At 38.9% G+C, this 72,089-nt stretch overlaps 2 protein-coding genes across 9 annotated transcripts in view; one reads left to right on the forward strand and one right to left on the reverse strand.

Moving 5' to 3' along the window:
• Positions 1–3,471: 3,471 nt before the first annotated feature.
• On the reverse strand, positions 3,472–31,631 carry crlf3 (cytokine receptor-like factor 3). 2 transcript variants are annotated; one of them, XM_053515384.1, is made up of 9 exons: positions 31,545–31,631; positions 19,387–19,504; positions 12,822–13,029; positions 10,620–10,707; positions 10,337–10,514; positions 9,929–10,151; positions 8,481–8,622; positions 6,802–6,914; positions 3,472–5,035 (listed from the first exon to the last, which is right to left on the reverse strand). In XM_053515384.1, the coding sequence occupies exons 2-9, from the start codon at positions 19,501–19,503 to the stop codon at positions 4,773–4,775; spliced, it is 1,332 nt and encodes a 443-aa protein (XP_053371359.1). In that variant the 5' UTR covers position 19,504; positions 31,545–31,631; the 3' UTR covers positions 3,472–4,772. The 2 variants fall into 2 exon arrangements, with proteins under 2 accessions (XP_053371359.1, XP_053371360.1); XM_053515385.1 differs by lacking the exon at positions 31,545–31,631 and adding an exon at positions 26,363–26,465.
• An 11,830-nt stretch (positions 31,632–43,461) lies between these two features.
• Positions 43,462–72,089, forward strand: part of caskin1 (CASK interacting protein 1) — a 125,687-nt gene continuing 97,059 nt past the window's right edge. For all 7 annotated transcript variants that reach the window (XM_053515337.1, XM_053515339.1, XM_053515341.1 and 4 more), the window contains exon 1: positions 43,462–44,011. In XM_053515337.1, the coding sequence (XP_053371312.1) occupies positions 43,918–44,011 (94 nt within the window). In that variant the 5' untranslated portion in view covers positions 43,462–43,917. The remainder of the gene's footprint in view (positions 44,012–72,089) is intronic.

Here is a 72,089-nt window from a genome sequence, read left to right on the forward strand (position 1 = left end):
AGAGTTGACAAATGTTTTAAGAACTAAATTGTTCTCCTCCAGCATTCCTCTTGACAAGTCATCTTCAGTTCTCCAAGGTTACAAGGGTGTGTTCTGGCTTTCCTGAAACATCTTGACAAATTCAGTTTCTTGGCACATTTCATCTAATATGTACCAGAACATTTGTTTCCTTTTGAGATGCATAATCCCTCAATAGCATTTGTGGATTTTTCTTTCACTATGAAACTTTTATATATTGGAAACTCTTTTAAACCTTATGATTTTATTACACCTCAAGTGGAATCATTTAAGCCTTTTTTTGTTTTTTTTTATTTTGATAATTCTGGTTTAGAGCTCATGAAAATGAAAAACTTCAAAATGAAAATTTCAAAATTCTCAAAAATTCAAACAATTAAACTCAAACAAAATCTTAAAATATTATAATTTGATTACTATTAAAATGAATATACATTATACTATTTAAATATTATACTGTATAAAAAGTGTGTCTTATGATCTGGTTCTGTACATGCATGGGAAAGACTTACTTAAGGTAAAGCTGACTTAACAGTTGACCAGAAAATAATCACTGACACCCTCCATAAAGAAGGTAAGCCACAGAAAGTCATATTAATGAAAAGATAACTGGAAGGGAAAAAGGCAGGAAAAGGTCTGACCTAGGGCTGTGCAATTAATCGAATTCTCCGCAACACAGTCATCCATTAAAGACACGCTCTTCAGTGCAACTCTGTATCCATCCAGCTCAGAAAGGCACAAAAAAATAACAGATGCCGTTGCATCCTTTTTAGCCAAAGACATGTGCCCTATTAGCACGGTTGAGAACGAAGGATTCAGGAAAATTATAAAGCGTTATGCTTTGCCATCTCGACACCATTAATAATAATTTATTATTTATAATTCATTTATTATTTTATTTAATATTTGTATTTTATTTATTACTTGTTTTCAACAGATTGTGGAAGTGCACTACATTGTTGATCTTGTTTGCCTTTATCTGTTTTATGTCTTAATCTGTTTTAAGGAGAATTCACTGTTCTGTTCAATAAATGCAACATATTTCCAAAGATTTCAATCATGACCAAAATAATCGTGATTATGTTTTTTTCCATAATCAAACAGCCCTAGTATGACCTCATACTTAAGACTACTTCCAAACAAAGAAAAATTCAAGAACCTGGGAGAGCTTCATAGGGAGTGGAATAAGGCTGGAGTCAGTGCATCAAAAGCCACCACACGCAGACGTTTTCAGGAAATGGGCTAAAACTGTTGCATTCCTAGTATCAAGCCTCTAGTGAACCAGAGGCAATGTCAGTAGTGTCTTACCAGTGGCCCAAAGTCCTCTTTTCAGATCAAAGTACATTTTGCATTACTTTTACAATATTAGGGTCCCATAATCTGGAGGGAGAGTGGAGAGGCACAGAATCCAAGTAGCTTAAAGTACACTGAGAAGTTTCCACAGATGGTGAGGATTTGGGGAGCCACGTCATCTGCCGGTGCTGGTCCATTATATTTTATCAGGTCCAAAATCAACAGGGTGGTGCTATGCTGCATTAATACAATAATTTGTGCTAATGGAACCCAGACTAAGTACTGAATGCATAAGTGACGGTCCTGGCCTTGTCTGATGCATGCAGCTGTTCTTTGAGGACGCTCATTAGTCAGAACTGGAATTTCCTACAGTCTGCTTCAACCTCCTAAAATGAACTGGACTCCATATTAACTTAAAGCCATCAACTGTTACATTAAATATCCAGCTGCCCAAATAAGGATGGGTTTTCTGTTTTCAGTCTGGTTCCTTTTGAGGTTTCTTCCTATTGCCACCGTTGCCCTCGGATTGCTCATGAGGGACAACCTGATCATCTGTTTCCCTGATGCTTTCAGATCTTCTTTTTCTTCAATAACTGCTCTTTCCTGCCTTATTATTAGTTCGGTCGCTTGGGAGTCTCACCTGTCCTGGGACGGTTGGGTGAAGTTCATTGAGGTTTCCACCATGATATTTTCAGACTCATTGCCCTGAGAGAAAAGGTTATGGTCCTGGCTATGGCTCTGAAGTTTTAAACAAAATCAATTGGTGTTTGATGATAATGTATCCGAGAATTTTCATGTTGTTCTTTCTCTTGTGCCTGCTCCTGTTAGGAGTAACCACAGCCCATTTTCCCAACCAATAAACACGTTTTTTTTTCATACACACTGTATGTGTCTCAGACCCCCATTTAACTCCCACCGAATGCCCAAACTTCAGCAACTGAATGAAGTGCCGGTCCCAAGCCCGGAAAAACGGGAGGGTTGCGTCAGAAAGGACATCCGATGATCAAATATTTGCTCTTAAAGCCAATAAAGGAAAGTCAGCAAAATATGAATAATGCATTAATATGTGGGTCTAAATCTTACTTGGTCAAAAAAATTAATACAAATGTAGCTATATTCATTTTATCATAAAACCTTAAATTTCTGTTTACTTCTTGAATGTCTGAGTATATTAAACAGCAAAAATAAGTGTCTTGTTTGTGAGTCTTATTTCCTCTCACTGTACATCCTTACCATAGATTTGGCAAAGGCCCACAAAATTAAGCCAATAGATTATAAGCTGCTACCCATCTGTGTTTCCTGTTGACACAGTATGTAAGATGCACACAAAAACACAGCTCAAAGCATTAACAAGTGTCAAAAATCACAACCCAATTTTTTTCTTGTTTTAACCTCTTCAAATCCTTGCAGTGTATCTTACAATAGAAAGAGTTTATACATTAGGCACAAAGTAAATACGAAGGGCCACTCAGATGCCTATCAGATGCTTTGCATAAGCTTTGAAACATGGAAGTGATTTTTTACGGCCGAAAGGCACCACATTGTCATTGGACTGGAAGTAAGACTCTGCTCTGCTAAAAAGTACCTGCCTCTTGGTAACATGGTTTCATCCATTTGAACAATTGGTTTTTGACGCAATCATGTCGACATCAAGTGGTAAATTGATATTGATAGTAACTAAGTGCCCTGAGTGTGTGAGAGACATCACTGAGCTTGGGGTTTGAGTCAGACCTGAGGCACTTTGGCATGGTACTGTAGGAACCTGATTCCCTGTTGAGCTGTGAACTTTCTGCTTCCAGGTGCAATAAAAGTGCAAGTTCCTTACATCTTTCTTCTGATGATCCTAATGATTCACCATCCATATCCTAAAGACCTCCCAAAAACATCAAATGCCCGAAACTTCCCCTGCACTTGCTAGTGAATAATCTCCCCAGGGTTCTGTTGAGTTGTACCATCTAAGAGCTGCTGCTTTAATCATAAACACGGAGACACTGTGCACTTTGGCGTCTTATTGAGGAACTGCTCAAAAAGTTAACATTCCTTTAATATACTAATAGTATTATAATACTGGTCTTAACCCTGAGTGACGTGTGCTTTCCAGATAATACCATGTAAAGCTGCTTTATGGCACAGTCTAAGTTTAGAAGGACTAAACAAACAAAACAGAATTGAAATGTTTATTCATTATAATTGACAAATCTTCTGCTGCACTGTAATAGGTTTTTTCAGAAGGCACATACACACATGAGGTACAAAGAAGATATAAATTCACTTGAACCGTCACAGCTTGGTAAATGGTGCTACGTGTCTGGTTACATGTTTAACAGCACTTAAATAATATCCAAGTACCTTTTATACATTTGTTAAATAACTGTATTTTTTCTTTTCAATACTGACTTATTGTTTAAATAGGGTTTTATTCTTCTGATACCTCATTCAATAAATGACAACCGATGGAATTGCTCGGAATTTCTCAGCTAGTAGCAAAATTACTGATTGTAATCATACAATTTTTGGACAGGAAACAGTTGTAGTAAGTGGTCAGGAAAACTTTGTTCCTGTTTTTTTTTCTTTTCTTTTACAGTAGCAATGATCATTAATCAAGAATCATTATTTAAAAAAGAAAGTTTTCTCATTAAAAAAAAAAAGTTTATAATAAAAAAAAAATTAATTGAGCTGCTAAATGTACAGCTGCTGGCATCTCGTGTAAAATGGTGTATATAAACACACAGTTGTGTATAGAGATGGGTATACTGGTTTGGTTTTGACCTTTGTTTTAAGCAGTAAGATACGTATTAGGGACAACAGAAGAACTGTCGCCAACAACACGACATTCACATTTGTTTTTGCGCTAGATTTATTTTAGTCCAAATCCCGGAGATTAGCATTAGGATGGAGAAAAAAATATATATTATTACTTTGGAAGCTCACAAAAAAAAAAAAAAAAAAAAAAAGACATGCATGTGAGCTTGTGTGGTTAACCAGCATGCTCTGCAACTCAAATCTGCACACATAACATTTCTTATACTTGTATGAAAACCACAAGCACACCTGTTTAACGAGAGAAGGGTGCAAACGCTGGAGGACTCTTTTCAGGGACAAACCATAAAAGGTCAAAAATAAATCATCTCCCCTTTAAATGCTAGTTGCATAACTTGAATAAGGGCTTTATTTTTAGATAAGACTTTTAAGAGTCATTCTTTCCTTAATAACTGTTACTTAAGATGCGATCGGCTCGGTAAAGTTTAAATCCTAAAGTTGAAAGATGGTAGCTTTTACGATAAAGGAATGAGACAGCTCGTCTCTCATTGTTCTCATGTTTAAAATTTAGCTACGGTGGCTACGGAGTGCAGGACAACAAACTCTACTGTGGGATTAACTATGTGTGAGTAAAACACTGTAAACAGCTTTGACGTCAAGATACGAATTTAACGAAGCACATCAGCGAAACGTGAAGTGCGGCATCAGAAAACCAGCACTTTCCAGCCAGGGTGGGCGAAAGAACATCCGAAAAAGAGGCAGTCCACGACTTGGTCGAGCAGCCAATCAAAAACCACCTCGCGGTTCCCCGAACCGATCGTAACACGCAGCTTGAAGCCGCTCACATCGCTCGGGTTGTTGTTGGCAGGAAAAACGCTGACCACCTCCATGTCGAAGGTGATCGCTGAGCTGATGGTGATGGCGGGAAGCTGATTGGTCATTTCTTTCCCGTTGACAAACACAGCACCTGCGAAATACATTGTGAATGCAGAATTTATACACTGATGTATTTAATAAAGTAAAAAAGTTAATATTTCTAATTGCACACTGCCTGGAACATTTCAATCATGTGAAAATAGTGAAAAGCAAACTTAACACTCAAATACAGAACAGGCTTTAAAGGTCCCATATTTTACTTTTTCTGTAACACCCAAAGGTTAACATAAGTCTCAGAGCTTCAGCAAACAGTATGAGAGTGTTAATGTTCCAGCTGAAATCCCACCCCTCCCCAGATAACGCTTTTTTTTTTTAACCACAAACTCCCTATGGGGCTAAATGACCTACTGCTAAGCAAAACCCACCAGAGAACTGTAGAGCTGAGCAACGAGTCGGTGGACGAGCTCTTACTATATGAGGTCACATTAGCAAAGGTTCTGGAATTTCCCTCAGGATCAATAAAGTATCCATCCATCCATCTATCATTAGAGGGAAATCTAATTAACTTGTTTAAGCCATGGTCAATACAAAAATGTAAAGAGGGCCGGAAATATATTTTTCTTACATTATTTTGTTTGTAAACACACACACACACACACACACACACACACACACACACACACACACACACACACACACAATCACACCGGTCATCAAATGACTAATAGGGCCCATTACTCATAAAATTAAATGTAACTTTTGAAATAGTGCACTATTCCACTTCTTTTTACTTTTATTAGTGTCTTGTTTAAGCTAGGCCTTCAGAACAAATTTATACTGTAGCTTGACTCAGAAAACTGACGTAGTGCTTAACGTATCAGTCAGTTTCTAGACAACTTAAACACCAAGTTTACTAAAAGTGTTTGAATGTTTGATTTTTACATAAATCTGATAAATAAACTTGACCATGTACAACATTACAAGCCATACCGCTTAATTACGTCTTTTTCGTACAGAGCGGATTTGCATGTCGGGACGATTTTAATTCAGATTAACAAGTCATTTTTATCTGACTTTAATGTGCACAAGTCTGTCCTCTGAAACGACTCGTATGTGACACACCCATACATCTTTGTTCATGTCATCTGGATTAAAACACATCATGAGTTCACACAATGGATGCGATTAGAAAAAACATACTTGGGATTTTGCTTTGGAGTATGTCAAGCAATTAGTCAGTTGTAATTGTTTAGGTCCGCCTCAATTTAGCTGTTTTAGCACTGCTTTGACATCCCTGTGCTTCCAGTGCTAGCATTCACAAATAAATAGGACACAAATCAGATCTGAAACATCAGGTCTACAGTATGTGTTCAGAGAGCCATAAAAAAATCTGATCTGTGTCACATTAGGGAGAAAAAGAAAAAAAAAAAAAAATCAGGCTGGTGACACGAATGTGGGCTTTAAGTTTAATTCAATATTATTAGTATAGCACTTTTAAGTAGCTGAACTATTTTCTTGACCCTGCTATACAGTATGGTTTAATTTTAATAACACATACTACAAAAAGTAGTAGGCAAAATCATTATCCTGAGTGAGATTATAAATTACGTATATCTACAGTACATATTATTTATTCAAAAGTCAAGAAATGTTAGTGATCTTTATTAGAAAAGAACACTACAGCTACAGAAAATAAACATGCAAAAAATACCTGAATATTGTCTAATTAACTTTATTGGAAAAAATCACAAGGAAGTCCCATTTATACACCAAAACTCTTAGTAACTAGATGTCGGCGCTGGAATGAGATTGTCTTGGGATCGACATCACATCACTGGTGGTGAGGATCAAACCTACCGTTAGTGGAGATACAGACAGCCTGGTCCCTCTGCAGAGATTCTGATTCATTACGCTTATCCATACACACCCCCAGACTGTCACGCTTATCCATCTGCCCAACTGCTGTAATCCTAAACACACACACAAAAAACACAAACATGTACACAATTAGCAAATCGATATTCAAGCAGCATGACTGCATGAAGAGATGCATCAAGAGAGAGAAACGTGACCGCACTTAAGACTTTTAATCTGTCGGCCTCTCTCCTCATATCCGTAACTGTTTACTCTGCTCAACCGAATCAAGGTTTTAAAGATTTCTAACTCATGCTAATTTGCAGCAATATGCTATAGATTGCAAGCTAGATGAGCCAACTCATCTACGCTGGAATTGGTTTTATTTAATATGATATTGAAAGTTATAGAAACAATTCATGTACTTTTGATATTTAAAAAAACTTAAATGCGAGTACAGTGGAACCTTAGATTACAAGCATAGTTCCAGAAGTGGGAATTAGTTCCAAAACACTCGTACATCAAAGCAAATTTTCACATAAGAAATAATTGAAACTTACATTATTCGTTCCACAGCTCAAAAAAAATACATAAAAATAAAACAAATTTAACTGCATTTTACCTTAAAAAAAAAAAGTACAAATAAATCCAACAGATAAATCAAAGTAGGAGGGGTCTGTGTGTGTGTCACGGTGTCCAATGACACACACAGACACAAAGAGAAGGCTGATACAGAAAGCAAGAAAATGGATTTTTAACCTCTCTAATGAGACTTGCTTTTGCTTTGCACGTATGTTGTACACACACATACAGACACAAAATACAATACGTTTTGCACGCACACAAGTGGTCACAGTGTTATAGTTAACAGTACATGCGTGCATGAATGTTGATTATACCAGTAAAAGACGTGAACTAAGACCCAGCAGGGGAGAACATTACCCACAATTCCGCAGCACAAGAGAGAGAAAAACCTCTCTTGGCTCAGTTGTGATCACGTGACGCTCGGCGTCAAAACAAGAAGCGCATGCGTGATACATGATACCCTGTCATCGTAAACCAAGACTTGCTTGTTCTGCAAGACGAGCAAAGTAAAAAAAAAAAAAATCTTTGTTCGTCTTGCAGGACACTCACAAACTGCGTTATTTGTAATCCAAGGTTTTACTGTACTTCTGTACTTTTCCTCATATACACAAGTAAATGCAGGATTTGTAATTATATGTTCTTGAAGGTTTTCTTTCTTTTTGTTTTACAAACATGCTCGTCTGTAGTTATTAAGGAACTTCCCCAAAACACCCATTTTTGTAGCTAATCAGATTGCGGGGGACAGAGAATTCATTTGTGACAAACAATATAAGAAAGAATAAAAAAATGTATGTAAACAGTCACTAGTTTACAATGATGTCCTTAATATACAGTATAACAAAATATAAATGTAGATCCTAAAAATGGCACCCACAGAACAGCATGACCAGGCGGAGTTAAGAATAGAGCAGGGGGAGGGCCTCTTGGTACATGAGGTCAAATTTTTGATTTGCTTGTTTAGGTTCTGGCCAATAGAGGGGAAAGACGTATATAATAGGTCGCCTTTAACTAAAAAGTAAAAGTTGTCAGATAAGTATTTTGCGAGAGGTTTTGAGAAGTGAAGAGAAAAAACGGCGCATCAGTGCTGTAGGACGTACTTGAAGGTGAGCGTTTGTCCACAGAAGTACGACGGTGAGTTGGAGTAAAGCACAGATGCACAGCCTGATGAAGAGGAGTCACTGCGCAGCGCCATGTTCTTCCTGCTGCTCAGAACGTAGCCGTCCACACCAGCACTCCACTCTACACACACACATAGATACACAGGTTACAGGACATTGGGAGTAAATTATCTTCATCCAATTCAACTCGATTTATATTGCGCTTTTACCAGTGGTCATTGTCACAAAGCAGCTTTACAGAATACAAAGAAAGATATGTTTTACACTACGTTGGAAGAGGCGTAACACAATCGAAGGACAGCACTATCCGCTCCATCCACTTGCGTGAGCTCAAAGACGCCCCTGATTGGCTGTAAAGCCGTGATTAATGTGGGAGCACTAGGTACCTCTCATCCCTCCCCTCTGAGAGAGCTCAGCCAATCAGCTCTCTCTAGACCTCCGCTGAGAAAGGTTACGGCATCACCCGGGAATTGAACTCGCGATCTCCGGATAATAGGGCTAAAATTTTACCACTGCGGATCATCAGGGATTTATTTAATCTGCTTCATGAGTTACAGTACAAATTAGAGCTGCTGTTACACAACTTTTCAAATCTTATGTCGTTCCTGAGCTGCCAGTGATCCAGACTCCCTCTGCCCTCCGGACCTGTCTGACCCATCCTGGTGCCCTGCTTCTGGTTGGAGATCTCGTCACATAGATGCCCTTGTGTGTCTCATTGGGATGTGTCTGGTGTCTGGGGACGGTTTCACTCTACCATGAAGACGGTTCTGGCCTCGACTGATGTTGACAGCTGTTTCTCTGAGGACTTGACTTGGCTGCAGTTGCTCGATAGTTCAGAACTGGAATTTCCTACGAGTCTACCCGAGTCTCCAATACCTACCTGGACTCCATATTTACATCAATTAACATCAACTGTTATACTGAACCACAAGTATGAAGCAGATCAATTCCTGCTCTCCATTTCACCCAGATGAGGACGGGTTCCCTGTTGAGTCCGGTTCCCCTCAAGTTTTCTTCATATTGCCATCTCAGATAGTTTTTCCTTGATACTGTCGCCCACGGCTTGCTCATCAGGGACTACCTGACCAATTTTCCGACAATGACAATTGTTAAAAGTGCTATACAAATAAAATTTAATTGAATTGAATTAATGGTTCATACAATGGCGAAATCTATGCGGCATCATAAGGACATCCTCAGGAACATCCCGTCCTCTAGGAAAGGGTCTCGGACTGCAAAAAGTTTGTGAACCCCTGGTCTAAGCTAATGTACAGCAAATATAAAGGCCTTTCCACATTAGAATGCTTGACCCCAAAGTCTGGTCCTTTTTGATCATTGAGAACACAGTTGTTCCGTTCTCAGTCCGTTTGAAGAGGTGTATAATACTTTACACAAATTCACTGTATATGTTTTGCATGTGCATGTACCGTGTGCTGTGAGGGTTGTGTATCCGGTCTGTGGGACGCTCCAAGGGCTCCACTCGGTGCGTCCTTCGCCGCGCGCACACACTCGGAACAGGTAATCAGTGTGAGGGTCCAGGTGTAGCAACAGAAACTCACACTCGCTCCCGGTATAGGCGTCCTCGTAGTGGGTGGAGTTACTGCGTCTGTACTGCAGTCTGTATTCCTGAGGGAAGAAGTCCTCATCCACCTTTACACACAAACACACACACACACACACACACACACACACACACATTATGACATACTGGTTACCCTTTAGCACATATCAGGTACTCAGATTCTAGTTTGTGTGTGTGTGTGTGTGTGTGTGTGTGTGTGTGTGTGTGTGTGTGTGTGTGTGTGTGTGTGTGTGTGTGTGTGTGTGTGTATTACCTTGCTCCAGCGCACCAACACTCCACCTGCTCTCTCAACCAGCTCCTCTATCTGTACAGGCGGATGCGACGACACACTTCCGTGACGCGCAGATCGCTCCTGCATCACGCACAACAACGAGTCGTCCAACTGCGCCGACAGACACGGCACGTCCACTAGCGCAGGCACCTCGGGCAGGCTGCACACAAAAGCAGGTAAGTATACAAGACAAAACCTTTATTTTCCCCTCCATATAAACCGAAAGTGCACATGTGAGGATGCAGACATGTAGTTTGGATCACACCTGTCCAGCTGAATGTGAAGAGCTTTTTTAGCAAAGTTGCAAAGCTTGTCTTCTCGGTCACTGATCCCGCAGCGTATCGCAGCTTCACCTGCACAAACGGGAGACGTCAGATCTCATACCTTAATTCTTTCATTTGGATGAGACACTGATCTGATTGGATGCCCTAATAAGGAAAATTTCCAACAGTTTCTTTAATCTTTCCCTGATATTAACCTAGAGCTGCTGAATTCCTGTGTGTACATTTTGCTTAGTTTTTCTGTCATTGTTTCATTTAGTATTCTTGGAAGTAGTCAGAGGTTTGTCAATCGTGACTTTAGGGTAGAGATTTTTCAGCTTTTTTTTAATCAGTTTCTTGTACAAACCTTATTCTTTTTATGAAAACCTCCAACAAAAAAAGAAAAAAAAATAACATACAATAGTTTATAGCTGCTAAAAAGAAATAAAGCACATTTTACCACACACAGTTCCCTATATGCCGCCACTGCCCCATATGGGGGTTTTATGGGGCAGTGGCGGCATATGCAGTTAAGGCTTTGGGTTACTGATCGGAAGGTTGCAGGTTCAAGCCCCAGAACCAATAAGCTGCTATTGTTGAGCCCTTAAGAAAGGCCCTTAACTCTATCTGCTCCAGGAGTTCTGTACCATGGCTAACAATGCGCTCGGACCCCAGCTTTAAAAAAAAAATATATATATATATATTATATATATATATATATATATATATATATATATATATATATATATATATATATATACATACACGTACTGTGCTGCAAAAAAACTGGGGCAAATGACAAATAATTAAATCTTACTCTTATACTGAAGGTCCAGCGTCCAGAAAGTGTATGAGTGAAGGGGTTTGGCTTAGCCCAGTTACCATAACAACGGGTCTCTCTGCAAGGCTCAATCACACATACAGTGTAACATGATCCCGTGCATTGACTTGAACTGAGAAGTGCACTAGTTCTGAGCCGGATACCTCAGGAACTGTTTGTCTAAGTGCTTTGCTTTTACATTTGGTTGAGAGAACAGATGCAGCTGAATGTCAATGAATAAAAATAATTATATATAAATAAACTAGATTTTTCGATAATGTAACCACATAAAAATGTGTTTCTGTTGCACCACTTGGAAGCTTCTGCGCTCGTTACAGAAACATTTATATCTGGGGTTGATTAGCCGATCACCGGTCACGGCTATTCGATCTATAACCCAGCCAATTCTGATCACTGGCCGATCGATCTCTATTATAAACGTAATTTTAAAAAAAATCTAATTAATTTCGGAGTCAGCCACACAAAAAATTTTGCATTGATTTTTCCCCTCATCTCAAATTTTTTATGTAGTAAAGGGGAAAAGATTGACGTTTTTGGGAAATTTTTGCCTCTTATTTTCAGTCCAGTCCCAGTACCTGACCTGCTTCATTTACATTTATAACATTTGGCAAACACCCTTACACAAACTTACATATTGTAAGTTGCTTAGAGCAACTTACAATACACATCTGATCAGTCGAGGGTTAAGGGCCATGTTCAACGACCTAACACTGGCAAGTTGGTTTTGGTGGGATTCGAACTCAGCATCTTATGATCAGTAGTCCTACTGTACATCCAAGCATCCAACATCTAACTTAAGGCATGAACCAGTGATAAACAGGGGCAGATGATGACCGATGATCAGGCCGGTGATTAGTATACTGGTGATTCCGGGTGCTGAGTGGTTGAAACAGACGAGAGGGAAAAGGAGGTTGCTGCTTAAGTTGTTAAATAAACATCCAATGTTTGTGGTATCTTCAGTCACTTTGCAGCCTGTCATAGTAAAACAAGTGTTCATATTTCTTTAATTTGATCATCTTTTGCACAGTACTGTATATCCAGTTGAACTCATGTGAACCCTGAAAGTGATCAACACTGGGGATTTTGCTTCATGGGGACATTGCAATAGAAAAATTAGGCATATTAGGCAAAAGAAAATCTCTGGTGCCGTCCCTTTCTGACAAGACCCCTGCTTTAATGTTGTCTTATGAGTAAGTGTTATAAAACAGAGTGTTTCAACAGCTACATCATTTTCTATAAACATTTTTAGTTACCATGCCACAGATGTTACCCAAATACCCTCATTTATAAAAATTTGTACTAAAACATACTGTGATTAAACAGACAAAACGTGTCCCCCCCCCCTCCCGCACTTTTTCAGTCTCACCTTCACGCAAGAGCTCGTCAGCCATCTTGACGCCATGTTCGATGAGTTTCTGGCAGTCATCCAGCGGACTGATGCTGTCCTGCTCGATGGCGTCCACTTCCTGTAGGAGCACATTCAGTCGCTCGTTGAGGAGGCGACTCAGCGTCGTCTGGAGCTCCTGAAAGTGGCGTTTCAAAACCTCGCGAGTATGAGTCGAGCTTCCTCGCACCTTGAACACAAAGACGTTGCAGGGTTAAAAAGGAAATGATAAGGCGGCATTACGCCAGGGTTGATCATACAGAAGGGGAAATGCTCTACAACTAGCACTATTGTTACTGGCGTTTATGATAAAACCAGTGCAATTGAAAATGTGTGTGGCAGGAGTTTTCTTACGAGGAAGGATTTAGCACTTAGGCGGGAAAAAAAACAAACAAAAAAAAAAAAAACAGCTTGATGTTCTGTTTTTGCCACACAATGCACGACCTCATACTGCCCACCATAAAACTTGCACATTACAGTTACTACCACCTCCCTTGTACAACCCTGACCTAGCGCCAAGCAATTCGCACATTTTTGGTGCTACTTAAGGAGTTCCTTGGAGGCCAGCGATTCAAAGCAGGCAGTCCGATCTGGGATTATGTATACTGAGAAATAAAGAGAGTTTTATTTAGTTTTATTTAGTTACACTCTCATATATTTATTGTTCTTTTATGGTGCACAATAAAAAGTTCCAGTTTGACTACATAGTTAATATGTAAAGTGCGTATTTTTGCGAATAGAGAACCGAATCACTTTAAGATGGTGTGCGGGTGTGAAAATGAGGAAATGGCGTCAGACAAGGGCCTCTCTTCACTCTTTACGAACTCAGATTCATAGAGATGAAACCTGCCACACTTCCTGTCTGTCATGCTCTTAAACGTGAAGAGGAAAAAAAAAAACCCACACACTTCCTCTTATACAATATAAAAAAAGAACCATGACAAGTGTCCACTACTTGTACCAGACCAACTTCTTTTCATTTTAGTAGACATGCTTACTGTATATGCAGAAATTGAAGGAAAGAAAAGAGTGTAATCTAAGATGTCAGTTGCATTGCTTTTGTTTTTCATGACTACTACATGTTGTTTGCCAATTAAGGAGGAGCGAGATAATCCGCATAGCAAACAGCAACTTTAATAGCTGTCTGGTTATTATTATTATTATTACTATACAAAACTAATAATATACTTACTATCATAATAAAAAATTGATCTAATCATCATCATTGCAGAAATAAAAGAACAGCTTTATTATCTGCCCAATTTAAAGGTGCCGGTTCTTGTTTTTGAAGGTCCTTCAATGGCTTACATGAGGTCGGATCGCCAACTAGCAGTAGCTACAGTTCCCTACTATTGCTAAAAACACAACCAGACTGCTCACATAATGACAGAACTTTGCCGCTAACTAAGTTAGCAGTGAGGCGGCATCGCTGGTTGATTTAAACCTACAGAGCACAAAAAAAACAAACCCAAAACAGGGACAAGACACAAATTTATGTACAAAATATTACTCGGACAGAGCCTCATTTTGGGCTCCGATGTTTAGTAAAAAGTGGCAAAAAACAAGACACCAGCTTCAAAGCTAATAATTCATTCAGGTGTTTTAGACTGCCGGTGGAAATATAAGAACTGTGCGTTGTCACTGTATCCATCTGTCTTAATCTGTTCAGGTTTTCCACATTTTGTTGTTTCACACTCATCCTAAAATGGATTTTTTGTCCGCTCACCTCATTCTACACACATGACTTTATAATGGCAAAGTGGGAACAGGTGTTCGGAGTGTTTTGTTAGTTAATATACAGTAAGTCCCCAACATACGAACGAGTTCTGTTCTGAGAGATTGTTTGTAAGTCCAATTTGTTTCTAAGTGCAACAAACATTGTCTAAGTACTAGGATACTAACACACAGGTTATACCCAATATAAAACGAACATATTGCAATATTTTGTCCTTGTTCTTTAGAATCGTGCCGATGGTTAAACGATTTATGTTAGAAGAACGAGCAATGACTGCCATCTTTTCCCCTTTATAGACTGGCGAGACAGGATTGTGTCAAGCACAACAGCCTTCATCATTGTCAGGTGGAAGAGATTTGGACCAAGTCTTTCCAAATCTGGCCACCGAACCAGACTGAGTATCGGGAGAAGAAGGGCCTTGGTCAAAAAGATAACCAAGAACCTAAAGGTCACTACGGAGGAGATCCTGAGTTCTCTTGTGGAGATGGGAGAGCCTTACAGAAAGACAACTATTACTATAGCACTCGGTCAATCAGGCCTATATGGGACGGCGATCAAACAGAAGCCATTCCTCATTAGAATGCACATGACAACGAACTGGGAGTTAGGGTTAAAGTACCTGAAGGACCCTAGGACCATAAGAAACAAAATCGTATGTTGTGATGACACAAAGATTGAAATATTTGGAAACTGAAAATTTGCAACTGAGAATGACCTTATTAAAACCATTTCTACAGTCAAACATCTCTACTGTGGGAATGTTTTTCTCTCGACTGTGACTGGGAGATTAGTCACAATAGAGCAAAAGTTGATCAAGATAAAATAAATAGCTATCCTAAGTGAGAACCTTCTCCAGAGTGCTCAGGAGGTCAGGCTAGTTTCTTTAGCAAAACTAAGCTATGCAGGCTTTCTTCTTTTGCTGTTTTGTGAAATCTATGACACACACACACACGTTAGTGTTCTCTTGTGAAATTCTGACAACAAAGGAAGCTGGTTAGGTATACTGTAGGTCCAACATGAACTTAAAAGGTAACACTCAACTTAAATGTTTTTTTTTTACAATCTATCAATGTCTGGAATGAGGAGGATCCAGCTTCCAAACAAACACACACACACCCACACACCCTGGAGCTACTGTTGGACCATTCGTCACAAATGTGATGCGTTCTCCCGCAGGCCGTGCGTCAGTATCTGTCTGTCTGTCTTTCCATGCGTGTGTACGTGTATGCCTGCAGAGAGAGATAACGCTGTCTGTCCTGAGCAGGAAGCGGAAACACAAAGCCTAAAATAACACAGATAACATGGCTGGAGTACAAACTGATTACACACACATCCTCACTTACCCTACACGACAGGGTCAAATGTTTCATGCACCTTTTAAGAATAATAAATTCAGTGATTGTTGATAAGGTGGTTCCTACCTACACATGACTACAACTCCACTCGCATATACAGCACCTTACCCACTTACCTCCAGATAGACTTTCCTAGATTCACACACACTGGCCCGTGAACACACCCCACACCGAGCTTCCCTTAAGCCTGCCTCTGCTGCTGCTATTATAACAAAATCAAGGTGCCTATTTGAGCCGTATTGCGATTCAGTATCACGATTTTAAAAAATCTCCGAGTGATATTTTTTTTTCTTCAGATTTTGTTACAATTTCAAAGAAACTTAATAATTAATGATTTGCTTCTACCACAGAGGATGCTGTTCTGCCAATGTGGGAGCAGTTTAGAGTGCACCACCTGCAGGATTATAGAGGACCTTCGATGTTCCACCACATTATATGCAAAAGTCTTTTGTCTGGTAGGGAAAAACTCTCTGAGATGACAATAGGAAGAAATCTTGAGATGAACCAGACTAAACAGGGAACCCATCCTCATTTGGGTGATAACAGATAGAAGGGATTGTTTTGCAGTTCAAGGAAGTTCAATATAACAGAAGATGTGCTTAAATTCATATGGAGTCCAGTTTCGTTATTGAAGGCTCAGGCAGAAAACTGTAGAAAATTCCAGTCCTGAACTAATAAGCGACTGCATGAATTCCAGGAACTGTGTGTGGTTCTGCGGGATGCTCAATAAACTGATTTCCTTATAAACCTGCACAAATTGTACCCGACACTAAAGGGCCCTTAAAGTGTTGTCAGGCCAATTTCATTCATTAACTTTAACTTACATTTTCTGAGATTTGTTTACTGATTAATTGATTGACTGATTGCTTGTTCCATATGTATCTGCATATGCTTTTTGCAAATTTAGCAAAAGACTTTTGCACAGTACTGTATATCCAGGTTTTTTGAAAAGTTATTTAAAAAATGTAATAAAATTTTGGACTCAGTGTGGCGATATATGAATTGCCACACAAAAGAATCACGATACATGACTAAAGGTTTTTTTTGTTGTTGTCCTATCCATAATTATGAATATTATCATGAGTTATGAGTTGATCTGTTTTAGGTGACAACACAGTCAACTGTTTTATTAAACATTGTTTTATTATTATTAGCTATTTAAATGTTATTTATTTATTTCTTGTTGGAATTTTGGACGGTAACAGCTTGGTTAACTAGAAAGGTGTCTATATAAATAACATGCATTACCATTATTATTTACATTACTTATGTATACTAAAGCAGCATGGTGGCTTGGTGGTTAGCACTGTCGCCTTGCACCTCCCTGCATGTTCCTCCCGTGTTTGGTGGGTTTCCTCCAGGTACTCCAGTTTCCTCCCACAGTCCAAAGACATGCAGATTAGGCTAATTTATTACACACTGGGCCATTCGGCGTTTCCAAATGGCCCAGTGTGTGAATAAGTGTGTGCATGTGTGTGTACCCTGCGATGGACTGGACCCTCCAGGCCCCCCGTGACCCTGAATACAGGATAAAGCAGTATAGACGATGAGTGAGTGAGCGGTACTATTTTTATTGCTCTTGTTAAAGACGGAAATATTGACAGAATTTAAGATAATAGTTATAACTGTTGCTCCTAAATCTCTTCTTACTTCTCTTTGTGTAGACCATGGTAAGTAACGGGAAAGAAAGCTGGCATGTCTTTGTGGTCAGTGCTCTCAGAAGTGAAGAGCTGGCACTCTTTTTCTCTGCGAATGTAGTACCCTCTTGTGAATACCTTTGTGTGTGAATATAAGTTCACAGTGACTGTCCCGATCAGCAGCTTTTATGTTGTTTTATCTGGTTACTGGTATTGCTGGAATATGCTCACTCACTCATCGCCTAAACCGCTTCATTCTGTATTCAGGGTTGTGGGGGGCCCTGGAGCCTATCCCAGGAGACTTAGAGCACGAGGCATGGTACATCCTGGACAGGGTGCCAATCCATCGCAGGGCATGCTGGAGTATATGCAGTTGATATTCTCAGAGCAAAGTTTGGATTTCATTTTGTTTTTGATTGCCAGATATTTTGTACGTACAACGATGGGCTAACATATTGCGTCCATTTCTTTTACAGATATTAAGACGGAGGCCCTTTACACACCAGAGTGGTGAAACAAAGGCATTCGCGTTATAATCCAGAGATCGCAAGCTTTCGACAGGGAGGGGTGAACATTCACGTCAACGGTAGCGGCACTGGACAATCATGTGCTCTTTATTTCCGACCCCTAGGGGTGCATGTGCAGCAGTGTAGGACGCTCTTGTCTCAAGGGAAGCACACGATGGCCTTCTTGTTAAATCTTCATGTTCAGTGAGATTTTATTTGAACAAAATAATAATAATGAACCGGGAACCAAGTTGTTGTCCAATAACCTTGTGAAAATGTAAAAGGCATTTAGTAGTTCGTTTTATTTTATATATATATATATTAATTTGTCATTGCAAAAGTCTTTTTTCCTGCACACCTTCTCTGTCTGTGTGACACCTTATGTATCTGCTACTCATGATCTGTAAAGTCTTCATAACGGCTCTAATCTGAGGTGCTGGTTGTTAATTAGTATTGTTAATCTAGTATTGTTCTAGAATGTAGAAAAGAAATCACTAAGCAAAAAAACAGTGAATTAAAAGGTGTGTTCAAATTTTTGAGTTGTCCTGTGTATATATATATATTTTTCAATCTGTGCATTTAAAATTATTATTATTATTATTATTATGTTGTATCTGCATGCTGAACAGAGCGAACGTGGAAAAAAAGACGTACATGTGCATGTACTGTAGATACAATTTTTGTGTGTGTGTGTGTGTGTGTGTGTGTGTGTGTGTGTGTGTAAGAGAGAGAGAGATCTCCACAGGAAATAACAGTGTTGTTTACGCTCAATAAGCAGAGCATTTCTAAAAGGAAGCTGCTGGAGACAACACACACACACACCCATATACAAGCACACACCAAAGAGACTTTGAGAAAGTCTTCTGTGCACAGCCAGCCATGCCTTGACACACCATTTAGCTACACATGAACAGCTGACAGGTCAGGCTCATGCCTCTTTAAACACACATGATGTGCATTAAACTCTACCTGCATAAACTAACTCACTGTGTCTGTGTGTGTGTGTGTGTGTGTGTGTGTGTGTGTGTGTGTGTGTGTGTAGACAGTGTAAAATCAGGGAACCGGCAAAGTTTTTTTTCGTGCAAACAGAAAAAGTGCACAATAGCATTGCTTATCATGTTTGCATTAACAACGTAACAGTAGCTTGTTGCAACTGTCGTGTTCTTGATTGTATTCATCTTCTTTTTATTACTATTTTTTTTTTTAAACAAAAGCTATTTTATTAGGTTCTTGAAACTAGTGCATAGATCACAGTTCCTCTGGTCGGTCAAAAGACTCAGTGATGCCCTGTGAAACACTGTGGTATGTGTTTACCTGTTTGCGTGCCTGGCTCAGTCCCTGTAATCTCTGCTGCAGTTCGCTCCTGTAGTTCTGAGCTGCTTCTATGCACTCCTTCACCTCCTGCAGCAATGACTCTGCCTCCACAGACATCCTACACACAAGAGACAGAACACACACGTGGTCATCCGTTACTGACCATACACAGACGTACACAGCTAATAGAATGTATACACACACACACACACAGCGCAGCCTTCAAACAACTAGTAACTAGCGAGTTTCTGCAGTGGGGGTGTTGACTAGTCAGAGCTTTGAAAAAACAGTGAGGCAGATGATTAAGAAAACAGGCAAGTATACTTTAAATATTTACTTTCCGTTAATATTCCAGGATTAGATGAAGCTGATTCTACTGCACCATTTTACTCTGAAAAACACTCGTCCATGGCACTACTTTAAAAATCAGTACCACCACACCACCAGAGGGCGCCCTCCCAAAATTTTAAGGATTCGTCCCGTCATTACATTGACTTACTGTCTAAAACAAAAGAAACTGCAAAAAAAAAAAAAAAATTTTAATAACAAAATCACAGCTATACAGCGGGGAAAAATAAGTATTTGACACATCAGCACACAACATTTCCAACAGATGTAGCCATCAAGCCAAATATTGAATTCAAACAAAGAAATCAGAACATTTATGTACAGTATGCAAGTTGAGTCATAATAAATAAAGTAAAATGACACAGAGAATAAGTATTGAACACAAAGATAACAAGGTGCAAACTAGCATAGAAAGCCAGGAGATCACCTGAAATCTGTCAGTATTGAGAGAGAAACCCTGCGCCCATCATTACCCAGGAGGCAGACAGGAAAGATGGGTAAAAGCAAAGAACTCTCAAGATCTTCGTAATCTTATCGTTGAAAAGCATTCTGATGGGAATGCTTATAGACGCATTTCCAGAATGTCCCTGTGAGCACTGTGGGGGCCATTATCCAGAAATGGAAAGAGCATCAGTTCACCATAAACCGACCACAATCAGGTGCTTTACGTAAGATCCCTGGCCGAGGAGTCCAAAGAATAATCAGGAGAGTTCTCCAAGAGCCAAGAACCACTCAGCAATGCACTGAGGCACCATGGCATCCATGCAAGACTCCATTGCAGAACAAAAAGCACGTTAAGGCTCGGTTAAAGTTTGCAAAACAGCATTTGGAGAAGCCTGTGGATTATTGGGAGACTATATTATGGTCAAATAAAAGCAAAATTGAAATTTTTGGCAGTCATTCTACACACCATGTTTGGAGAAGAAATGGCACTGCTCTTCACCCAATGAACACCATACCAACAGTTAAGTTTGGGGTGGAAGCCTCATGGTTTGGGGCTGCTTTTCAGCAAGGGGTACTAGCAGACTTCATATTATTGAAGGCAGGATGAATGGAGAAATGTACCGAGACATTCTGGATACAAATCTGCTGCCATCTACCAGAAAGCTGAAAATGAAGAGAGGGTGGACATTTCAGCAAGACAATGACCCCAAACACAAGGCCAAGAAAACAATGAAGTGGTTTCAAAAAAAGAAAATCAAGTTGCTTAAATGGCCCAGTCAATCACCTGACCTAAATCCCATAGAAAATCTATGGAGAGAACGGAAGATCAAAGTTCATAAAAGAGGCCCAAGGAACCTTCAAGATTTAAAGACTGTTTGTGTGGAAGAATGGGCCAGAATCACTCCTGAGCAATGCAGACGACTGGTCTCTCCATACAAGAGGCGTCTAGAAGCTGTAATCACCAATAAAAGCTTTTCTACAAAGTATTAAATAAAGTGTGTTCAATACTTATTCCCTGTGTCATTTTACGTTATTTATTATAACTTAACTTGTATACTTCAATGTTCTGATTTCTTTGTATGAATTAAATATTTGGCTTGTGGGCTACATCTGGTGGAAATTTTGTGTCAATAGCCCACTTAGAAATGCCCTTACTGATAAAAATGCTGATGTGTCAAATACTTATTTTTCCCGCTGTATTTAATAGTGAAAGTAAAGTTCTCCCAGTGCAGAAAGAACTCAAAGGACTGGGACTAAACAGCTGTGTGGCCATGGGGAAACCACTTGTTAGTGAGACTAATCAAAAGAAAAATGCTTTAATTTGCTAGAGAGTCATACAGCTTAGATTATGGACCAATACGAAAAAGGTCTTGTGGTCTGAGGAGTCCAATTTGACCCTGATGGGCATGTCAGGGTAAGAAGGGAAGTGAAAGAAGTGATGCACCCATCATGCCTCCTAATCTTAATCTGTTCTTCAAGTCCTGTATGTTACCAGAAACCGTGTATCTAACAGAGGTCCACTGCCATGGAGAAGCTCATCAAGACCTGTATTGGTTCCGAGAGGAGGACTGGCATCAAGACCGAGGATTGGCATCCAGCAAACCAAGGCGGTAGTGTAAAATAAGTTTTGTTGGACATCAATGCTCTCTGATGTTAAGAAGTTTGTGGAAGACTATACCATCTGTGCTCATTTACAAACAGCAATCACCTCAAACCACAAGACTGTTTCTTCCAAGCATTTCCAGTACCACTCCCCAAACTGATCATGAAGACCACCAATTTGTTTAAGACATTACTGTATCCAAAAAGACTTTGTTTCAGTCGGGAGTCTAGTTCATGTCTGGGGTTTGGTAGGCCTTTTCCTATAATCCAATAACCAGGTGATAAAATAAATCACGAGGTGACAACTACCCCTGATTGACAGAGTATGCAAAAACTGCTTGACTGCTTAAAACTTCACTTCTCTAGAGAAGATCGTGGCCAGTTGAAATTGTCATCCACATCCTCAACAACAGCAACGCCAGATGGAGAAAATAGACATCAGTGGCCATGAGGCTGAAACTACCATCCCTAAAGTAAACTCCTCTGTTCATTGGTCCTTTTTAATAATCAAACAAGTTAATGCAGTTTGACGAACTTAAATTACCACCTTCTTATCAAAGATCTACTTTTCATGCCGTAGTACTCAAACCTGCTAACTCTTCTAACCAAAACCAAGCAAGTATGTGGAGCTAAACAACCTTTTTTTAGACTAATGGAGTGCCTGCCCACCTATAGTGTCCGAACACTTCTTGAGTGTATGGACGATGGGGCAACACCTCATTCTACCTAATGGACTTTGAGGTCTCTGGCCCAAAAGAGAGCTCTTAGGTTCTAGCAAATAACATCCTTGCTTACGCATTGATACCTAGATCCCCAAAAAACAATCAAATAGGCTGCATGGCTTCAGTAGCTGCCCATCAAGAGGAAAACTCTGTCACATTCATTAAGGTCAATTCACCACTTCACCACCAGAAGATACCATTCTTTGAGTTTTAAGAAATCTTCCTTGGTTGGTACATTCACTTCCTGTCTTAAGACTATACAACGCATATTGGCACTAGGCCAGGTGCAGAGCGTCGCTGATTATTTTTACTCATGAAACTTTTGAGCTGTTTGGATACTCCTTATGGAAAAGCTTCACAACCAATGTTAGCAAGTCAAGTCTATAATAAAACTATTTCTTTACATTTTTCATTACAGGAAAGTCTTGTACAGGAAGAAGAACTTTGTGGTTTCTCTGTGACATGGCAAGCAGCTTTGTGTCTCAACGAATTTTAAAGAAAAATAAAACAGGCTGGTGAAGGAGCGGGTATTTATAGCTTCCATAACTTGTATTGGTCATGGTTTTCCCTGCATTTCTTCCTGTTTTTAAGTTGCTTTTGCCTTTTGTGTTGTGAAACTTTTGTTCCAGACCTCAGTACTCCAAGTATGCATTTCAACACAGCCATGTATTCTTAACCATATCACCTTTCCTTATCACTTTCTGATTAGTCAGTAAATATTTAAAACCTATATTTTTAATCTTGCGTTGTTAATGTTGTCATTGTTCTGTTTCCTGGTGAGTTTAGTTCCTTATCCCCGTTATCATATGTTAGCATTAGCCTTAGCATTCGCATCTAGCCTGTAGCCTCACCGTGGTTCTTTTGCTTAAGTTTGCTTTTAGGTTTGTGTTGTTCTATTATGAGTCTTTATGATGCTTAAAAGAAAGTGAAAGCCTTCTTTTTCATCCTGCCTCAACTCCAATCTTGACAATTTCACAATTTCAACACAACAGCATCACATCATCTCAATTATTGTTTAAATTATAGCTAGGGTACAGAATATCCATATTTTTATGGCTGAGATCAAAATACCACCAAACACTGAAAAATATCTAGTCATGCAGCACCAAGGTTTGATACCTAAGGAGAAAATTTTATTAGGCTACGTTTACACTGTCAGGTAAATGTGACCCAATTCCAATTTTTTGCTCATATGTGACACATATCGGATATGTTCTATGTCCGCGTAAACAGGAAAAAAACGCATGCATTCCGATATTTCAAGATCTGTTTCAGGCCTCCTTAATATGTCGAAATAAATCAGATATAAATCAGATATGTGCTCATTCTCTGGTGGAAGCATGTGTGGAATTCTAACATCGCAGGTGACATGGAAAAGGAAAAGCACCCTTGCCACCCCCATTTTAATGCTTATTAGTGCTAAATAACATTAAGAAATCAGTATTTGGTGAATAAAGCATATGCGCAGGCTGTAATTATGCCATTTTTTTTCCTTCTCCTCCGTTTTAAAACCATGGAGACGTTTGCGAACTTTGCATATATTGCAGAGTGTCAAGCATACTTCACCTTCGTCTATCTTAGCTAGTGTGTAGCGCAAGAACCTCCCATTAAGTATGCGGCATGTTTCAGATGGTATGGCAAGTATAAACACGTGTATCGGATATGGGTCATGGTTGAAAGAACGTGTAAACAGACGGTCAAAAAAATCTGATATACTGTAGGCAACAAATCAGAACTGGGCATCGAGACCTGCAGTGTAAACGTACCCTCAGCGTCCTTTAGCCAGCATGTTAATTACATCGCCCAGAGACAGGGCTCAATTTTGCAATATTTTATGATGTGCTTTGCATATGAGGTGTTAAAATGACTACGCAATCAAAAGTTTGATAATCCTTATTGATTTAATCAGCACACAACTTGAATATGCAAAACGGACATCGCTGTCCAGAGGGGCAACATGACGAAATTATTAGACATCTGGATGTGTGTGGAATAAATTTAACAGTCGGGAAAAAGTTGCCCTGTGTTTTCGACTCCAAGAGGAACAAACCACAGCCATCTTCCTCTCATCCTTAAAGTTTACCTAATGTAATAAAACGTCCTGCAAAATCTCCTGCAGATTCGCAGAAGAAATTCACCAGAACAAATGAACATAAACTAGTTTAATTTAAGGAAACTAACTCAATGAATTAAAGCCATAAATATGGACATCTGGACCTGAGCTGGTGTACATACACAACGCTGTTAACAGACAACTTTAAATTGTGGGTTTATTTTTTTATGGAAAAAAAATTGAGAGGAAAAATCCCTGGTTGTTGAAACATAAAATTTCATAATTTACATAATTAACATAATTTATAAACATAATTTTTTTAATGATATGAGGCACTTTAAGTCTGTGTAAACATGCCAAAAGGCTGTAAAATAAAATGAATTTTTTTTTTCCCTTGATAAAATTGGTATAGAATGAAGTACTGTTTAGGAACCGGTATCAAAGTCAAAGCAGTGGTATTCGCACCATCATCAAACGTATTTGATGGATTGATACCCTACACACAGCAGCAGAAAGAGGAAAACAAAGACCTTTAGTGACAGAGTGCAGCCTCAGTCAGCAGTGAACGCCCACAGACGCAGGCTCGTCCAGACAATTCCATCGTCTCTTCATTCATTTCTTTGTTATTAATTTTAGCATTCATCTTCTCATCTATTATTTATTTAGACGAAAAAATTATTCCATATATATATATACATTTAATGTACAGATTCAGTAATCCAAGCTTTAACACCAGACGCACCAGTGTTTATCCTCCCAGTAAAACACACAGGAGCGGAGAGAATGCTATTGAATTTTCCAGCCAGACTGACAGACCGGTTCTGACACGGCACCTGATTGTTCATATTCACACACAAAAATGTTTGCTTTAATGCCATTTGTTTTTTTGATGTTCAAAGAAATTCGCAATCCTTAATGTATAGGAGTTTTTTTTTAACTTTGTAGGTGTATGAATTTAATTAAAAAAATATATTAAAAAAAGAAAAAAAATGTAAAAAAAATGATAATTTTCATACAAGTGTGTATTATGTGATATGTAACGTAGATTCACATATATATATAAATTTGTATTCCTATAGCAATCTTCTTTCTTATGTAATAAAATAAGGCATTATTATCGGAAAAAAGTTATTAAAAATAAGAAGAAGAAGAAAAAAGACATTCACTTCACTTTGTGAAGAAGACACACACACACAAAAAAAATGATGTGCTTACTCATAGCCTAACTAAAGCTCGGATCAGTTCGCCATCCCCCCTTGAGAGGACGATGATGCAATCGGCTGCTTTTATGACTAAAGGAAGTAGTGACCTAAAATGCACTTCATGTGCATGCATGTATATTTACACGTGTGTACTCTATATTGTACACGATACGTGTTCATTTGGCACAGCTGTAGAAAAACAACCTAGATTCGAAATGTCACTAGTGCACTGTAATTACTGAAGCATTCCAGAACATGCTTTAAATTCTCGTTAACTTTTCCTGCTCCTGACACCAGAGAATGTACAGCACTGTCTAGTGCACTAAATTATAACAGCCATAAGCAGTCCCTTCCTCATTAGCCTCTCTCTTTTTCTTTTTTTGCTCTCTTTTGAAGTTAATAAGCGAACAAAATGCACCTTGTCATGTTACTGAGAAACCCGGAAAACCACAAACTTCTCCGTCCTGAAGCCTTTCCCCTTGTTAGAAAACCTAAAGAAGCAATGCATCGATGCTGAAGTCTTCTTTTCAAAAAATGCCATACACAAAACTGTACCATATCAACAATTACATACGATTCTTTGTTAAATAATTAAGAGCACAAACCTAAATATGCAGCTTGTCCATACTGAAGAAGCACTACAGTACTGTATTAGTATAAGGGCGCCAATATAATCTTGTGACAGCTGGCACAACTCTCAGAGTTGCCGTTATAGAGTTATAGATATGAATCAACACTTTCAGACCAATCAGCATCAGAGGTTTTAAAAGTGCTGCATTAAATACCCACAATCCAGGAAGTACATATGGTGGATGTGTAAATGCCTGTTACAGTACGTCTTGTGTACTGCACTAAATCCATGTATAAGTAAATGCATGGCACTTGACGCTGTGTGTGCTATGGCAAGATTCAGACAGCACACTTTGGGTAGTAGTCTAAATTAAATTGGTGCTTAATGTTAAAAAATTACTTGTACCTTAGCTATCAGAGCCTTAATTTCAGTTTTGCACATCATTTTAACCAATAACGGCCCTGACTCATTTCTTAATCTGCTATTTACATGGTACCCCGCCTTTTTGGGAAGTGGGAGGATGAATGTGAATGGGTGCTTTTATAGGCAGATCTTTTACCCTAATGACTTTTTATTTTAAAAATCACCCAGAGAAACGTTTTTCCAAAATCAGCGGTTACAAATGTTTTAGATTAGGAGCTTTTTGAGCAAATGATTTGGGAAAACTCGAGTAAAATGAACAAGCCTGCGTGTGTGTGTGTATGTGTGTATGTTTAAGAGAGAGAAAGAGAGATGCTTCTTCCAATCATAGCAGTAACCGGCTGTCATCTGTTTCATGAATCTTTGCACGCTTGTGGTTACCGAACATCCAGACTCCCATTCGGACACGCCAGATATCTTTGCAGTGACAGTAAGAGTGGTTTGGTTTTTCCAATGTTACTGAATAAATTAGCATTTTATACATTTCAGACACATGTAGTCAGAGTTAGGATGGTTATGAATAAAAATGCTGAATGCCTGCTACACTGGGAAAACCACCAGGGCCTGCGAGTTAAGTAAAAGCAAATATCTGCTTCTACAACCAGATCAGGTGTGAGCTATACAGCGACAAACGTTAGGTCATCATGTTTGAACACATTTTATTTATCATGCTAGGTTTGCCTAGTAAGGTAAGTCCTAATACTGTAATATTTTTTTCCTTAACCCAAATCAGTGTCAGTTAGTATAATACCAAGCATGTGAGGTAACCTTCATGTGGTCCAGTACATAATAATATTATTATTATTATTATTATTATTATTAATAGGAGTTGTTAACATGTACAGAACATTAGCTTGTTTTTTTCCATTAAGAATCTTTATAGATTTGCATTGCATTACATTTTTATATTATGGTTATATTAAAACGCTATATTGAGAAAGAACAATCTTGGTCACGTCCACCATTTTTATGGGTCCTAGCAGTGGATGGAGGAACCATCTTGAGTTTGCTCAGATTATAATCGTCTCCATCTTAACTATCCAGTCGTGTATAAAAGTTAGTGATCCTTTTTCAATTCTACATGTTTTTGTCCAAAAATTGTATAAAAATTATCTAATAGTGGCTGATATTAATATTAGGCAAAAATAAAGTCAAAATGAAATTATAATAAATAAAAAAAATTATATATACAAAAAGCAATACTAAGTACCCCAATTAATCAATAGCTCGTAGATCCACATTTAGCAGCAATAACTTAAAATAATAATTTTCTGTATGATTTATCAGCCATATGACCATCCGCCCATTCTTATTTGCAGCGTTGCTTCAGTTCATTTAGGATTTTTGACTATTCGCTTATGCACAGCTTTCTTAAGATCCCATCACAGCATTTCAATTGGACTTTGACCAGGCGATTCCATAAACTTGATTCTTTACTTTTCCAGCAATTCTGATGTAGATTTACTTGTGTGCATCTGATCAATGTCCTGCTACATGATCACACAAACTTTAGCTGTTGGACAGATGGCCTCTTGAAAACCAAACATGGCTAAAAAACCCTTTTGGTCTTATCTGTGTATAGGATATTGTTCCAGAAGCATTATGATTTGTTCAGATGCAGTTTTGAAAAACTCAGTTGTGTTTCCATGTTCTTTTTAGACAGAAGAGGCATCCTCCTGGCAACCCGCCCAAAAAAATATACTTGCTCAGTCTCCTTCCAACTGTGAGGCCTGTTGTGTCTGAGATGTAACTTGTGTCCTTTTATATTTGTATCTATTGATTTGAGCATCGCAGAGTCTGATCTTGGGGTAAATGTGCTGGGACGTCCACTCCTGGTAAGAATTGTAATTGTCTTGAATGCTTTTCACTTGAGAACAATCTTGTAGAAAGTTAAACCCCAAATTGTTCGAAAATGGTTTTATAATCCTTACCAGATTGATGTGCAGCAATAATTGCTTCTCTAAGACCAATGATTATGTCTTGGCATTGTGTAAACACACACCTGATTGCTCAAGACCAGCAAACTGCCAAAACCTTTGCTTTTATCTGCACACCTGCTGATCAATTTTTTTTTCCATTTTTTAAAAAAGAAAATAGTGGCACATATAAGAAAATGATATGCTGTTGTTTGTCCGAGGTTGTATTTGCCTAATACTGAGCCCTGCTATAATCAGATGATTTTTATTATGTTTTTACAACAAAAAAAACAAACAAACATTGAATTTAAATAAAGGGCCACTTTTTCCCAAAAAAATATTCTTGAGACAAAGCAAATGTTATAATCCCCACTCATTTACACCTAAATTAATTTTTCTATTATTATGAATGTGAACACCTAGAAGGTTACTCCGATTAGCATGGAATTTAATGGACATAATCTTTAGCCAACAAAATTAAGTTGATAGCTATATATTCGGAAAGCAAAGTGCAATTTAAACAAAGCTTGGTAGACTTAATCAGGAAAAAAATTCCAGTAGCATTATAATTAAAAACTGCTCATGGGATCATGCCCATTTGACCCAGGAAAATTTGTGGGAAACCGTTTTGTACTTCCTTATAGCAATATATTGCACTGTTGGCGAGAAAATCATTTATACCAAACAGCAAACATGCCCACAAAGAGCCTATTAAAATTTAGCAGCTTATAATTACAATAAGGCATAGCTACTCAATGTGATTGTGGTGTATATTTTTGCAAATTCCTTTTACAGCTCATAATGCCTTTTGCTAGAATCAAAATTTGACTTTTCTTCAAATTATTTAACGCTCTTGCACTTGCTGATATTACTTTGATAACACATACAAAATATTGGAATACATGTGTCTGAAAAACTACTTTTTTAAACTTGCCCTACTGTAGATTATAAATTCAATTAAATTTATACAAACATTGAAAAGACATCCATGCCAAAAAAAATAAATAAAAATAAATGTTCATTAGTGGCTGATAGAGAACAATGAACTTTTGGGGTGTGGTCCAAAGGACGATGAAAAGCCTGATCGTGTAAACGTAGTCAGGTAGTGGAGATGAAGGGGAGTTGATTCAGTTATGTATCATGATTCAATTTGTATGGCAATGCATGCATCACCACACTAAATATAAAATATTTTTTTCTATTTTTTTTAATCATTTTTTACAATCCTACAGGTGGTGCGCTCAGACTATTCGCACAATGGTACAGCATCCAGGAGCAAAGATTTGCCAAGTTTGTTAGAATTGTAACCAACTCTAAAACAAGTAATATAGAATTGGAATATTTATAAAAACCGCAATACCTATAGAATTGCAATACAAATCGAATTGGAATCTGAGCTTCCTGATAATATCATATCTGTGGCCACTAGTCATTCCCGTACTTCTTATATCATGTGTTAAATGTGTTTAATTAAATTTTGCAATCAATTTTTCCTTTTTTTCCCCTAATGAGTGTGATCTTTGGTTTAAAAATGAAAAAATATTAATATTTTATATTATTTATCTGGTAATTATTATGTCTCCTTCTATCAAGAAGTTAATGCAGTAGGAAATCACACTAACCCTAAAAACAATAAAGATCAAAAGGGTTTTCTGTTAGAAATTCCGTTTGTTTGTTTGCACAGGTAGTTCCTGTCATAGGCGTTCCACCTCAATTTAACAGTAGGCAGCGTCATCATCAACATTTCTGTCATACTGTGAGCGTGTGTTAGGTGTTACATTGGAGCAGCATAAGGAGTGATAGGGATTTGACCGCTCACTCTATTCACAGGTAACAGTGTCACGTAGGCGTCAAGATCTCTGCACAGGCGGTGCCATGGGTAAACCTCATGTCGAAAACTGGTACAGTATGTCAGGCCGAGCTCATAGCAACTCTGTTACGCCTCCGAGGCATGGGTAAACCTCAATTAGACTATATGTACAATTCTACCCAAATGTAATGTGTGTCATCTCCAAGACCGTGCAAGAAGATCCTGTCTCAATCACAAAAATATCAACAGCTGGTAAAGACAGACAAACCACATGTTACATGCCCATGCTGTCATAGGTCTAAGTGTTACACAAATACAATATTTGATACATTGCAATACATCTTAAACTTAAATATGTCTTGAAATTAAACTATCAACAAACAAAAAAATGTTTGTTTCACTTTCATCTTAAAAATGCATTCATGGCATTAAGGTGTTTAAGCCCCGCCCACTTTCCAATTACTTCATGTCATTAAATTGGATAAAGTTGCATAAAGACATGTAATATAAAATACATGCATGAGACTTTCAGCATTCACTTGCAAAGATTGATTGATATCTACTATTGGAAAAAAAAAACCCACATGTAGTGTCTTGCCTTAATCTTTTTTTTCTGCCTTAATCTTTTTTTTTTTATCTCTCCAAAGAATGAAATCATTGATCTTAACAGAATAACACTGTGTTATAAAGCCAGCCTGATCTTAGTTAACTGAGCAGCTTCGCCCAACCCTGAACATGTTCATACTCGCTTAAAACAGACAAAAATATGAACTTCCCCAAAACAACACAGAATAAAGGGCAGCATGCTGCTAGACTGCACTTAGTTTAGATCTTTTTACACACTATTAGATTATATAGATTTATAAACAGTAATAAATGGCGCTGTTAATTTAACACAGATTTCTGGACGAAAACACAAATTAAACATGACTTTTATCAGTTTCACTCCGGATCTGCCAGTTGCCGTTCATTCTCTACATCAGGATCTTTCTTCAAGATAAATGTTGACATGTACACTTATGAACTAATATCAATAAAAGCCTGTAGATAACATAAGATCGTGATATTACCTTCAGGAAGTTTTAACTTTTAGCACCCCAACTCCTCCATTGACGTTCACCGCACAGCCTCACCAGCAACTCCGAGGGAGATGTTTTCTGTTTAATGCAAACAGCCAATCGCCAGCCCGAATAGCTTCATTTAAACCCCGCCTCTTTACCTTCGTGCCCAATCAGATAATTCGTAATCGTTCTCTCGTTCCGCTGTGACTGCGCCAGATCAGATCTCTACTACGCATGCGCTTATTTTTACGCATGCGCACGAGAAGTGTCTAACGAGCGACATTGATTCAAATCGTGAGATTTGATTAGATTATTGCATATTAAAAAGAGAGGATGTAGTTAAAATAAATAAATAAATAAACGAACAAACGAATTGTAACTACTTTGTCTTTTATTTTTCCTTCGTTTTTATTTTAGTTTAATCATATTACAGCAGAAAATGTTAACAATCAATATTCATGTACTGTAATGCTGCTAAATGCTATAGCAGCTAACAAAATCATTTAAAATAAAATTTCATACTTCATTAATTTTTGTGGCTGTTTGTTTGTTTGTGCAGGTTCCGTCACATGTAATGTGTACTGTTGTCATGATGTGAGCATGTCACACTCAGGTGTCCTCACTTTTACTCCATTTGCAGGTAATGCGAGCGCAGCCCTGGGTAAACTTCATGTAGGCTACATGGATATAACCTCTAGTAAAACATACAGTAAAGAGATAGCAATACCAAGAGATGGCACACGTTATACAAATTGTATAATGTTCCTTAATTTAGTCATTTATATATTAAATTCAATATATTACAATTGCTTATATTTAACGTAACTTTTCATTTTCTTAAACACATGGAATCAAATTCATTAAATTTACATAACATTTAGGGAATTTAATTTACATTAAGATTTTTTGCATTTTCGTATGGCTTTTTTAATGAATACACTATAAGTGGTTTCACTCACTCTCTCACTCACTCGTCTATACCGCTTTATCCTGTATAGGGTTGCAGGGGGCCTGGAGCCTATTCCAGGGAACTTTGAGCACGAGGTACACCCTGAACAAACATTCATACACTCATTTACACACAACATTCAATCTGGGAATGCCAATTAGCATAACCTGCCTGTCTTTGGACTGTGGGAGGAAGCTGGAGTACCCAGAGGAAACCCACCAATCACAGGGAGAGCATGCAAACTCCATACACAGACCAGAGGCAGGAATCGAAACCTTGACCCTGGAGGTGCAAGACGACAGTCCTAACCTATAAATGGTCTAGTTATTTAAATATATGACATGTTTTGAAAAGTTTGTGGACACTACTCCTACTTTCAGATTTCAGCAGTTTCTGCCACATCCACTGCTAACAGGTGCATAAAACCAAGCACAATTTTCATAGATATACTGTACACTTGTAATAGTGTGGGTCAACCTAAAGACTGTACTGATACACCTGGTTTAAACCGACCATTGTCACATGATGTCACCCATGTGCATTTGTAATACTTATGCTTTCCTATAAGCTGTTGTTCTGGTCAGCTATTATTTTGAAACAGCGCAAATGTTGATGATGTAAACTCTCCGACAAACTGCAGTTCTGAAGTGTGCTGCTCTTTTTTAAATAACTTCGGCTGGAGAACTGTGTGTAAAGAAGCTTCATGAAACAGGACTCCAAGGCCAAGCAGCTGCACACACTCCTAAGATCAGTGTGAGCAATGGTAAGAGTTGGCTGAGTTGATGTAAAACATCCCAAAGCATGTGCGCTTGGCCCCTTATACTCTGGAGCAGTGGTAACATGTTCTCTAAAAGTGATGAATGAAGCTTCATGCCACCTACACATGTAATAATACATAATGCCAATAGTAAGGTTTGGGCTAGGTCCCTTTATTTCCAATGAAGGGTAATGTAATATGGGGGTAAAAGGGGGTATCAAAAAGTTTCTAGAGCCCTGTTTTTTGGATGTATTTCCTCCCTCAGACACCGTAAAACCTGGCAGTAAAATTCTTTGTTGATGGTCTGGCCCCTGGCGATGAATTCTTGATTCACAATGCCACGAATATCAATGAGCCGTGGACCTGCCTCGCATTTTTTGTGCACGGAAGATTAGGACCTCTTCTCCTGTAAAGATTGTTGCAGGTTCGTACCCATTCTTATTGAAGGTGATGTTCTTTTGCTCTTGAAGCAACTCATTGCAGCATCACCGTCGAACATCTCTGTGAAAGATCGGCCCACTTTCACTCAGAGATGGCCCATGGCATACTGAATTCACATTAAAAGTAAAGTGTCAGAACATGAAACGCATCATAGCCTGCCACTCAGAAGGTTTAGCAAGCAAAAAGTTCAGGTTTGTTGAGCATTCATGTATGAGCTGGATGAAAAAGGCAGATCAGCCACTTATGTCCCAGTACCAGACACCACAGCACACTACCCAAAAACAATTTATATTTCAAGGTACAATATAAAAAAAAGCCAGGTAGACTGCTTTTAGGACATCCAGGGGGAGTTTTATTATACCACCCAGACACCAGAACAAAGAAAAGCTTCATACTTTTAGGTAGGTGCGTGTCAATCCATTTTGGGCAAACATCATTGTTTTTAAATTTGATGCAGGCAGCTACAGGAAGCTGGTGGAGGAAGCATAGCATTGGAGTGGTGTGGGAGAACTTGGGAAGATTGAAGTCAAGTTGTGAAGCTGCATTCTTGATTAGTTGCAGAGGTCACATGGCACAGAGAGGACAGACCTGCCAGGCGCAAGTTTCTATGGTCTAGTTTCGAGGGTTTAAAAAACAACCACCTGAGTGACCTTTATTGTAGAAATGGACAAATCCTCCTGAAATTGTAATTTCTGGAATTAAGTGTCCAATTTGGGATCTGATGAGATGTTTGTTGAACATACTGAAAAACATCGGTGTCTGAAGGAGGAAAAGATATAGTTTGAGCATCATCTGCATAGCAGTGGTATGAAAACACATGTGAGGATATGACCTCACCAAGAGATCAAGTACAGATGGAGAACAGATGAGACTATGAAGTGCACTTTTGTTATAGTCGCATTTTCCTCAGTCAGTAAATAAAAAGCGTGGTAGAGATCAATTTAGTGTACACTAGTGTACAGTTTAGTGTACAGCAGTAAGTACCAGATATAGATATAGAGTATCTGATCTGAGTAGTCCATCTGTCTTAAGCATATATTTGTGAGTCTTTATTATGAAATAAGCACATTACATTGAACATTTCTACTCGAGAGGGGTAAATTTGTCTTTCCCACCCCATTTCCTCCCCTCACTAACAATTGTACATTGAGTTAGACTTCTAAATTGTGAACTATGTAAGAAGGTAAATTATAAGTCTGTGTTAATCCAAATGTATGCCACAAGAATGACAAACATTTGAAGAAGCACTGCATGTAAGGTAAAAGACATGGGCATTTGTTTACACTCTTGTGCTGGTGTCATAATGTTCTAATAAAAAAATCCTTGATTTTCAAAAATCCACAGTGCCAGATACCACTCTAGTCCAGCAGATGTTTGTGTGTGGGAGTTTTTCCTTTATTATTTATTTTTCCATTGTTTTTGACGCTTACCAATGGTTTACATCACCATTAAGCTACAAAAGCGTTGTATGTGTCTTGTGTTTCATTATGAACACTTTACCTATTTATAAGGGTTCTAATAATTTATTGCTTCTTATAAGTTGGCCAACCCAACCTTGGCATTCAAGTCAACCCAGGATGATGAAATTCATCGTGAATGAAGGAATAAAATTGATTGACATGACTGATTTACAGAAGACTTTGAGCACATCATAAAACTTGAATGGTGCAAACTTAAAAAAAAAAAAGCCTGTACATCCACAAATGACGATCCCAGCGGAGGTGGCTCAGAGCCCAATGCGTTGTTTCCCGTGAGCACTTAGCAAGTGGAATGCTTGAGCCATAAAACTCAACAGATAACTTGTCGACAACTTGCAGAAGAGTACTGTGGGAAATGCACACGCACTCATTCACCAGCACATTACAAGAACTGGGCTCTAAGTTATTGCCACATCCCCTGACCTGACTACAGTCCTGACCTCACTCCAAGCCTCACTCCAACTTCAATATAACAGTTGATGTTTGAACCAGCCACCTAACACACTGTATGACTGCAGATCAATTACTGCTATCCACCCAAACGAGGATGGGTTTTCTGTAGAGTCCGGTTCCTCTCATGGTTTCTTCCTTTTGCCATCTCAGGGGGTTTTGCCACTGTCACCCTCAGCTTGCTCATCAGGGACTATCTGATTATTTTGATTCATAGACATTTTTCACATCTCATACAAATCTGCATTGTGTAAATCTGGTTTGCGACAATGACAATTCTTAAACGTGCTATACAAATAAAATTTCATGAAATTGAATTGAAAGGAATTACTGGGAGACTTTCTGAAAAAAACTGAAAAAACATTTCACCTTGATGGTATCCAAGCACTAGTCAAACACTGGGATAAGTGCATTATATAGAATATCAGCAGTGTTCTGTTATTAATCGCAATCAAAAGTCCCTGTTTGACTTGAACACCTCTCATAATACCATCCCTCATAAACACAGATAAAAGCAAAACACCATACATCATTCAAGCAAACAAACAACTCAGATGTTGCAAAGCCAATTCCAAAACAAACAAATGTTGAATATTGATGATCGATACAGTATATATCACCCATCCATGAATATTTTACTATAACAGCATGTCACAAGTTTTACACCCCTTACAGTATGTTTATATCGTTGCTCTTGTTTACACTAAGTTAAGAACGATGGGTTAGTGGTTAGCATTGTGGCCTTGCACCTCCAAGGGAAAGCATTCAGTTCCTGCCTCAGATCTGTATGTGTGGAGTTTTCATGTTCTGCCCGTGCTTGGTGGGTTTCTTCTAAGCTTCCTTCCACAGTCCAAAGACATGCAGAGAAGGCTATTTGGTGTTCATAAATTGTCTATAGTGTGTGTGTATGTGTGTGCCCTGAGATAGATTGGCACCCTGTGTAGAGTGTACCCCATCCTGTGTGTCTCCTGGGAGAGACTCCAGGCCCCCCATGACCCTCTACAGAATAAATGGTATAGAAGATGAATCAATTAATGTTTACACTTGCTACCATCTGACTTCTGTGTTTATTGTGTGCCTCAATGCCTAATATAATACTCATCTAAATAAGGAAAAAACTCACATTAGCAGAGACTGAACCAAGAGTAAATACATAAGGGCAATGCTGGGAAAAAAATAGAACAGAAGTAGTAATAGAACACAGAGCTGGCTTGGGAATCAGGTTTTATGTGTGGGACACCAGAATGCAATTTGTTTTATTATGAACACTAGAGGTCGCTCTCTAGCCATTTGCGTAAAAACTGCAACGCTCAATGTTAACCACCAGGGGGTGTCTAAACACCACATCATCATCATCATCTCTCTCTCTCTCTCTCTCTCTCTCTCTCACACACATTCCCAACATTTGGCAGATGCCCTCATCCAGAGCGACTGTAGGTTTTATCTCATTTTGCATCAAGTGCGGATCAAGGGCCTTGCTCAGGGGCCGAACAGTAACAACTTGATGGTATGACGAAACAAAACCCAAATTGCTGTAGGGGTTTGAAGGTCTCGGACCTAACATACTGTAGTGCAACACCTTAACCATCAGTTTCTTTGAGTTTTTAATTATAGTTCTGAATTCTTCTACCAATCAAAGATAATTAAAGGAAGACATTTATTTTATGAAAGTCTAAAGTTTCAAGTGCCTTTCTCCTTGCTCCTAACAAGCTCCAACAACAGAAGTTACAGTATAGAATCTTGTTTCTTGCGGCCTGAGAGTCATGTGATTTCACAAGTAGTGGCTTCCATCTGCCCACTCTACCATAAAACTCTGATTTGTGGAGTGCTGAAGTGTTTGTTATCTTTCCGGCAGATTCTGGCCAATTCCGTTCTTGTTTCATGCAACTTTGCCAGATGTGGATGAAGAGAAAGTAACCTTAGCAGTGTAATCCAATCCAATAATGTCCTCAAAACTCTGGTCAAAACGGTGGCCTGATTCCATGTGCTTCTGTGTTTCGTTTCATTTGCTTCCCTGCATTACGTTCATTGCTTTTTATGCAGGTATGAAAGCAATGAACGTAATGAACGTGATGCTATACATATAGCATATATTTTCATTTTGTGTTTAGTTTCCAAGTATGCAAGTATCCCACAACGAATCAATTGCACAAAAGAGTTCTTATGCCCACTTAAAGTCCATTAAAGCTGTAACCTCAGAAACAACACGTGTGTACAGGCCTCAATGGCAGATGTGTTTACAACAAATACAAATACAACTCAAGACGTATCTGTTTCTTTAATACTTGGACTAATCCCCCCTTCCTCATCGCCCCCCCAGGAAAAAAAACTTTACCAACTGTGTTCAACTTATTGACTTATTTAGTAGCCTAATAACCCAGTGTAAGTATCTATCCAATGACGGAAACTTCAAAGCACTTTTTGTAGGTCGCTCTTAATATAAATGTAAGCAACGCTTTCAATGGTGGCACATGGTGATGAAGCCGTGCGTGTAAACCTACACAGCATGTAACTGAATATAAAAGAATCTGACACGATGGATCTTAAACCCTATGCCACTTGGTCAGGTGGGCAACTGAACCATGCATGCAACACTACAGTACTGTGTGTACAGCTCAGACTGAAAGGACCCAAATAATACTCACTGACCTTAGTGCATGGAAGTAAACAATATTGATTTGTTCACTTTATTGACTTGTTCAAAAGGCAGATTGCAAAAGCACAAAACAAACAAACAACAAAACACATGTTAATATCACATTATTTCTGCATACCGTATAGATCTTATGTAGCATCAATGCAGAAATGCATAAGAAACTGTTTATAACCAGTCAGGAACCATATACGAACATGACCACCATGTTTCCAGAGCATTAGTCATAAAAAGTGCAGACTGTGTCTCAAAGTACACAATTACCTAACTATCGACCTGCATGAGTTCTACTAAAAGAGTGCACACATTTTGAGGAAACTGATTCCAGAAATCTGAAGTCACTGAAAAATAAAGTTAAGGGTCAAGGCATTTGCCCGAGTTTTAGACATTCCAAACCCAGCTGTGAAATACACTGACTAGCTTTAACATTAAAACCACTGATAGATGAAGTAAATAACAATGGTTATGTTGCTGGATATATTAGGCAGCAAATCAGTTTTTAAGTTGATGTGTTGGAAGAGGGAAAAATGTGCAAGAATAAGGATCTGCGCAACTGTGACAAGGCTAGACAACGGAATTTCCAAAACTGCAGTTATTGTGGGTGTTTCCAGTATACAGTTGTCAGTGCCTACCAAAAGTGGTCCAAGAAAGGACAATTGGGCAACAGGTTTCAGCCCGTCTGCTCCGATCTAATGGGAGAAAAAGTTACTATAGTTGCAATAACAGAAAGGTGTTAGAACACATAATGAATCTCAGCTTGCTGCATATGGGGCTGCGTAGCCACAGACTGGTCAGAGTGCCTGTGCTGACCCCGTCCTAGAAAACAGCCTACCATGAAAACACAAACATTAGAAGTGGGTCTTGGAACAGTGGCATCATCTAATGAAGCACATTTTCTTTTACCTGGTGGTGTGTGTGTGTGCATCTCTTATCTGGGGAACAGACATGACCAGGGTGTACTATAAGAAGAATACAACCAGTTAGAGGCAGTGTGATGCTCTGAGCTCTGCTGGGATAGCTTGAGTCCTGCCATTCATATGGATACTACTTTGAAGTTCCACCTACCTAATTATTGCTGTAGACCACTGCTGTAACCCCTTCATGGCAATCGTATTCCCTGATGGCAGTGGCTGCTTAAGCCAGTTAATGCACTCTGCCACACTTCAAAAACTGGTCTGATATGGTTTGAGTTTGATCTATTTCCCCACCTTGCAGCAATCAGGACTTAAAGGAGCTGCTGCTGCCATCTCGGTGGCTTCAAAGGTCTTGTGGAGTAAATTTCTCAAAGGGTCAGAACTGTTTTAGCAGCACAAGGGGGACCAACATAATATAAGGAAGGTGGGTTTAATGTTATGTCTGATCATTCAGCGAGTGATCCATTTTCATCTAAAACTGTCCATCACATGCGTCCCCACAGGAAAATGGCTTTGCTTAAAGGTTTGTCAGGAGATTCAATATTATTGTTATTATTTTTTGTTAGCTAAAGAGGTGTCTAGTTGAATGAAGGTGTATGCTTAAATAAATGTTTGATAAAATAAATATATAGCATACATTTAAAAAATGGAAAAACCCTTATGATTAAGAACTGTATGGATGACTTTGATATATGGTTTTCATTTGAATGAAAAAAAGTAGGTCAGGTTATATAGGCAAAGATGGATCTGTGACAGAGTAGAATGCTGGCAGAGCCACATGTGTTAATGGAGTAGATGAGAATGGCCAGAGGTTGAACTTGACATTTTAATAAGCTACACCCAAGGGGTCGCAGTCACAAGGTTTGCTATTAGACCTTAGGAAAAGGAATAAGGCAAAGAAGAAAACTCAACTAGTTTCTTAGGAAATCACAGAGCTACTGTATAAGTGAGGTATATGTGAGGTTGATTGGGAGGATATTTGGGAACATGTCACAATCTCAGTAAAACTATTCAATATCCTGATTGTACACAGAACATATCTCTCATCCAGCTACAGACACGCTTTTACTGTAGTAATGCTTTTTCACCAGTATGGTACAAATGCAACAAACTCAATCCCACATGATTTTGGTCCTGTTTTCAGTATTTTACGTGTTAAATCCATTGTCTTAGGCCATCATAGTAGAACAGTCATTTCACCAAATAAAACAAGGTTTTACAGTATATTTAGTGGTGCAGTAGATATGTGATAAATGTCCTATAATAGAGGGATGGCACACAATGTAAAAGAGTGTACTACTACTGTAGAATATTTAACTTGTGTTAATAATGGAAGAATAGAACAATGCTATAAGGTATGCAGGCTTTATATTAAATCCATAGTTTTAAGTCTATCTACTACCTTATCAACATGTTTCCAGTATAGGATTGCATTGTACAGTATATGCCCTGCTTGCATTTTTTTTGTAATACTTCCTTTTTTTTGGAGTGGAAGGAAAATGAGCAGAATATTTAATTTAGTTATATTCTATTTAATTTGCATTGCGCTTTTAGCAATTGTCATTGTCAAAATCAAATACATTATTTTTGCATCAAATATGAAAAATGTGTATGAATCAAAATGACCACACTGTTATCAAGGGTACATCTTTATCTAAGAATAATGTAAGAAGCTGTGTTGATTTCAGCAACCAGGCTGAGAGGAACAGGCTAGAGCAACCGAGGCTGAGGGCAGGTCCAGAACATGCTGAGTCAGTTTGAGAAACTGAATGAAGGCTGGCGAGCTCAAACATGACATGAAGAAACAATTTGGCAAAGAGTGAATTGTGGCTGTGGAATAATCAGAGCAGAGACGCAGGTTCATTAGACGCAAGGGAAGCTGATTAGGAATGGTCAAACCAACTGACAGTATTCATACAGATTCACATAGATTGCCAATATGAAATTCTTTAGGCTACAAATAATATTAAACTAAAAGTAAGTAACAAAATAGTTTAAATAAAAAGGATATTTACTGTAACAGGAATAAAACCACATCTCAAAGCTGATAGCTAGCAATAAAGGGAACAAAATGGCAGCTGGAAAGAACTGCGTACTTAGAAGTATTTTTATCCTGTCAGTATTTTCTCACGCAATCTGCTTGTTTTTCTGGAAATTCATTCTTGTCTGGGAATCTGAAATCTAAAAAAAAAAATGTACAAACTAACTTAGAGACAGCTATCTACTGGTGTTCTTTTTACTATTTTTATAAATCTACAAATATTTTACTTACTTCTGAAACGTAAAGCCATCTCACACACCAAACCGCCATTAGCTGTAGAAAAACACTGCAATCCCTTGATTTTAATAATGATGCATTAGCCATGGTTCACATGCAGTGAAGGTAGCACTGTCAAGAATGGGAGTGCTGCTCAACCACTGGTTCTAATGCAATAGTCTGACTACATCATATGTACTCCATTAGATATCTATGAATGGTAGCTCAGTGGGTAATTTTGTGTTACTGTTTGGTGAGTCAAGTCCCAGCATTGCCAAATCTCAACTGTAAGTCACTTTGGATAAATATAAACAAATTAACAAATGTTACCATCACAACAAAGGTTTTCATGTCTGAGAGGGAATAGAACACATTTAACGTCTTTTATTAAGAAGCTAGTATAAGCCCTTGACTTTCCAGAGATCATTTGACTAACACTACACTAAAGTGTCCACGCAAATATTACAGTAATGTTTTTTTTATGCAGGGGCTCAGTGGTATAGTGGTGAGCACTGCAGCCTTGCACCTCTAGGGTTCGATTCCCACCTCTGGTCTGTGTGCATGGAGGTTGCATGTTCCCCCCATGCTTGGTGGGTTTCCTCCAGCTTCCTCCCACAATCCAAAGATGTTATAATTGCCGTTCCCAACTTGCCTGTGGATAAGTGGTTAGCACTGTCACCTTGCACCTTCAGGGTCTAGGTTTAATTTTCACTTTGGGGTCTGTGTGCATGGACGTTTACGTTTAGTCCAGAGCAACTTACAAAAGTGAGTTTGCAAGTTCTCCCCATGGGTGGGTTTCCTCCGGGTATTCCGGTTCCATCACACATTCCAAAGACATGCAGATTAGGCTAAGTGGCGTTCCCAAATTGCCCGTAATGTGTGAATGTTGTGAATGAGTTTGTAAATGTTGACTGGAGGTCAAAACCATGGTTGTAAAATTGCAATAAATACAACGGTAATCACTACTAGCCCCTAGTGGTTCCTTATTGGGAGGCTGGAAATTTCCTGTACTGTTTGTGCCCTGCGATGGATTGGCACCCTGTCCATGGTGTACCCCACCTCATCCACCTCAAGTCTCATTATATAGGCTCCGGGCCCCCTGCGAACATGTTCAGGATACATGCCATCTGCAGTGCTTTGTGGGTGATATATACACTTCCATTTAAACAGAGAAGCATATGAACACAACCGTCACAACAAGTCCTGAGGTCTTGTCAGAGTGTTTGGGACAGATCCATAATATGGCTGACATTCAGTTTTGAAAACTGACAAGAGCTAAATACTTGCATTTGGGACAGGGCCTTATGTTCACCTCACTTCAATTATGAGTTGTCGAAACATAAACTGAACATGACTATTTTTGATGCTCAGTGTTTGAGAGGTCATTGTGCAATTCAGGGATTTATTTTTAGTCACTCAGACTCGGCGTTTTCCCGTTGAAAAAAAGCCTAATAGCTATAATTCTTCATAATTTGCTCGGCGGCTCCCATTTTCCCTTTAATTTCCGGCCTCTGGAGTGAGTAGTGCTGTTTACTACTGCAGTTTCCATTAGCGCGACGCTCAGCCCGGGTTCACGTCACTGACTCGGTGTGAATCGAACTCCATTCGATTCGGGGTTTTGATTCATCTGATTCATTTGCCACTGAAATCGACAGATAATCAAAAACAGTGAGAAATCAAACATTTTGTGTGGTGTTTTACACGATCACAGTTGTTTGCCAGCGAAATGTAAGTCTATGAAGGGATTAAACTGTGGTACTACATGATGAATCCATTTTTTCAACGATGTACAAATATATGCACACATATTATGAATCTTAATTACATATCACGAATCGCAACAATTATTTTAAAACGATACAACGAACAAACAAGCAAAAACATGATGCAAATCTGTGAATGAAGATTTATTCTCGCACAAGAATCGGTTCGTTACTCAAAGGAACCGATTCGTTCTCGAATATCCCTGCTTTAATACAGCTGAGACACACACACACACACACACACGCAGGCACAGAGATCACACACACACACTGCACGGAGAGCAGCAGCGATGGCAGCACACACCGCTCCTACACACCGCATGCGCTGGGATTTCTGCTCAGATCTCGGAATGTAAGTCCCCGGTGCTGCGTCTCCAAACGCCAGCGATGTGATTCATCCGTCGTTTGCACGTGATGCACGTCGTTTTCTCGACATTGTACTGATGTAGGCTTTGGGACCGCACAGTGAGGTCTCAAAGCTTGAAATCCTCAACAAACATCGACAACGCAATAGGAATTGTTTGTTTTCTTGATCGTCGCGCGACCTGAAGCATCCCTCCAGCACATATACGCGCGCACATACACACACACGCGCGCGCGCGCGCACACACACACACAGGGAGGATCCGCGCGAAGAAAACAGCACACGCACACGCGCGCGCGCTCAGAGGATGCTCCGGGTGTAAAAAAAACAAAAAAAAAAACACCCACAAATTAACCATGGGCAAAGATCAGGAACTGCTCCAGGCCGTGAAGACCGAGGATTTACTCACGGTACAGAAGCTCCTGCAGAGGCCCAAACCCGGCAAAGCAAGTATGTGCCCTGTTTCTGTATTAATCAGCGCTGTGCGTATGTGTGTGTGTGTGTGTGTGTTCGTGATGTGTCGGTGCGCTGCATCGATCGTCGATTAGAGCGCGTGCACTCGGTCTCCCGCGATTATTTTTAGGAACAGATGTCACGCGATCCGGGATCGACGCTGCAGTCTAACGAGACTCCTCACTGCTGAAACGGAATAAGACTGCATGTTTACCTGCGCGCGCATGCATCACCTGCTCCAATGCAATCTGTGTAAGATTTGCCTCCTTATCATCTGCTGTTAGTAGTAACACTAACCACACTGCATCACTGGCTCATACGCCAACTAACACATCACATTCTAATCAGTGACACTGACACTGCATCACATGTCACCAGCACTGGATCACAGGAACATACATCATCTAACATCACACTCTCATCCAAGTAACCAACACTGGATCACAGGCTCATATATTAATCACATGGCATCCACCAACATGTTATGACTAACATCACAGAGGATGTATCACATGACATTCATATACACAGGCTGATTTGTGCATGGCATGACATGACATGACATCCATATGCACAGAACTAACACTGCATCACAGGTTGAGTCGTATATCACATGACATTCATATACATGGGACTAGCACTGCATTACAGGCTTTTCGGTGTATCATATGATATCAATATACATGGATGTATAGGCTGATCTGTGTATCACATGACATCCATATACATGGGATTAACACTGCTTCACAGGCTGATCCGTGTATCACATACATGTAACTAACACTCCATCACAGGCTGATATGTGTCACCATGGCTCCATCAAAGACACTAAGACTACTGTATTACAGTCTGACAGTGTACCTAAGACAGTTAGATAAGTAAACTAACACAAGGGTGCATATCACAGGGTCCGGGTTTGATTCCCGCCTCAGGGTCTGTGTGCATGCAGGTTGTTCTCCTTATGCTTGGTGGGTTTACTCCGGTTTCCTCCCACAGTACAAAGACCTGCAGATTAAGCTAATTAGCGTTCCCAAATTGTGAATGACATTGGAGCATTGAGCTGGAAACCCGACCCCTTAAGTAACTGCCATAGAAACGATGGATATATCTCCAGCATGGAACTATCCGTTGTCCGGTTTGTCGAATGGCTCGTAGACGGACCCAATTCCATCTTACACTGTTCTACAGACTGACGCTGTGCCTAACACTGTACTAGAGGCCGATACTCTAACACTACACACAGCCTCATGCATTTACTTAGCACTGCATATCAGCCTTATGCACGTAACATAGAAAAAAACTTTCTATGTCTAACTAACACTACATAACAGCCTTATGCATTGTCCAATGTTACGTCACAGCCTTCTACTGTAACTCTGCAGGTAGACCCAATCCACAGTAATTACAGCTTTATTCTGTAATTAAGACTGCATTACTGGTATCATTCCGTAGCTTTCTGTACAGGTTTCTGTATCTTCTCCACAGCCTCAGGTTTAACCCCAAACTGCATTACAGCGTTACACTGTAGCTTACATTTCATTAAAGCCAGATACTATTATCAACACTGCATTACAGCCGAAACTAAATCGCAGTCGTCTTATTTTATAATGGACGGTAACAGCACTGGGACGTTTAACTGTATGTATCACTCCGCATCCCAGGTATATTACACTACCTGTGGGTTGCAGCGTTGGTGAAAATAGGTCTGCCATACCGAGGAGAGAGCGTCTACATGCCAAAACCCACATTTAAAACCAGTAACTGGCGCGTTTTTGCAGATCATATTATTTTAAACAACACTTTTCTGCTTAGTAATTGCTTCTAAGATGTTCTAAATAAGTCCTTACAACCGCATCATGGCTGTGCTGATATCCCACATGATAAGCACCACCTTGAGTATTGACAAATGCTTTGTGGATTTATTGTATCATCTTATAGCACATTTGATGGATTTGTCAAATATTGTCAAAGATTTTAAGTTATCTTTTATTACTTGAAAGTCTGAGGTTCACATCCTAAATATCTAACCAAATTTCATCACAACATGGCATTGCAACTAACATGACTTACTTTAGCAAGCACTGCGACCAGCATCACACTGTAAGTGAAGTATCATGTGATCACAGCATTACACTGTAACTAACACTGAATGAAAGCTTGATACTGTAACTAACACTGCTTTACAAACAGCAATCACACTGTCACCCGCATGACATCACAGAATCACACTGTAACTAAAATTGCATAATTGTATAATACCGCAAATGTCATACAGGGTAGTTCTGTGATTCAAAGCGACATCACAGAACTATACTGAAGGTAACATTACATTACAACATTACACTTTAACAAAAATGGCATCACAGCATGACACTGCAACTAACACTGTGCAACTAACTACAGTAATTATACTTTAACCCACTGTACATAACAGCATGACAATTCAATTAACACTGTATCATATTATTGCAGTCTAACATACATGACATCACAGCATGACACTATAACTAGCATTGTATCACTGTATGACATAAATAATGTGACATCACGGAATTATGCTGGAACTAACATTACATTGCACCAATACACTTTAACAAAAATGGCATTACAGCATGACAGTAGTACACTGTGACTAAAATGACATCGCTGCATTAAACTGTAACTAACACTCCAACCAGAAATACACTGCAACTAACAGTACTTCATAACAATATACTGTAACCTACTGTTGTTGCAGTCTAACATACATGATATCTCAGCATGACACTGTAACTAACATCACATCACTGTATGACATTGCAAAAAATGAGACATCACAGAATTACACTGTCATAAATAACATCACAGATGTTGCTGGTGGCCCTTGAGCTACCATGGGGAGTGTAGAAATGCATGAGTTTTGTGATTGCCTCTATCAACATTGCATCAGAAGTTTTTACTCCAACTAACATGGCATTACAGCTTGATACTGTAACTAATGTAAGCAATCATGCTGTAACAAAGAGTGCATGAAGGCTACATTATATCCTACTTATACTGTACATGATAGCCGTCATAAGTTGATGCTGTTATTAACACTAAACTGTGGCCCAAAACTGTGGCCAACTTCCGACTGTAATACTGTGATGTAACTTCATTATGTAATTTCACTGCATCACAGCCAGACACCAAAGAAACACTCTAAAACAGATTAATCGTTTAATCGATACATCAGATTATAGAACATACATTTTGCTTCCATACCAACCAAGTATGCTACCATTGGCAGGTTTTATAAATAATTTTCAAAGTCAATATTGCAGATTCAAAACTGGTGAAATTTCTAGGTTGACGTCGCAGCTCGTCCAGCTCGGCCGTGCGTGCGATGGTTTCACAGGGTTAGAGTTGTCAACAGTGTGAAAATCACTTAACATACTGTAGGAGCATATTACAATCTGTTAGAACTTCGGCCAGCTTTCAACTCCACTAACATTTCCAGTGTATGCGTCAACTCATATATTAGTAAGAGAAAGGAAAGGCGATTAATCCGGACAAAACTGTTAACAAAGACCCCTTTTTGTTGTTGTTGCTGTGGTTGCAAACACAAGTTGAAATAAATGTATTTTGAGGTTCTGCCTGGATTCTGTGGATTATTCAAAGGGCATTATTTAATGCGCAGGGTGATCAGGCTCTTTGTACTGTTAATTAACATATTACTACTTTTCCTAAAATTTGGTCTGATTGACCAGCTACAGTACTAAATGCTGGTAGGCAGGTTGTTTTAAGAAGTTTAAAATTAATGCAGTGGCATGGTGGCGCATGGTGGTTTTCACTGTAGTCTTGCACCCCCAAGGTTGAGGGTTTAGGTGCCAGCTTTGGGTCTGTGTGTACAGCAGATTTTGCATGTTCTCCCCATGCTTGGTGGGTTTCCTCAAGTTAATCTGGTTTCCTTACACAGTCCAAAGACATGAAGATTAGGCTTACTGGCGTTCCCAAATTGCCCCCAGTGTGTCCTGCAATAGATTAGCACCCTGTCCAGGGGGTACTCTGCCTTGTACCCAAACTCTCCTGGGTTAGCCCTCGGTCATGACCCTGTACAGGGTAAGTGCAATGAGTACTTTATGACGTTATGGCAGTGGAATCAGCACGGCTTCTTATTGTAATACTGCATTACGGCTCAATACTTAATTAACAATGAATTCCTAACTGACACTGTAATTAATACTACATCTCAGGCTTTGTTTGCAACCAGTGCGATATTATTTGATAGTGTAATTAACACTGCGTGGCACCTGGATACTAGGAGTGTTTGAAATGTTCGCATTATGATAACCTAGTCTGAAAATATATTACCTCTGTGGCGTTGTATTAATTAAACACGGCTTTTACTGGTAGTCATAACAAGAGGAAAATATGTATCTTTGTTTTTTTCTTTAATTATACATATATATATATATATATATATATATATATATATAAAATTCTATGATATGTACTATATTTTGCCTCATTTATCGATCATTTACTAAAGTCAATGATAAATGTTTTGCCTAAAGTAAATCTGACTTAAATGTTTCACTGGATATGTAAAATTTTTGGAAGCACCTGCGTGTGTTTGTTGATGAATGCCAATCACCGTTACACTACTGAGCATGTGTAACGCATTTACAACTTGTGATGGCCACAAAACTTTATGGTTCATGGTTCTTCATGTAGGTTCAAACTACTGATTAGGTCAAAACATGAATGACAGGCATTTTTAAGGGTGAAATGTAAAAAGTGGAAGTGAATTTATCTGATTTCTATGCCATCAAATATAAAACTCTACAAGGGTTTTACAAAACACTCCAACCAACAAAAGTCTAGCTATTGGTTATACTGTTTAATGTGAATGGTTTGCGAGACATGGATGTAACCTGGAGCGGATTGGAATGCGTATGCGTGAACAGTGATGACTTCAATGTACTAGTCAGTGTGGCGCTAGATGCCGTTGAGCGATCATGTGTGTACCGTGTGGCTGTCGCATTCAAAATGACTGAGCCAGTAGAGCAACCAATCTGCATTGAGGTTTGCGTCAGGCTTGGACATTCCTCTGGGGAAACTATTCGGGTGATTCGGAAGGCTTTTGGTGACGATGAATGCACAATGAATGCAGCACAAAGGAGTTAAAGTGTGGCACAAATACTTTTAAGATGGTCGAGAATCTGTTGAAAGAGATCCACTTTCTGAAAGAACTGCCGCAAGCAGAACGTCTGAGAATGTTGAAGGTGTATATATTATAGTGTTATAGTGTACGGGCTGGAATCAAGAGAGATCAGCAACTGACAGTGCGAGAACTAGAAGCATAATTAGGCGTTTATTATGGCTGTATACTTTCTGGACAGACCTTGAATATTTTTACTACTACGACTACTACTCCTAATAATAATAGCTTAGTGCTACATCTTTTATAACCTGAGGAAGTGTAAGGCTGTCCTCTTTGATCACATTTTATTTTTTTTATAATTTGATGAATTCATCTTAATTTAGGGGTTTACAGTTAATGCTGAGAAATGGAGGTCACTGTAGTTTGATTTAAGAGATTCACAGGTGAACAGAAAGAGGGGTAAAAACCAATAGAGTAAGAACTTGATTGAATGAAGTAATAAATGAGTGGATGGTAATCGGGCTGCAAGATTAATTGAAAAAAATAAATGTGCATTAATGTGTTCGCTTACTTACTTGACAACGGTCTCAGATACTGTATCAGTCAAAACAAAAACTAAATCAGTGTAAAACAAAAACCGTTAATTACACATTAATCATTACGTCACCAGTCAGGCCAGAGATATTAGCGAATGATTCAGTCATACAACTCCCATCGCCTCTCATTTTTTCATTTACAGTATCAATATTAGCGCGCGCTCCACATCACAACGCTCACTCACTCAATTTCAGACAATCAGAGGCTGGAGGAGGGACAGGACCAGCCAGTCAGAAACTTGAGGCAGGTACATTCTGATGATTCTGATTGGCTCCTTTCGATGATGTCTGTGTCACTTAATGCTCATGTGTTTATTATAAGTACAGTGGAACCTTGAATTACGAGCATGATTTGTTCCAGAAGTGGAAAACGTCTTTTAAAGCGTATATGTTTTGAAATATATTTTTTAATTTTTAATTTATTTATTTATTATTTTTTTTATTTTGATGTAGCAATTTAAACAACAATACATTATTTCCAAACAAATGTAATTACATTGTTCTCTGTCAATCAATTTCCCTTTTTTTTAACAATACAGAACTACTGTAGATAAACAAAATAAAATAAAATTCAAATAATATAATTAATAACAATAATCATTTGTACAATTCGGGGGAGGTTATACATAAACTTAATAATCCTACGCTGTACTGAATAATGTCAAATGTTTGTTCTTGGTCTATGTTGTAAACTATGGGGAAAAATCTGCTGGCTTTCGACAAGAAAAAGGCAAACCATAGAAATTACAATATTTCCCATTTAGAAAAGCAAGATCAATTGTTTTATACTTCCACAAAGTCTGGTTGTAATGGTTTTATATATCTGACCCACCTGGACCAGACCTTTCTAAACACATTTTTTTGCAGACGAACAGAAAAAGTAATCTTTTCCATAAAATAAATATAATTTACTATATCCATCCACTCTCGTATTGTGGGGGGTTCAGGAAGCAACCAACGTCTTGTTAGTGCATTTTGAAATGTATTTTATCGGAAAAATAAACAAGACATCTCTCTAATGACACTCGATTGAACAACACACTAACGGAATCACTGCTGTAAAGTAAGAACGAAGCAAATGAATCTGCACTTTACTTTCGAAAAGAATTGCGACAGAACAGTGTTTCTGTGTAGAGCAGATAGAAGGAGTGTGTGTGTGTCTGTGAAGGCGAAAGTAGGACGGGTCTGTGTGTGTGTGCGTGTGTGTGTGTGTGTGTCACAAAGAGCAACCTTGAGCAGAGACAGAAAATGGATCTTTAACCGCTCTAATGAGCCTTTTTTTGCTTTACAGGCAAATGTTGATTATACCAGTAAGAAATGTGCACTAAGACTCAGCAGGGTAGACGATTACCCACAATTTCGCAGCACAAGAGAGAGAAAAAACGTTGGCTCTGTTGTGATCTTGTGACGTTTCGCGTCAAAACAAGAAGCCCATGTGTAATACGTGATACTCGGTACTCGTAAACCAAGACTTGTTCGTTTTCCAAGTCAAAATTTATTTAAAATCTTTGTTGTCTTGCGGAACACTCGCAAACTTGCAGTTTATCTATATTACTATTTTTATAAAAATGAGGTAAATGTCTCTCTCTCTCTATCTCTCTCTCTCTCACACACACAAAAAAATGACTACTGTTCAAACAGAGACAAGCATGTGCATGTGCAGTTCTAACTGTGATATAATTTGCTGTATTAGATAAGATAAAATTAGGTAGTTAATTAACCTTGACACATTGATTTAAGCTAATTTCATAACAAACTCCTGCAGCATTCCTCTATCCTCAAGTTTTATTGTTAAGATTTTATTCGTGTTCAACCGCTTTTAACTTATTTACTTTAAAGCTTCTAAAATAAGAATTGGTTTTATTGCAAAAGTCCTGTGTAGGCAGCATGTTTTCTTTCTTTTAAAACTTGAGTGCAATAAATGTTTTGGGTGAAAAATTGCGAATCAAATGAGAAAATTATGATCCAGGTCTCTTTGGGAAAAAACAGGATTTACATTTTAGCAGCTCTGAATGGTAATAGATGTACTGTACATGCACTGTATTTTTAAAACTTAATTACCGGCCAGATCTTTACCTAACAGTGATTGATTGCCTGAAAGTTTAACTAGCACAATCATTACTTATACCTGAAGCTAGAGGTGTCTGATATGTGGATCGGAGGATCCGGGTTCGAGCCCCGTCGCTGGTTGGTTCTTGCTGTTGAGTACTTAGGGAAGACCCTTAACCCTATACTTACCCCATATTACCCAGTCTCTGCATGCAGTGCCGGTCCCAAGCCTGGTTAGAGTGGGCATCCTTCGTAAAACCTGTGCCAAATTTTGTGCAGACCAGATGGTACGCCGTGGCGACCACTGGATGGGAGAAGCCAAAAGATGGAAAAAAATTATATATATAGAGGTGTTTGATCCAAAAAGTCATAATATGTACTGTCATATACTATATTCACAGCTCTCTTTCCTCCTTTGAAAATCACATTGCATAGCAGAAATCATTACAATTACTGTCAATGTGGCTTTAATATTATTATAGTAGAACCGTATTTAAATGGATTCTATTCACAGGTTATACCGCCGTGAAAATACTGAGGGTAAATCCCATATAAAAAAAGATGAACATTAGCCTAACATGCCTACTGTAGCTATTACTGGCTGATACTATAACTAGTGCTTTTTCACACACTCCTCACTATCTGCTATTGCATCACCCCCTTATACTCAGTACAGCATCACAGTTATGAACACCATATCTATGCTTCAGTGAAGTCATGTTCACAGTCTTCTTTCCCCATTTGAGCCAGACTTCGTTATTATATCTGAAATGTGAACAATGCCTTCAAGCTGATGACCGGGCAAGAGATCTGTTCCCTGGTCCTCTTGAAACAGACGTCTGGGGTTGGCTTTAACTGAACCGCGGCACAGCCTGCGCCAGGTGTGGAAGCTCGCCGCAGACAGGGCTTCATGCCAAGTAGCACGATTAGTTCGGTCTGTTGTGTTTTTCAGTGTTTCTTCTTCTGCTGGGGAAAGAGTAGCCATAGCTATTGATATACCGTGTGAAACCAGACATTCATTGGACTGGAGCACCTTAATTAGCACATTTTGAGGTTAGTGTCGACATATAACATGAGTTTTGTTCAGCATTCGAAGGTTTTCCTGCATAGATGAGACATAAAGAATAGTGTATTTGTGTCAGAGGGAATTCCTGTCAGTGAGTTCAAACCTATTCACATATTCAGAGAGCGTGTGAAAACACCCTCACCTTCTATCCGATGGTGTCACTGTAAACAGCACCGCATTACACTTTTATACTCTGACTCGCATTTCGCCACAGTTTTTGACTTACAGCCCAAAACAGCCTTCAGATATATTTACCATTGCATAAGCATCTGGTACTGGTCTTGATCTGTGTCACAGCCTGGCACTGTACCTACTGTACCTTTCTATAGTCAGGGTCTTTAGTGCCTCTTTTATCCTCTATAGGCATTATACATTACCATTTGCACCATTAAGCAGATGCTCTTATCCAGTGCAGCAGAAGTGCTTTGTAGTCTCTATCAAAACATATCCTCAATATAGTTCAGTAGGTCAGGGACTAAGAATACCATCGAGCTAAATCCCTGTCAGGGGAGGATGTACCAGCGGGAAAAGAAAACAAACCCTTTGTTTTAATAAAATTAATGAAAGAGCAGATTCAAATACTTGCTGATGCAATTGAACTTCGGTTTTGGTATAAAGACCTAGAAGTGTCCTTTGTGCATTTGTTTCCTTTCACAAATATTTTCATTATTGTGTTTGCCCTGATATAAGAGTCTTTATCGAAAATCATAGTCATGCTAGGTCAGAAACTATGAAAACCAAGAATATTTTATAAACACTAGTCATTTTACCTGTATTGGTATTAATGAATTCATATAAGAAAGTGTGAAAACATTATTCCATAAAACTAATCATTTAGATATAACTAAAGAAATGGCTTTAAATCATTTAAACAGAAGACAGGCTGGTCTGGCTGTGCTCAGCCTTAACCTGGCAGATTTAGCATTTGTGTGGTCGGAGTGCCGAAGCCATCACAGCCATGATGATATTCGGCACTACAGCACGACCTTGTGTGTAATATTTCTTTTTAACAGTTCCATAAGATTCAACAGATAATGATTTGTTTCTTTATTTTAAGAGTTATTTTGCTCTGCCAACATTCAAATAATTGTAGCGCTTTTAACAATAGTCACAAAGTAGCTTTACAGTATCAAAGGGAAATTAAAGAAATGAGTATGAAATGTGTGTGAAAAAAAAATATGTATGAAAAAGATGATCAGGTTGAATACTTTATCATGACTGGTGGAACTAACTAAACGAAACCGGTGGACCTGGCAACCGATAGGTAGAGTACTTAACTTAACAGTACTATGGTTACTATGAAACCAAAAGGTGAGGAGAATAAAACCTAAAGGTGGCGGACAGTCAAGTCCCTCTTCATAGTTCTGCTTATTTTACTTTAGCATATTAGCTTCCAGGGTTTCCAGGTTGAATCCTGAATAGCGTTAAATGGAAAGGTAGTGCACTATGTAGGGTGTATCGTCAGTTGTTCAACATGCCAAGTAGAACCCTTGATTAGAGGTTACAGTGTAATTTGGGATTCAACCTAACGTTAGAAACTAGTCATCTGTGTAGCTCGGCTTAGACATAAATAAAAGAACTGCGAAATTGGAACGACTAAGAAGCAATTACTAAGTAGACAAAGTGTTGTTTAAGATGACATACAAGTTTTCTTCTGTGACTGGTTTTGAATGTGTTTTTTGTCAGGCAGCTGCTCTCCCCTCAGTACTGCATACCATACAAACCCACCTTTAGTCATGCTGTAACTGACCGTTAGGGTAATTAATGTTTATTAAAATGCCTGTGACACGGAGTGATACATATAGTTAAAAGTACCAGTGACGTTATTGCCTATTATCACCACAAATGGCTCTTGTCCATAGTTGTATAATAGTTCCTTTAAGCTTTTCAACGGATGGTTAATGTTGTTCTCACAGTGAGTACCAAGAAACTCAACATTTGTGAACTCCGCGAGGTGGTTTTTGTACAATTTTGTTTTGCATTGTCTAAGCGTAGGTTTAGCTTTCATCTGCATTCCATTAGTTCATCATAAGCTTTTGTATTTAAATCCATGTGTTTCAGTCTTGTTTCGCCATTTCAGTCTCTAAACTTTGTTACTTGCCTGGATATCCTAGTTACTATTTGTGTTTGATTTGATTTCTTGGTTTTAAAACACTCTTGTCTTTATGGTTCTGAATATGTACAGTTTTACTGCAAAAGTTTTGCGAAGCAAGAAGTATTAGCCTACAAACTGTTAGAAAATATTTTGTACTGTTGTTTATCAATCTTGTATCTCACAGCCAAATTGTATTAAAAAGCGCAAAATATGCCAGATGGTTTTAGTTAGATCGTTGGGATTTTTATATGGTTTTGTAAAACACTCCATCTCTCACGGTATTTTCACAATAAATAAACTTCTCTGAAGTTGTGTTGTTGGCCATGTAAATATGCAATCCAGTATTAACGCTCACTCATTCATGGACAGGGTGCCAATCCATCGCAGGGCACACACACTCACACTCTTATTCACACACTACGGGCAATTTGGGAACGCCAATTAGCCTAACCTGCATATCTTTGGACTGTGGAAGGAAACCGGAGTCTAGTATCAACAATATGTGATTAAGTTTGTATTTAAAATAAAGGAAAAGCATGCTTGGATTATAATTTTTTAAGTCGAAGCAGCAATTTGTAAAAAGGACAAACGTGCATCTTTTGAGTGTAGTAATCATTACATTTAGCGACACCCTTATCCAAAGCAATTTACATTTTTACCTTATTATACATCTGAGCTGCTCAAAGGGCCAACAGGAACAACTTGGTGGTTGTGGGATTTAAACCTGAGATACTCTGAACTGTAGTCCAATGGCATAACCATTGGGCTACCCCCTGATCATGGCTGCCAAATGCAGAAAAAACAGTGCTAGTAATAGTAGAAGCTTCTAAATGAAGACTATTTAACGATTTTCTCACAAAAGGAAAATCTCATTTTGCAGTCAAACTGTTCATATGGTTTATTTAAGTTTGTTTCTGGGTGTCTATACTTTGACTGTGGCGGCACGGTGGTTAAGCACTGTTGCCTTGCACCTCCAGTGCCCGGGTTTGATTCCTGTCTCTGTGGGCATGGAGTTTGCATGTTCTCCCCGTGCTTGGTGGGTTTCCTCACACAGTCTAAAGATATGCAGTTTAGGCTATTTGCTGTTCCCAATTTGCCCGGAGTGTCCCCCCCCCCTGCGATGGTTTGGCACCCTGTCCAGGGTGTACCCTGCCTTGTGCTCTAAGTCTCCTGGGAAAGGCTCCAGGTCCCTGCGGCCCTGAATACAGGATAAAACGGTGTAAAAGATGAGTGAGTTGGTGTGTTTTGACTTTCAGTATGGACTTTACCTATGAATATTAAATGTGCCTTGTCGTACACATACATTACTTCTTCCCCTGTACACACTGGTTACAAAGGCCCCTAATGCTTAAAAAAGAAGTTGCGAATGTTTGATCTGTTTTTGTTTAACTCATTCTTGTAGAAGAATATTGATATTCTTCATGTACTGTAGAAGGTGTTGCAAATAAGTTGCTCGCGAATTGAATTTAATGAAAACATATACAGGCAAAAGTTTGGACAAAATTTGGATTCATGTTTCACATCTGAGAACAATCCTGGATTTTTTCAAAACTGTGGAATAACACTTATAGCATTAAGTACATTAAGTACAACAACAACGATAGTCTGTCAGTTGTTCTGGAATAGTTCACTTGTCAAGTGCATTTGCAAAACCCATCATGCACCATGCTGAAACAGGCTCTCATGAAGACCATCCAAGGAACACAAGATCAAACCTTACCTCTTCTGCAGAGAAGAAGCTTACTCCCAATTCAGAAATCATCCATTAAGAGCACCTCAGATTAGAGCCATTTTGAAGGTTTTATAGCGCGTAAATAGCAGACGCATCTCAATATCAACTGTTCAAAGGCGATTAGTGCATATTTTAGGCGCCTTCAGCATTGTTTTACAGTGTAGAAAGAAAGAAAAAACAGGAACGACCATGCAATTAGAAGGTGTGTCTAACATTTTGACTGGTACTTTCATATACAAGTCAGTCAGACTGAGTGTGAGTAAAATATGGCTGGTGAAAAAAAGTCAGTTAACTTGAGCGAGGAAGGACATAGAATTCATCCAGACCTTGAGCTGATAACAAAACAACAGGCAACAAGGCTCGTTTCTCTGAAAGAAAACGCATATTGCACATCAGTTATCTTTAGATGCAAACAGCTCTGCTAGTGCCATTCCTCTACTAAACCTTACTGTATTGTATCAATGAACTTTATTTATTTTTGTGGAAAATGTTTCTTTTTGAAATTTTGTGAAAAATCTTTATTACATCTTATTACACAGCTTACCGCATGTAATGCTTCAATTTAGCCTCACGCTAATATAAAAACCACATAAAAATGATGCTGAAGTATAAACAAGGTTCCTTATGCTGAGAAAAAGGCGTGTCCTATGTTTCTGTCAGAGAACAAGACAAGGCCTCTTTTTGCATGTCAGTCCCAGTGAAGTGTGTCTCCTCTATACTTACCAGACGACTAAACAAGATTTAATGTCTGTTTCCGTTGATACCCAGTGAAAGAGGCGGGGTCTCTCTTTGCGTCAAGAACGGTGACATAAGCCTCTTTTTTTCATTTCAGTCCCATAGAAGGAGGCATGTTAACGGTTCTAGATTTTAACACGCATAGCGAATGTCCATGTTTCAATTCCATTCTTGACAGTGTTTTGACTTTGATGTGTGTGATGGGATCAGGATGGCAGCTGCATATTATGACCGTTATCTAAGAAACACACTTGTCTCCTCTCTGTTGCTTTTTTGTCTTCTCAGATTTGCTCGATGTGGCCTCTTTAATGTTAAGTATTCATGCATTAGTGTGAGTGCTGGTAATTATCGATCTTCTGTTGTTTGTAAAATTGCCATGATGCATTTGTATTTGGCACACTAATGGAATGCAAGAGGTGTGTGAGCACGTACTTGAGCTTAGAGGCTTCGTAATGAGGAAATGTATCAGAAATTGGGAGAAAAGTGAGGAAAAAGAGTTTAACTACAGGGAGTACCAGCTAGGGGTCCAGTGAATAGGCTTAAAAGGAAAAAATAATAAGTTAAGTGAAGAGTTAAGGAAATGATGCGAGGGTATGGTGGAAAGAGATTACCTGATTATGTTCTAGGAGTGTATGGTGAATAATTAGTAAGGTGAATATGAAGAAAGTGAATGATGAGAAAGATAGCCTATAGGCATAGAAATTAGAAGTGCAATCTTTTGGGGATTTTTCCAGATTTTCTCTCTGATTTAGTCGTAGCCTATTCCAACCCGTCATTAGGGCACTGCTGTCCCATTAAATCCCCATACCAGTCAAGGAGGGCCGAAGACTTTCACGTGTTTCCTCCGAGCCATGTGACGCCAGGAAACACACTCTATTTGCTCCTTCCGCTTGCTTGAGCTCACAGACTCCCCCTGTTTGGCCTAGAGCCGTGATTGATATGAAAGAGTTAAAGCACCTCCCATCCCTCCCCTCTGAGAGATCTCAGCCAATCAGCTCTCTCCGTGCCCCCAGCTGCGAGAGGCTACAGCATCACCCAGGAATCGAACTCGCGATCTCCAGAGGATCGGGCAAGCTTGTTACCGCTGTGCCACTCGAAAATATAATTCTGAGTTTTTTTATTTTGACCTGCGAATTCCTGGTTTATTTTCTAAATAATAATTGAAAGCATGCACAACAAGTTTTGTAACTTTTTGTATTGGAAACCTAAAGTCAACGTTCGCCATATAACACAGACTAATTGACTTTGTCTTTAAAACTGCACAAGGTTGCAGAACTAATCTCAAAATAAAAGTGCTTTCTGGATAGTTTTTTTTTGTTGTACAAATGAAATCCAACTGAAACTAAACTGATGGAGGGTAAACCTATTGTATGTTTCCTCTGAGGAATGTTACCACAGCTGACCACATGTTTTTTGAACTGCTGCTCATGCAGGGTTAAAAGGCAGGAGGAACGCACTTATCCACAGATGCACATGTTGGTAGATGCAGCAGACCCCATTATGATGTAAGCTTGAGGTCAGCCTTTATTTGTCACATATACATTACTGCACAATCACTCACTTACTCACTCATCTTTTATACTGCTTTATTGTATATTCAGCGTCGCGGGACCTGGAGCCTATCCCAGGAGGCTTAGGGCACGAGGCAGGGTACACCCTGGACAGGGTGCCAATTCGTCGCAGGGCAAACACACACTAAAATTGTGTAAAATTCTTTATTCTTTGTACATCGCAGCTTAGTTAGTAGCCTGGGGTCAGAGTACAGTTTCAGCCATTATACGGTGCCCCTGGAGCTGACACTGTTAAGGGCCTTGCTCAAGAGTCAAACAGTGGCAACCTGGTGGACTTGGGGTTCGAATTGTTTTTTTTCTGATCTTAACACACTGAGCCACCACCGCCCACCACCCAAAGAGTGCCCTCCCAAATGCAAAGCTCCCTAGGCTCCCAAACAGAGATGACTATAGCAGGGTTCAAATGCACAATCTCCAGATGATAGTGAACGCTTTTGTCTTGCCCCATTCAGAAGCCTGTACGTGAGCTGCACACAGTCGGTTATATCAAACTAAAAATTGTCCAATTCTGGTCACTGTGTATCTTTAATAGGAAATGACAAAAAATGGAGTTCATAAGCAGTATAAGAAATGGAATTGGGAGCAAAAGAGCAGTATGGCTAGTAAAGAGAGCCAAAAAAGGATTTTTTTTTGCCCATTTGGAATCAATAGGGCCAAAGTATATAGAGGTCCGGTGAATCTTACTTTTCGGAATCAGCAATAAATAACACATGGTTTGGCAGCAGAAAAAAACTCAACTTTAGCGGTTGGGGAAAATCAATATCACAATTTTTTAAGACTAAACTGAACTAAACAAAATGAAACTACTCCCCTTACTGATGAAAATATAGCTTTAAAAGAAAACAGAATAAAACAGACGCCTTATGCAAAACAAACTTTTCCTTCAGGAAGTGCACTTTCTAATTAAATGTAAGGAAGTATTCCAACATTCCAACACATTTGGTTACTTAAGCTCTGTTTCTTTTGCTTGATACTGTATAACCCTGTTTAAAAGTATAAAACAAATCTACAGAGGAGCACACAAACCTTACCTGCTAGTCACAATTGGGTTATAATACAAGGTTTATATTTAGGATAAGTGTTCAGGATGAAGAATCCCTTTCTCTTATAATATCGTTATATTATATATTTACTCTAGGGATCGTGTGTTTGGATCATTTGATCCACGCGATCTGGCACATGTTTCACGTCAGATTCTCTTCCTGTAGCAACCCTCCCTTTTTCTAATCGGACTTGGAACCTGGATGGTACGGGGCGTGAGGTTCAGGGTCTTGCCAACAGTGGTGACCTAGAACCGCCTGAGCCACCACTCTCCCATATTATGCTCACTCTTGTAGTGTGTTTAAAAAAAAATGACTGAGACTGATCTAAAACATTACTGTGCAATAAAAACTGGTGATTTGGAAACTATGAAATAGCACATATGGACTTATGTAATTAAACAGTAACAACAATAACAATCAGATTATTAAGAGTTACAGTATTTCAAGACACGAAGGTCAGCTGTTCTGGAATAGTTCTTACAAGAACAGTATTGTTAAATGCATTTGCAAAATCAATCAATCAATCTCACCAATTAACAAACAGACCTCAGATTAGATCCGTGAATGAAGACTTTACAGAGACACATCTTAATATCATCTGTTCGAAAGATTATTAGGATTATTGAGAAATTATACGATCCAAAATTTTGCATATTTTTCAATGCCTTCAGCGTTATTTCACAATGTCGAAAGAAATAAAAATCAGGACTTAGAAAGTGTGTCCCAACTTTTTGACTGGTAGCGTAAATGTTACAGGTGCATTCCTAAAAGATTTGCTTTGAGCAACTGAACATTTTTAAGTATTGAACACTACCAGACACAACAGAGTGGGACGTTATAGGAGCTGAGAATAAAATGCTTTATAAAAGCCCACAACTGGGACAAGTTAAAAGCTGCAGCGTTTATTCGCATTTTTTCCTACACGATATTCAGGAAATATTCAGACACTGGCACAGAGCCCTGTACCCAATCCAGGGTTTCAGTTCTCCCGATGCTGCATGTGATGATTGAATTACAGCGCAGATGGCCTGAAGAAAGGGACACTGAAGAGAGACCGAGTGAAAAAGACATTAGAGTAGAGATATTACTTGAAAGGCATTAGATCAATTTTTCTGCATCGGAGCTGGTAGCCGGATGTTTTCCATGTGCCTGTTGGGAGATGTGAGCGGTAGAAGCGGACAGGCGTAGGTCTGGCTTATCTTGGCCCCAAATCAGCACCGGTATTAAAAATACTTGTTTAAAAAAAAAATAAAAAATAGAGGGGGAAACGGTTTAAATGACACACCTAGAAAAATAAAAGTGAAAGGAAGTGTTGTGAGCTGTTATGTAAGTAACTCTTGCCTGCTTGGCTCACGTTCTTGCTGCTTCCTGAACTTTTATTAATATTTGTGATTTGCAAAGAAAATGGCCGCTTGATTTGTAAGTAATGGGAAGGTAAAGGAAAGGAGTAGAGGCTTGTGTGTGGCGGGAGACATCGACAATGGGAAGAATTACTGGACAGTAATGGAGGTTAGGTACTGTAGGAGATGAAGAGTGTTGGGGAGGGATTCAGAAATGAGGAGAAGGTAATGGAGAGAAAATGCATTAAGCAGGAATAGAAAGTGGAGTAAGTAGAATTGGGAGTAAAGGAAGTGGGTTTAGTAAGAGTGGAGGAAATAAACAAGGAAATATATGATGGAAAGGGAGGACGGCCTAAGTGGATAAGGATTAATGATTTCTCCAGGAAGGGAAGGGAACTACTGAGGTATATGGTATAAGGATTAATGGAGGGTAACTAGAGGAAGTAAAAGGTGGGGTACAGAGTAAAGAATGTGTGGTGACTGGGGATGCTTCCATCTGACCATGAAGGTCTTGGACTCAGGCAGTTTTTCATCACAGTCGCTTAATAGTTTGGGACTGAAATTCCCCAAAACAGTTTTGTACCAACAGCGAAAGACTTAAACATACTGACTTAAACATCTTTCTCATTATAATGAACTCTTAACCTCATATCGTTATGTGTGACCGCTAATCAATCTCTGCTATGTCTATGTAAAATCACCTGAAAGAGGATGAGTTTCTTATTGAGTCAGGTTTCTTCCTATTATCATCCCCGAGAGTTTTTCATGCTTGCTCATCAGGGACAAACTGATCATTCAAATTTAGACATATTTCCTCACATATTCATATACATTTTATATTCTGCTTTGGAACAATGACCATTGTTAAAATCGCTATACTGCATCAATAAAATGTAAGTAAATTAAATTGAATTGAATATTCAATGGGGGCTTAGTGATTAGAACTGTTGCCTTGCACCTCCAGGGTGTGGGTTCGATTCCTGCCTCGTGTCTGTGTGCATGGAGTTTGCATGTTCTCTTCATTCTTGTGTGTGTGTGTGTGCCATGCGTCTAGGGTGTAACCCACCTCGTCTTATAAGTCTCTTGGGAAAGCCTTCAGGCCCCCCGCTGGGGACAAATATAATTTTGTTTTCCATTTATTACATTATGAGGCATAATAGTTGTTTTTTTTAACTGCATTTGTATTTGTTGTATTTATTTTTATTCACTCCTGTTTAAAAAAAGACAGTATCTTCCTACATCAATAATGAATAAAAAAAAACAATAATATTAGGAAAAAAAGTTTAGCTATCTTTGGTCATTTTGACTAAGTGAAATAACATATGTTTATATATAACTGAGCTACAATATGAGTTCTGTTAATAAAAATTTTGTCGGAATGGACCAGATTTTCTCTGTGTGATCTGTCCACGCTGCACAAAGCACGCAGCTAAAAAGAGATTGAGAGAGTGAATATCAATGCATGAAAATGAATGCATGCATAATGTTTTTCACCAAGTAATGTGCCTAAATATAACACCCTTCATTGAACTTGTATGGCGCAGTAAACGTTTATGGTGAATTTTAAATCCGTTACACCTGTAGTGTACAGAGTACAGTGTAAAGGACGGGCAAAGAAATGATGGCCTACTCCATCAAATAATAAGAATGTGAAGTAAGAGAGGATCTTGGAAATAAAGGGATAATATTTTAGATAAAACTAAAGCATACTTCCTGTTTACACCGGGCTGTTATTAGTTATTCAGTAAAGCGTTTATTAATAATCAGTCTTATGACACCTAGTGGATAGTGTAGTAGTCAGGGTGAATTAAGCCACGTCCATTTTAAAGCTGGGGGTGGGGGACTTGGGGGGTTTGAGGTGATGGGGTTGGAAAGAATTATTAGCGAAAGAGCTTTAAAAGATAAGAGAGATGAGAACATGGTGCTAATTAACCTCCTCCTCCACGCACCTTCATCCCTGCAGGCGGGAATCTAATGATTTAGAGGGAAATAAATCTGAGGGATGGATTTGGCTTCCCTGAAGTGATGATGCTGCGGAAACGTGTGAGAAAGATGGAATGGTGTGTGTGTGTGTGTGTGTGTGTTTGTTGCTTGATGCTGTACATGACCTTAATCAGGCTCCTGTCCTATATAAATTCGAGTATACTATAAAACCGTATACTGCATAAGCACATAGTGTTTCATTCTGACATGTTTTAAAACAACACACACACACACACTCAAACACTGTATATGAACACATCAAAGCAATTGATTTACATTATAGCACATTTTTAAATAATACTGGAATTGGCGTCATCATTACTCTGAGAATGCTATTATACTTGACGTTTGTTTACTCACGCTCGTTCACATGTGTCTCAGCTAATGGTAAGCTAAGAACACTGTTGCTAGGCAACTGGGAAATGTGCTGAGTGTGACTAGCGATGACGGTGCAGGTAGGCATGAAGTCTTGACAATAATACCAGACAGAACCATCAGGATTGTAAACGCTTTCCTTAAACTTATTGGCTCATTTCTGTGTAAGACTGTTAATTAATTAATTAATTAATTACTAAATACTGTAATTAGCTAACAAATCGATTCCAAATAACTTTATTGGCTTTTTTGATTATTTGGTTTTAAATTGCAATAGCAAGGCATTGCATGTTTAATATTTCAGTTACATAACTGCATTTTAACTGAATTCATGTAGGTTTGCCACGTGACGAGTTTTATGTGGAGATGAATATTTCCCCTTGAATTTGAGAAACACAAAAGAAAGCAAGTGTCTGAAGGCCAGCTCTGTGTAGTTATGTAAGTTTAAGCAGTAGAGCTGTGGAGGTGGTGGTGGGTGGATGGAGAGCCGAAGCCACTCGCTTTCTCCTTCTGGAGGACAATCTGTACTTGACTGCACACACACACTCACACACACACACACACACACACACACATTGAGATAACACGCAAAAAGAAAACGTTCCACTACGGCTGTAACAATATGATAATTTTTTTATATTTTACACAATCTGGGCTTTTTACAGTAGAGCCCAGCACAGTTAATGAAATTTACTGCGGGTGCTTGTAACAGCCTAGATATGTATAACTACATTCAGGTTCAGGACGATCGCACACATAAATAGCTATATATATATATATATATATATATATATATATATATGACTTTATATATATATATATATATATATATACTGTATATATATATATATATATATATATATATATATATATATATATGTAAAGTCATATTTTACCAAAACCAGGTATCTTCTGGTCGAAAATTAATGTGTCAAAATTCAGGACCAATGTGCTAGAGGACTAAAAAAAAAAACCTATAAAGCAGTCAAAATGCCACCCAAAAGATCAGGTAAAGGTCAAAAACAGGAAGGCATGGTTCAGCATACAGTACCTGATCGCAACTCCAAAGGACAGCAGTGGATCTTGACTGTAGATTCTAGTGGAGCAGGATAACCTTAAGAACACCTTTTCATAGTCGACTTAAGTGATAGGCTACACTCGGATGTATAGATGGTTAGAGGTGTTTTGACACTACGGGCCAAAGCACAATGGTACGCTTAAGCCAAAAGGATCAGCATGGCATGCTCAAGTCTAGCATGGTCTCGAGGACAGCATGGCATATTCGGGCAAAGCTCGAATCAAATGTGGGAGCTAGCCGTACGTGAACACAGAAGTGGACTGCTCAGTGTTTTCCATACATCGAGTATACTTTGTCAGGATGCACAATTAAATTTGTCCACCCCTTTTAAAAATCTGTCCAGGAGGACGATACCATTCGCGATTGAATAACTAGTAGCGGACAGTTCCTCCTGTGCTACCATTACTGTACCTGTTTATTCTGAGCAGTGTACTGAGAGACATTAAAAGCAGGGGATGCCAGCTGCTGTAAGAAGGGTATACTGACAGTCTCACATGCTCTGCTGAAAAACACAGTTTTGTATGCGGAACGGGATCTTCTTCGAACCATTTAAACTGTAAATTTTCCTTCTACTGGAATATGGAAATGACTTCGCAAAAATGCAGGCTACCACTGCAAGTATATTTTAGACATGTGGGAAACCCTGACTGCTGTTTACAATGTGACATTATCGCCGTCTGTCTCCTCTGAAATCTCCATGTGTGTGCAGCACGCACCGATCTCATCCTTTAACCTGCACAGACATAGCTGAGGAAGGCACATCAGAGCATTGTTCTTGATATATATATATATATATATATATATATATTACCCCAAAATATAAAAATATATTAAGTATATTCTGAAGGTTGACTACCTTGCTGTATCATAGAGTGCAAATACACTAGTGTGTACTGGATTAGAACTAGCCACATGGCTAACCGTAACTTGTCATACGGCCATTTCTGGGAAAAGAAAAGAGCTAAATCTTTACTAAATAAACTGTAACTTTAAAAAAAATAGCGACCAGATTTCAACTCAAGTCAAGTATGATTTTATTGTCATTTTAATCAACAAAATGATGTTCCTTCTGGCCCAAGGGGCAACATAAATTAACAGCTAACAGCTAACTAGCTATGACACTGACTAGCTAAGAAAACAAATGTTTCTAAGAACTATAGAACATAAACTGACAACATAAATAAACAAAACTAACTAGCTATGCTAGTAAGCTAGCTAACTAAAGGCATACAGCATGATACCTACTGTAATTAGCTGACAAGCTAACAGAACAAATGAGCACTATAAATGAAGAAGAAAATGGGACAGCAAAAGACAACAAAAAGATGCGAAGATGCAAACAAGAGCAACAACATGGCATTCAATTCCCTGTGATAATGAGTTGAGGTAGTCCAAATAAATTGTCCATGAGATGATAGATGAGGTAAACAGTAAACATTTCTTGTTGGAATAGCAGCAAAGATAGAAAAACAGTTCTTGTGCAAATATCAGCTAATAAATACTGTGCAAAAAAGCAGTTGCAGGTTGGTGTGTAAAAACGCTAGATGGAATTCTTTCCGTGTGTGTGTGTTTGTGTTTATCAGATTTGTGTTTGTGTGTGAGTTTATCAGATTTGTGTTTGTGTGTGAGTTTATCAGATTTGGCTTAGCTGTACTGCAGAAGCTTCCTTTGGGTCTCAGCTGATTTTTGCACGGAATGAGGGTTTGGCCCCAATTACTTGCATTGGAAAACTTATACCGACTGATTTGAGACAGATGAACCTGATCAATAAGTAACAAAGTAACAAGCTTTCTTTTGGAAAGCATTCCAAACAAAGCCCTGTTTCTGCAGTATTATTTGTACTGTTAGCTGTTTTGCTCTAGTACCACGCTAACCACTTCAAAGCTAACTCCTGCATATCGTTTATTATAATAAACATGATATGTCTGATTTATTCCAGGCTGAAGATCTGCTGCTCTACTCAATGCTGTTGCCTTCGCTTACTACATATTACATAATATCATGCTGATATTATAATGACAAGCGGGCACAGGAGTGCTTGACACACCAAGCGGACATTAGTGGGGATTTCCATCCACCTGTCTTTATGCAAAACAAGTCAGCAAGACACAGGAACACATTGACTCTCCCTACTGACTTAAATAAAAAAAAAAAAAAGCTCAGTTTCTGCTGCTCAGAGAATGAGCCACTGTGTCAGAGCTCTGAATGGAAAATACGCAGAGGATTTTTTTTTTCTCCAAGGAGCACTTCCCTTCTTTCAGCAGTCTCAGAGTTACACTACTGAGACCTGCGTTAATTTCCTCAGTTGTTACTAACACTAATCCTATATTCTGCTTAACCGAAATACATTGTTTGTATATAATGCATGATTTCATCCCAAGCATTAGTTGAGCTACAGTTGGTTCATAATGTTCTAATGATGATTGCGCCATATTGTTAGGACGGACAAGTGAAAATATGTCCTATAGGAAGCTGTCCCTTTTTAAATGCAGCATAAGGACTGATAATGGACATTATTCTGGACTAATCTGAACATATATTGAAGAATAGAGAAGGTCACAAGAGTGATGAATCAAAGTCTGGGAAGTTTTAGACATGGAAAGATTTTTCTGTGTTTTAAAATTTGGAGGAATGCTGTTTGCAGGAGTGTTGTTTTTAATGATACTCTTTGCTCTTGCCGGTAAGAAACTTTCAAGCCTCGGGCTGTGGAAATGCCCGGGTCATTGGTCTAACAGAAGTTTCTCATTAGTTTATTTATTTTTTATACTTTCATATTTTTTTTCCATCTTTGCTGCAGATTTTTTTGTTTTATACTTCCCCAAGTGAAGGTAAGGTAAGAGGATGTTAAATTTAAATTATTTACATTGATCAGGTTTCTGTTCATGTATTTCTGAGGATATACTTTTTTTTGGCAGTTCCTGTTGAAGAGTTGCCACAGTGGACCAACTGTTCCACACACACCGTTGGCACACGTTTTATGCTGGATATCATTCCTGACATAACACTCCCATCTTATCTGGACTTGGGACCAACACTGCATGCAGAGGCTGGGTAGTATGGGATATGTGGTACCCTACTGACAGAAGGGCTCAAACTCAGACCCTCAGATCCTCAAATCAACAATCTAGACCCTTAGCTGCTTGAGCCACCACTCCCACATTCATTATTACTGAGGATTAGTCCTGCTATTTTCACACACAGCTGTTTGAATCACACTTTGGTGCAGAAATCCCTGAGTTTTGGGTGAATTTGATTTTTTTTTTTTGCAGTGAGAAAGAAAGCATGCTAAGTAGTAGGAAAGGGAATTACCAGGACCTAACCATTTGTATTACGATTCTGGAAGTATCATGATTTTAGAAATATCCCAAATACTATATAAAACTTTTTTCATGTTGTATATAATTTTTTTGGTTTTATTACCTTCAGCGCGGTGGCTTAGTGGTTAGCGCTGTGGCCTCGCACCTCCGGAGTTGAAGATACAATTTCCACCTTGGGTCTGTATGCTGGGAGTTTGCTGGGAAACTGTGCTTGGTGGGTTTCCTCCGGGTACTCTGTTTTCCCTCCACAGTCCAAAGACATGCAGATAAGGCTTATTGGCGTTCCCAAAAAGTGTGTGTTTGTGATTGTGTGATGTATGCCCTTCAATGGATTGGCACCCTGTGCAGGGTGTACCCCTCCTTGTGCCAGAAGTAGTATAGAAGATGAATGAATAAATCAAGTTTTGTATTAAAGGCAGCACAATGCCGTAGTGGTGAGTACCGCGGCCTCGGGAGCACTTTGGCTTTAGTTTTTAGTGTTTAGGACAGTTTACAGTGGAAACACATCACATATGGGTGTGATGGTTAGGTGTCCACATTCTTTTGGCTGCAGTGTGTTACTACTACTGTATGACATTTGTATACATTTCTGATGATTTATTTATCACTGGGTTCATGTTGTTCAAGTCTGAGGATTTTTTTTATGTTCCAAGGGTCGTTGTACTATATTTCTGACTAGAGCATGAACAATGAATGAACACAATTCAATTCAATTCAATTTTATTTGTTTAGCGCTTTTAACAATTGTCTTTGTCGCAAAGCAGCTTTACACAATCAAAAGAATTATTTAAGTTTGTACGGAATTTGAATGTGTATAAATAAAAATGGTCAGATACAGCAGTCCCTGATGAGCAAGCCGAGGGCGACAGTGGCAAGGAAAAACTCCCTGAGATGGTGATAGGAAAAAACCTTGAGAGGAACCAGACTCAACAGGGTACCCATCCTCATTTGAGTGAAACAGAGAGGGCAGCTATTGATCTGCATTCATACTGTGTGTTAGGTGGCAGGCAGTTCAGCTATAACAGTTGATGTTAGTTGATGTTAATATGGAGTCCAGGCAGTTATTGGAGACTCAGGTACTTGTAGGAAATTCCAGTCCTGAACTATCAAACAGAACGACATGTATAGCTCGACAGAGAGAGAGAGGCTAACACAGCCTCAGAGAGGCAACACAGACATGAGGGCTACCTTAGATGAAAGCAAACAATCACTTCACCGTCAACAAATCTGAGTGATCAATGAGAGTGGGGAAGACAGCATCTAAACATGAGTCCCCCAGATCTGCTCCTTTACCTAAGGCAAATCTATTTATAAAAATACTTGGCTAAATAAATAGGTTTTAGCCTGGACTTAAACACTGAGACTGTGTCCGAGTCCCGAACACTATTTGGAAGGCTATTCCATAATTTTTGGGCTTTGTTAGAAAAAGCTCTGCCCCCAGCTGTAGTTTTCATAATACGCGGTACTGACAAGCAGCCTGCATCCTTTGATCGAAGTAGGCGTGGCGGATCGTAAGACACTAGCAGTTCACTCAGATACTGCGGCGCGAGACCATTTAATGCTTTATATGTCAAAAGTAGTATTTTAAAATCAATGCGAAATTTTGAATTTTGCTGTGAATTTTGCAACTATTGATCTGTATGTAAATTACTGGTGCTGTTGAACTTCATACTGTATTAAAAATAATGTTTTAGAAAATCAGTGAAGAGTTATAATAACTGATTAACTCAGGCTGAGGGCACTACCACATGCTTCTTGGTAGTGCCCTCAGCCTGTTAGACTCAATCGTGTGCTACTCCTCCCTTTTTTTAATTTCACATATGGGCCACATGTGACTTGGAGTGGAGTTTTAGTGGTTCGCAAAACTGCCATGATACACTGAGGGCAGAAGTGACTTCTTTCTGCTGTCTGACTCGAGCAGAAATTCCCCTTCTTAGTTTAATAAAGCGCCAACACACGTGCAGAAAGCAGCTGGGTGCCTCAGGTGTTACCTCAGGGGGTTTCTGAATACAGTTAAGTTCAACAGGCTGAGCGCGCTTAGTACAGTCTGTTCCTTTTGGCTGAAAGCGGTAGGGATAATAAAATGCATGAACATGTAGAGAAGTGTGTACTGGGCCAGGATCTGGTTTGGAGAGACTATGATTTGTGCTTACTTCCAGAAGGTTTTCCTTTCCTTCATAAGTCTTGGAAAGGTCAGAAAGGCATGTCTGGAAGGGGAGGAAATATGAATAGTACAACTGGGCTACATTTTTCCAGACCAGTTGGGCAGTGTGAAGGGGCAGAAGTGTTGGCTGTGTGTCTTTAAAAATGTTCCAATGCCTATGACCTTTGCACTGTGCTGTACAGTAAAGAAACTGAATTTCCTCAATGTAGCCTTTCTTTCGAACTTTTAATATCTTTTTCAAGTAGTGCATAGGGATCCAGAACAGTAAATCTTAATGATGGACCCTAGAATGTTGCTCAAGAAGACCTTCAGCAGAGTACTAGATGACCTTTCATGTTGTTAACAGTTTCTTTTTTTTTGGGTGGGGGTTCTTTTGATCATCTAGGAGTTCGAATACTTGAGCGAGAATCAATGACAAACTGAAAATAAAAAATGATTCATGTGTACAATGTACAGATGATTCCCAAGATGCCTTCCCTTGATTGATTGGGTAGAGGGCACACGTTGAAATCCATTCAGATTTATTTTAACAGTGTACACAGTCACAAAGCAGCTGTACAGAAATCCGGATGTAGACCCTAATAAAGTGACAGCAGCAAGAAAAACTTCCTGAGCTGACCTGAGGAAGAAGCCTTGAGAGGAACCAGATGGCGACGGGAACCTATCCGTATTTTGGAGTAGTACAGTATAACGCAGGACCTTACGTTGTAACAGCATGAAGTGTTATAAAAAACAGCAAGTGTAAATGACTATGGGCTTTATGATACACCAGTGGTGTATATGTGCAGTGTTGCCAACTATTTTCAACGGAAAGTAGCTAAAGTCTGCTCGAAAAGTCGCCAAATGTCGTTAGATGACGTCATGCGTATATTTGCATATTGATGACGTAATTACGTCGTATTTGCATTTTGCGTGTTTTCCCTAATCCTTCCTCATGTGTCCAATATAATTATGAACTTAAGCTTTGTAACAGTGAGTAATATAAGTGCATCGGAAGAAAAAAATAAATAAATAAGAAAAAAAAAAGAAAATGGTCAAATAAAATAGTTTTATTTCAAGCAAAGGAGAAGCAGGTAAGTGATAGGTCCGTTGCAACACCGTTTTCACATGTGCAGCTCATTCACATCCATGTTAGCTGCTGTGCAGTCACGGGAATATGCTGCTCCTTTTAGCCGGAGCTCGCGCTCACTGATCAGAGCAGACACAGGGAGATGAGTAACTGTACCGGGAAAGCAAGACCTCGTGCTTACAGGACAGTATTGGCGACATTTGGAAACTTGCTAAGGTTTGTCCAAAAGTTGCTAGATTTGTTACTAGGCGTTTAAAAAAAAAAAAAAAAAGTCGTCAAGGCGGAATCACTTAACGGCGGATTTGCGCATGGGCAATTCATTTGGGGGCGGTTCTGTGAGTGCTTTGGGATGGGGGAGGGGCCGGCGGCGGCAGCTGCTGTGGCAAGTTGAAAAGAGTCAGTACAGACACATCAAGTCTGAGTCTCCAAAAGTCTCCAGTAACACAAGAAAAAGTCGCCAGATTTGTCGCTAGTCGCTTTTTTAAAAAATTGTCGCTAGAGGGATTTGAAAAGTCGCTAAATATAGCGACAAAGTCGCTAAGTTGGCAACACTGTATATGTGAGCATTTGTACCTCACTACTGTACCTTGGTATTATTTTTAACAACCTTGTAGTTTGACTAAATATTAACAATAATATAAAATTTAACTTTCTACTCAGCTACAAATACAGTTCTTTAAAAATAAATTCTATATTTAGAATTTATATGTATCTATATTAGAAAGAGAAAGAGAGAG

Source organism: Clarias gariepinus, chromosome 16 (assembly GCF_024256425.1).
Source record: "Clarias gariepinus isolate MV-2021 ecotype Netherlands chromosome 16, CGAR_prim_01v2, whole genome shotgun sequence".
NCBI classification, from domain to species: Eukaryota; Metazoa; Chordata; class Actinopteri; order Siluriformes; family Clariidae; genus Clarias; species Clarias gariepinus.

Coding starts and splice junctions, on each gene's coding strand:
- crlf3 (XM_053515384.1), bottom strand. CDS start 19,503: ATGTCTGTGGAGGCAGAGTCATTGCTGCAGGAGGTGAAGGAGTGCATA. Junction 13,030..19,386: donor TGAGCCAGGCACGCAAACAG/GTAAACACATAC, acceptor TTTGTGTTCAAG/GTGCGAGGAAGCTCGACTCA. Junction 8,623..9,928: donor CACAACCCTCACAGCACACG/GTACATGCACAT, acceptor GTGTGTGTGTAG/AGTGGAGTGCTGGTGTGGAC.